General features: G+C 42.3%; 3 protein-coding genes across 5 annotated transcripts; 2 read left to right on the plus strand and 1 right to left on the minus strand.

The window, feature by feature from the left end:
• Nucleotides 1-10,815: 10,815 nt before the first annotated feature.
• Nucleotides 10,816-11,872, minus strand: LOC139423497 (heme oxygenase 2a). Its single transcript, XM_071175106.1, has 3 exons — nt 11,662-11,872; nt 11,164-11,292; nt 10,816-10,943 (listed from the first exon to the last, which is right to left on the minus strand). Exons 1-3 carry the CDS (start codon nt 11,870-11,872, stop codon nt 10,816-10,818), a joined length of 468 nt encoding a protein of 155 aa, XP_071031207.1.
• A 1,920-nt stretch (nt 11,873-13,792) lies between these two features.
• LOC139423768 (GTPase IMAP family member 7-like) lies at nt 13,793-22,703 on the plus strand. Of its 2 annotated transcripts, XM_071175400.1 has the most exons (7): nt 13,793-14,150; nt 15,054-15,189; nt 15,419-15,478; nt 17,241-17,336; nt 17,954-18,242; nt 20,293-20,401; nt 20,512-22,703. In XM_071175400.1, exons 2-7 carry the CDS (start codon nt 15,170-15,172, stop codon nt 21,393-21,395), a joined length of 1,458 nt encoding a protein of 485 aa, XP_071031501.1. In that variant the 5' UTR covers nt 13,793-14,150; nt 15,054-15,169; the 3' UTR covers nt 21,396-22,703. The 2 variants fall into 2 exon arrangements, with proteins under 2 accessions (XP_071031501.1, XP_071031502.1); XM_071175401.1 differs by lacking the exons at nt 15,054-15,189; nt 15,419-15,478 and adding an exon at nt 16,784-16,873 and having other exon boundaries at nt 14,084-14,150.
• Nucleotides 22,704-22,731: 28 nt separating this feature from the next.
• On the plus strand, nt 22,732-40,008 carry LOC139423769 (GTPase IMAP family member 9-like). Of its 2 annotated transcripts, XM_071175402.1 has the most exons (8): nt 22,732-22,794; nt 24,908-25,041; nt 26,131-26,238; nt 37,506-37,592; nt 37,862-38,045; nt 38,158-38,260; nt 38,361-39,067; nt 39,563-40,008. In XM_071175402.1, exons 2-8 carry the CDS (start codon nt 24,920-24,922, stop codon nt 39,866-39,868), a joined length of 1,617 nt encoding a protein of 538 aa, XP_071031503.1. In that variant the 5' UTR covers nt 22,732-22,794; nt 24,908-24,919; the 3' UTR covers nt 39,869-40,008. The 2 variants fall into 2 exon arrangements, with proteins under 2 accessions (XP_071031503.1, XP_071031504.1); XM_071175403.1 differs by lacking the exons at nt 22,732-22,794; nt 24,908-25,041; nt 26,131-26,238 and adding an exon at nt 30,997-31,061.
• Nucleotides 40,009-63,216: the final 23,208 nt, after the last annotated feature.

Raw genomic sequence — 63,216 nt, forward strand, 5'->3', positions numbered from 1 at the left:
CTTTATGTGCACTACATTCTGGTCCAGTTTAACATAGGCAGCATTCCCATTACATCTCTTGGCCTTTATGTGCACTACATTCTGGTCTACAGTTTAACATAGGCAGCATTCCCATTACATCTCTTGGCCTTTATGTGCACTACATTCTGGTCTACAGTTTAACATAGGCAGCATTCCCATTACATCTCTTGGCCTTTATGTGCACTACATTCTGGTCTACAGTTTAACATAGGCAGCATTCCCATTACATCTCTTGGCCTTTATGTGCACTACATTCTGGTCCAGTTTAACATAGGCAGCATTCCCATTACATCTCTTGGCCTTTATGTGCACTACATTCTGGTCTGCAGTTTAACATAGGCAGCATTCCCATTACATCTCTTGGCCTTTATGTGCACTACATTCTGGTCTACAGTTTAACATAGGCAGCATTCCCATTACATCTCTTGGCCTTTATGTGCACTACATTCTGGTCTACAGTTTAACATAGGCAGCATTCCCATTACATCTCTTGGCCTTTATGTGCACTACATTCTGGTCTACAGTTTAACATAGGCAGCATTCCCATTACATCTCTTGGCCTTTATGTGTACTACATTCTGGTCTACAGTTTAACATAGGCAGCATTCCCATTAAATCTCTTGGCCTTTATGTGCACTACATTCTGGTCTACAGTTTAACATAGGCAGCATTCCCATTACATCTCTTGGCCTTTATGTGTACTACATTCTGGTCTACAGTTTAACATAGGCAGCATTCCCATTACATCTCTTGGCCTTTATGTGCACTACATTCTGGTCTACAGTTTAACATAGGCAGCATTCCCATTACATCTCTTGGCCTTTATGTGCACTACATTCTGGTCTACAGTTTAACATAGGCAGCATTCCCATTACATCTCTTGGCCTTTATGTGCACTACATTCTGGTCTACAGTTTAACATAGGCAGCATTCCCATTACATCTCTTGGCCTTTATGTGCACTACATTCTGGTCTACAGTTTAACATAGGCAGCATTCCCATTACATCTCTTGGCCTTTATGTGCACTACATTCTGGTCTACAGTTTAACATAGGCAGCATTCCCATTACATCTCTTGGCCTTTATGTGCACTACATTCTGGTCTACAGTTTAACATAGGCAGCATTCCCATTACATCTCTTGGCCTTTATGTGCACTACATTCTGGTCCAGTTTAACATAGGCAGCATTCCCATTACATCTCTTGGCCTTTATGTGTACTACATTCTGGTCTACAGTTTAACATAGGCAGCATTCCCATTACATCTCTTGGCCTTTATGTGCACTACATTCTGGTCCAGTTTAACATAGGCAGCATTCCCATTACATCTCTTGGCCTTTATGTGCACTACATTCTGGTCTACAGTTTAACATAGGCAGCATTCCCATTACATCTCTTGGCCTTTATGTGCACTACATTCTGGTCTACAGTTTAACATAGGCAGCATTCCCATTACATCTCTTGGCCTTTATGTGCACTACATTCTGGTCCAGTTTAACATAGGCAGCATTCCCATTACATCTCTTGGCCTTTATGTGCACTACATTCTGGTCTACAGTTTAACATAGGCAGCATTCCCATTACATCTCTTGGCCTTTATGTGCACTACATTCTGGTCCAGTTTAACATAGGCAGCATTCCCATTACATCTCTTGGCCTTTATGTGCACTACATTCTGGTCTACAGTTTAACATAGGCAGCATTCCCATTACATCTCTTGGCCTTTATGTGCACTACATTCTGGTCCAGTTTAACATAGGCAGCATTCCCATTACATCTCTTGGCCTTTATGTGCACTACATTCTGGTCTACAGTTTAACATAGGCAGCATTCCCATTACATCTCTTGGCCTTTATGTGCACTACATTCTGGTCTACAGTTTAACATAGGCAGCATTCCCATTACATCTCTTGGCCTTTATGTGCACTACATTCTGGTCTACAGTTTAACATAGGCAGCATTCCCATTACATCTCTTGGCCTTTATGTGTACTACATTCTGGTCTACAGTTTAACATAGGCAGCATTCCCATTACATCTCTTGGCCTTTATGTGCACTACATTCTGGTCTACAGTTTAACATAGGCAGCATTCCCATTACATCTCTTGGCCTTTATGTGCACTACATTCTGGTCCAGTTTAACATAGGCAGCATTCCCATTACATCTCTTGGCCTTTATGTGTACTACATTCTGGTCTACAGTTTAACATAGGCAGCATTCCCATTACATCTCTTGGCCTTTATGTGTACTACATTCTGGTCTACAGTTTAACATAGGCAGCATTCCCATTACATCTCTTGGCCTTTATGTGCACTACATTCTGGTCCAGTTTAACATAGGCAGCATTCCCATTACATCTCTTGGCCTTTATGTGCACTACATTCTGGTCTACAGTTTAACATAGGCAGCATTCCCATTACATCTCTTGGCCTTTATGTGCACTACATTCTGGTCTACAGTTTAACATAGGCAGCATTCCCATTACATCTCTTGGCCTTTATGTGCACTACATTCTGGTCTACAGTTTAACATAGGCAGCATTCCCATTACATCTCTTGGCCTTTATGTGCACTACATTCTGGTCTACAGTTTAACATAGGCAGCATTCCCATTACATCTCTTGGCCTTTATGTGCACTACATTCTGGTCTACAGTTTAACATAGGCAGCATTCCCATTACATCTCTTGGCCTTTATGTGCACTACATTCTGGTCTACAGTTTAACATAGGCAGCATTCCCATTACATCTCTTGGCCTTTATGTGCACTACATTCTGGTCTACAGTTTAACATAGGCAGCATTCCCATTACATCTCTTGGCCTTTATGTGCACTACATTCTGGTCTACAGTTTAACATAGGCAGCATTCCCATTACATCTCTTGGCCTTTATGTGCACTACATTCTGGTCTACAGTTTAACATAGGCAGCATTCCCATTACATCTCTTGGCCTTTATGTGCACTACATTCTGGTCTACAGTTTAACATAGGCAGCATTCCCATTACATCTCTTGGCCTTTATGTGCACTACATTCTGGTCTACAGTTTAACATAGGCAGCATTCCCATTACATCTCTTGGCCTTTATGTGTACTACATTCTGGTCTACAGTTTAACATAGGCAGCATTCCCATTACATCTCTTGGCCTTTATGTGCACTACATTCTGGTCTACAGTTTAACATAGGCAGCATTCCCATTACATCTCTTGGCCTTTATGTGCACTACATTCTGGTCTACAGTTTAACATAGGCAGCATTCCCATTACATCTCTTGGCCTTTATGTGCACTACATTCTGGTCTACAGTTTAACATAGGCAGCATTCCCATTACATCTCTTGGCCTTTATGTGCACTACATTCTGGTCTACAGTTTAACATAGGCAGCATTCCCATTACATCTCTTGGCCTTTATGTGCACTACATTCTGGTCCAGTTTAACATAGGCAGCATTCCCATTACATCTCTTGGCCTTTATGTGTACTACATTCTGGTCTACAGTTTAACATAGGCAGCATTCCCATTACATCTCTTGGCCTTTATGTGCACTACATTCTGGTCCAGTTTAACATAGGCAGCATTCCCATTACATCTCTTGGCCTTTATGTGCACTACATTCTGGTCTACAGTTTAACATAGGCAGCATTCCCATTACATCTCTTGGCCTTTATGTGCACTACATTCTGGTCCAGTTTAACATAGGCAGCATTCCCATTACATCTCTTGGCCTTTATGTGCACTACATTCTGGTCTACAGTTTAACATAGGCAGCATTCCCATTACATCTCTTGGCCTTTATGTGTACTACATTCTGGTCTACAGTTTAACATAGGCAGCATTCCCATTACATCTCTTGGCCTTTATGTGCACTACATTCTGGTCTACAGTTTAACATAGGCAGCATTCCCATTACATCTCTTGGCCTTTATGTGTACTACATTCTGGTCTACAGTTTAACATAGGCAGCATTCCCATTACATCTCTTGGCCTTTATGTGCACTACATTCTGGTCTACAGTTTAACATAGGCAGCATTCCCATTACATCTCTTGGTCTTTATGTGCACTACATTCTGGTCTACAGTTTAACATAGGCAGCATTCCCATTACATCTCTTGGCCTTTATGTGCACTACATTCTGGTCTACAGTTTAACATAGGCAGCATTCCCATTACATCTCTTGGCCTTTATGTGTACTACATTCTGGTCCAGTTTAACATAGGCAGCATTCCCATTACATCTCTTGGCCTTTATGTGCACTACATTCTGGTCCAGTTTAACATAGGCAGCATTCCCATTACATCTCTTGGCCTTTATGTGCACTACATTCTGGTCCAGTTTAACATAGGCAGCATTCCCATTACATCTCTTGGCCTTTATGTGGACTACATTCTGGTCTACAGTTTAACATAGGCAGCATTCCCATTACATCTCTTGGCCTTTATGTGTACTACATTCTGGTCTACAGTTTAACATAGGCAGCATTCCCATTACATCTCTTGGCCTTTATGTGCACTACATTCTGTTCTACAGTTTAACATAGGCAGCATTCCCATTACATCTCTTGGCCTTTATGTGCACTACATTCTGGTCTGCAGTTTAACATAGGCAGCATTCCCATTACATCTCTTGGCCTTTATGTGTACTACATTCTGGTCTACAGTTTAACATAGGCAGCATTCCCATTACATCTCTTGGCCTTTATGTGCACTACATTCTGGTCTACAGTTTAACATAGGCAGCATTCCCATTACATCTCTTGGCCTTTATGTGCACTACATTCTGGTCTACAGTTTAACATAGGCAGCATTCCCATTACATCTCTTGGCCTTTATGTGCACTACATTCTGGTCTACAGTTTAACATAGGCAGCATTCCCATTACATCTCTTGGCCTTTATGTGTACTACATTCTGGTCTACAGTTTAACATAGGCAGCATTCCCATTACATCTCTTGGCCTTTATGTGCACTACATTCTGGTCTACAGTTTAACATAGGCAGCATTCCCATTACATCTCTTGGCCTTTATGTGTACTACATTCTGGTCTACAGTTTAACATAGGCAGCATTCCCATTACATCTCTTGGCCTTTATGTGCACTACATTCTGGTCTACAGTTTAACATAGGCAGCATTCCCATTACATCTCTTGGCCTTTATGTGTACTACATTCTGGTCTACAGTTTAACATAGGCAGCATTCCCATTACATCTCTTGGCCTTTATGTGGGGCGGCAGGGTAGCCTAGTGGTTAGAGCGTTGGACTAGTAACCGGAAGGTTGCGAGTTCAAACCCCCGAGCTGACAAGGTACAAAATCTGTCGTTCTGCCCCTGAACAGGCAGTTAACCCACTGTTCCCAGGCCGTCATTGAAAATAAGAATTTGTTCTTAACTGACTTGCCTGGTTAAATAAAGGTAAAATAAAATAAAAAAATAAAATGTGCACTACATTCTGTTCTACAGTTTAACATAGGCAGCATTCCCATTACATCTCTTGGCCTTTATGTGCACTACATTCTGGTCTACAGTTTAACATAGGCAGCATTCCCATTACATCTCTTGGCCTTTATGTGCACTACATTCTGGTCTACAGTTTAACATAGGCAGCATTCCCATTACATCTCTTGGCCTTTATGTGCACTACATTCTGGTCTACAGTTTAACATAGGCAGCATTCCCATTACATCTCTTGGCCTTTATGTGCACTACATTCTGGTCCAGTTTAACATAGGCAGCATTCCCATTACATCTCTTGGCCTTTATGTGTACTACATTATGGTCTACAGTTTAACATAGGCAGCATTCCCATTACATCTCTTGGCCTTTATGTGCACTACATTCTGGTCCAGTTTAACATAGGCAGCATTCCCATTACATCTCTTGGCCTTTATGTGCACTACATTCTGGTCTACAGTTTAACATAGGCAGCATTCCCATTACATCTCTTGGCCTTTATGTGTACTACATTCTGGTCTACAGTTTAACATAGGCAGCATTCCCATTACATCTCTTGGCCTTTATGTGCACTACATTCTGGTCTACAGTTTAACATAGGCAGCATTCCCATTACATCTCTTGGCCTTTATGTGCACTACATTCTGGTCTACAGTTTAACATAGGCAGCATTCCCATTACATCTCTTGGCCTTTATGTGCACTACATTCTGGTCTACAGTTTAACATAGGCAGCATTCCCATTACATATCTTGGCCTTTATGTGCACTACATTCTGGTCTACAGTTTAACATAGGCAGCATTCCCATTACATCTCTTGGCCTTTATGTGCACTACATTCTGGTCCAGTTTAACATAGGCAGCATTCCCATTACATCTCTTGGCCTTTATGTGTACTACATTCTGGTCTACAGTTTAACATAGGCAGCATTCCCATTACATCTCTTGGCCTTTATGTGCACTACATTCTGGTCCAGTTTAACATAGGCAGCATTCCCATTACATCTCTTGGCCTTTATGTGCACTACATTCTGGTCTACAGTTTAACATAGGCAGCATTCCCATTACATCTCTTGGCCTTTATGTGCACTACATTCTGGTCCAGTTTAACATAGGCAGCATTCCCATTACATCTCTTGGCCTTTATGTGCACTACATTCTGGTCTACAGTTTAACATAGGCAGCATTCCCATTACATCTCTTGGCCTTTATGTGTACTACATTCTGGTCTACAGTTTAACATAGGCAGCATTCCCATTACATCTCTTGGCCTTTATGTGCACTACATTCTGGTCTACAGTTTAACATAGGCAGCATTCCCATTACATCTCTTGGCCTTTATGTGCACTACATTCTGGTACAGTTTAACATAGGCAGCATTCCCATTACATCTCTTGGCCTTTATGTGTACTACATTCTGGTACAGTTTAACATAGGCAGCATTCCCATTACATCTCTTGGCCTTTATGTGTACTACATTCTGGTCTACAGTTTAACATAGGCAGCATTCCCATTACATCTCTTGGCCTTTATGTGCACTACATTCTGGTCCAGTTTAACATAGGCAGCATTCCCATTACATCTCTTGGCCTTTATGTGTACTACATTCTGGTCTACAGTTTAACATAGGCAGCATTCCCATTACATCTCTTGGCCTTTATGTGTACTACATTCTGGTCTACAGTTTAACATAGGCAGCATTCCCATTACATCTCTTGGCCTTTATGTGCACTACATTCTGGTCCAGTTTAACATAGGCAGCATTCCCATTACATCTCTTGGCCTTTATGTGCACTACATTCTGGTCTACAGTTTAACATAGGCAGCATTCCCATTACATCTCTTGGCCTTTATGTGCACTACATTCTGGTCTACAGTTTAACATAGGCAGCATTCCCATTACATATCTTGGCCTTTATGTGCACTACATTCTGGTCTACAGTTTAACATAGGCAGCATTCCCATTACATCTCTTGGCCTTTATGTGCACTACATTCTGGTCCAGTTTAACATAGGCAGCATTCCCATTACATCTCTTGGCCTTTATGTGTACTACATTCTGGTCTACAGTTTAACATAGGCAGCATTCCCATTACATCTCTTGGCCTTTATGTGCACTACATTCTGGTCCAGTTTAACATAGGCAGCATTCCCATTACATCTCTTGGCCTTTATGTGCACTACATTCTGGTCTACAGTTTAACATAGGCAGCATTCCCATTACATCTCTTGGCCTTTATGTGCACTACATTCTGGTCCAGTTTAACATAGGCAGCATTCCCATTACATCTCTTGGCCTTTATGTGCACTACATTCTGGTCTACAGTTTAACATAGGCAGCATTCCCATTACATCTCTTGGCCTTTATGTGTACTACATTCTGGTCTACAGTTTAACATAGGCAGCATTCCCATTACATCTCTTGGCCTTTATGTGCACTACATTCTGGTCTACAGTTTAACATAGGCAGCATTCCCATTACATCTCTTGGCCTTTATGTGCACTACATTCTGGTACAGTTTAACATAGGCAGCATTCCCATTACATCTCTTGGCCTTTATGTGTACTACATTCTGGTACAGTTTAACATAGGCAGCATTCCCATTACATCTCTTGGCCTTTATGTGTACTACATTCTGGTCTACAGTTTAACATAGGCAGCATTCCCATTACATCTCTTGGCCTTTATGTGCACTACATTCTGGTCCAGTTTAACATAGGCAGCATTCCCATTACATCTCTTGGCCTTTATGTGTACTACATTCTGGTCTACAGTTTAACATAGGCAGCATTCCCATTACATCTCTTGGCCTTTATGTGTACTACATTCTGGTCTACAGTTTAACATAGGCAGCATTCCCATTACATCTCTTGGCCTTTATGTGCACTACATTCTGGTCCAGTTTAACATAGGCAGCATTCCCATTACATCTCTTGGCCTTTATGTGTACTACATTCTGGTCTACAGTTTAACATAGGCAGCATTCCCATTACATCTCTTGGCCTTTATGTGCACTACATTCTGGTCTACAGTTTAACATAGGCAGCATTCCCATTACATCTCTTGGCCTTTATGTGTACTACATTCTGGTCCAGTTGAACATAGGCAGCATTCCCATTACATCTCTTGGCCTTTATGTGTACTACATTCTGGTCCAGTTTAACATAGGCAGCATTCCCATTACATCTCTTGGAGTACAAAAGCGTTGATAAAACACATTTGTCAACATTTTTTTTTTAAAATCAGCATTGCATACAGAGGACAGGTTTTCAAATACTGATTTTCCAAACATATACATATTGTATTGCAATTACATAATTACAAGATCAAAATCTTTGCAACATTTACAGCATAAATACAGGTAAAGTCGGAGGTTTACATACACCTTAGCCAAATACATTTCAACTCAGTTTTTCACAATCCTGACATTTAATCCTAGTAAAAATCCCCTGTCTTAGGTCAGTTAGGATCACCACTTTATTTTAAGAATGTGAAATGTCAGAACAATAGTAGAGCAAATGATTTATTTCAGCTTTTATGTATTTTACATACACTCAATTAGTATTTGGTAGCATTGCCTTTAAATTGATTAACTTGAGTCAAACGTTTTGGGTAGCCTTCCACAAGCTTCCCACAATAAGTGAATTTTGACCCATTCCTCCTGACAGAGCTGGTGTAACGGGGTCAGGTTTGTAGGCCTCCTTGCTCGCCCACGCTTTTTAAGTTCTGCCCACAAATTTTCTATAGGATTGAGATAAGGGCCTTGTGATGGCCACTCCAATTCCTTGACTTTGTTGTCCTTAAGCCATTTTTCCACAACTTTGGAAGTATGCTTGGGGTCATTGTCCATTTGGAAGACCCATTTGCGACCAAGCTTTAACTTCCTGACTGATGTCTTGAGATGTTGCCACAATATATCCACATCATTTTCCTCCCTCGTGATGCCATCTATTTTGTGAAGTGCACCAGTCCCTCCTGCAGCAAAGCAACACCACAACATGATGCTGTTACCCCCGTGCTTCACAGTTGGGATGGTGTTCCCCCTGGGATGGTGTTCCCCTTTTTCCTCCAAACATAACGATGGTCACTATGGCCAAACAGTTCTATTTTTGTTTCATCAGACCAGAGGACATTTCTCCAGAAAGTATGATCTTTGTCCCCATGTGCAGTTGCAAACCATAGTCTGTTTTTTTATGGAGGTTTTGGAGTAGTGGCTTCTTCCTTGCTGAGCGGCCTTTCAGGTCATGTCGATATAGGACTCGTTTTACTGTGGATATAGATACTTTTGTACCCGTTTCCTCCAGCATCTTCACAAGGTCCTTTGCTGTTGTTCTGGGATTGATTTTCACTTTTCACACCAAAGTACATTAATCTCTAGGAGAACGAGTCTCCTTCCTGAGCGGTATGACGGCTGCGTGGTCTCATGGTGTTTATACTTGCATACTATTGTTTGTACAGATGAATGTGGTACCTTCAGGCATTTGGAAATTGCTCCCAAGGATGAAGCAGACTTGTGGAGGTCTACAATTATTTTTCTGAGGTCTTGGCAGATTTCTTTTGATTTTCCCATGATGTCAAGCAAAGAGGCACCGAATTTGAAGGTAGGCCTTGAAATACATCCACAGGTACACCTCCAATTGACTCAAATTATGTCAATTAGCCTATCAGAAGCTTCTAAAACCATGGAATTATTTTCTGGAATTTTCCAAGCTGTTCAAAGACACAGTCAACTTAGTGTATGTAAACTTCTGACCCACTGGAATTGTGATACAGTGAATTATAAGTGAAATAATCTCTGTAAACAATTGCTGGAAAAATGACTTGTCATGCACAAAGTAGATGTCCTAACCGACTTTCCAAAACAACAAGAAATTTGTGGAGTGGCTGAAAAACAAATTTTAATGACTCCAACCTAAGTGTATGTAAACTTCCGACTTCAACTGTATATGCCTAAAATACACTGTACTGCAAGTACAGTATAGTCTCAATACACACAAACAGCCATAAATGAAAGTTGAACAATGTAACTATTCAGTGTTGATAAGCAGAATAGTGCAGGTGATAAGTACTGAAGAGGACATTACTAAGGAGATCATCTGCATGTTGGCAGTGAAAATATTCATTAAAGACGGGTTCATACCCCACAACGTTACAGTAACATCATTACTACAACAACCAGCTGGTATCAACACAGCAACCAAGGGAGTGAGAGAAGTAAAGAATGAGGGAGGGAACAAGTTCATTAGTCTGGACAAAGCTTGGCCATCCTCCTCCAGAAGTCCACCATTTCCTGGTTGAGTCTTCCGCCCTTTAAACATATGATTGGCTGAATCAGTCCGTGACAGATCACATGAGGTACCAGGCAGCCAATCCGGCGACAGCAGCCGCCCAGCTGGCCAGAACCATCTGACCAACAGCATGTCTCAGCAGCATCATGGCTAACTGACAGGCAAAGTTAGTGTTGTCACTGGCCACTAGAGAAAGAGAGGAGGAAGAGGAGAAGAAAGAGAAGGATAATAATTCAGTCATTCATGTTCTAATTTCTAGAAACTATCCTGAGTGAAAGATTGCATTGTGACCTCATTCTGTTACTACTGTTAGTACCAAATGTGTTGTCATATGACATGTCTAATTGATGCCAAACACAGAAAAAAGGAGATGTTAAAGTGTGAGAAGTTCAGGCAGGCAGCTTACCCATTTTGGCAGCGTAGTAAGGGCACTTGTTAATGTCTCCGTCCATGTCCCCATGACCATGTCCTGGGAACCCTGCGTCCAACACCACCTCCTTGATGCTCTTCCCTGCCTCCTCCAGCTCTGTGAACAGGTAAGTATCCAACAGCATTAAATCAGCATCTTACGACAAAATACTACAAACATTTAATGAGTATGATGTTTAAAAGGCCAAACCATGTTCCCAAACCCTTTTACATCATTTATATTACACTTATCAAGTGTTATGGCTTCATATCAGTGTTCTTCAAGCTCAAAACAGCTGTTACGCTAACCACAAGACAGCTGTTTGGATACCTATCATATGTCAGTACTATATGTGGTAGATCACTACTAGATCATGAAATCCCAGCCTGATCCACCATCCTGAATAAACCGCGTGGAGCGAAACGGAATGTAAGCTAGCGAGATCAGAATGGTCGAACGAGGTTAATGAAAACCACCCTGATCAATAATATCTTACCTCCATGTTTAACTTGAAGGCCAGGTTAGACTCGGCTATGATCCTCTCCTTGGTCTCCTGGTCCATCTCCAGCTCGTTGATCCTGCTCCTGTACAGCTGTTTAAAGGCCTTGGCGCTGTGGACGCCCTCAAACTGGTAGAAGTGCAGCCCCTCGCCACTAGAGGGCAGCTTCAGCGCCCGCTGTGCCACCTTCATTAGAATAGGGTTCATTTGAATAAATTAATTAGAATCAATTAGAAAATATGTGTGGATTAAATATTAAATACATTATTTTCTTTAGGAATCAAGTAAAAGTTGTCAAAAATATAAATAGTAAAGTAAAGTAAAGTACAGATACTACTTAAGTAGTACATGAATGTATTTTTACTGAAGTACTTTACACAACTGGGTAAGAGGAGTTGCCAACAGGTCTTTGCTTTTAACCTGAATTTATTTAAGAGCTATGTATGTTTAATTCTGTCAGTGCACTTAAAAGTTTTCTAAAACCCTATTATTTATTATATGTAGTCTTGAGCATGTGCGAGAGAGACAGAGAGATATACATTTTTTCTGATTAGTTACTTATGACAAAGTGTCCCATAAAGCTCATCGGGATATTCCAAGGTGGGTCAGCTGGCAGTGGTGACTATGTGTGCTCACACTGAGGACACCACTAAATGATTGGGTATGGGGAGGATAAGCTAATGTAATTCCTTCTCGGATCACTTTCCTCCTTTTGCACCTTTACCCTTCGCTTGTGGACTTCAGTGCACAACACATCAGCTGTCTGGGACCAGGCGGAAAAAAACTTTCCAAGCCAAACCTTCAAATCATAACCGCTAACCGACACACAGCCTACATCATTGTCACCATATTATCTAACGTCATAGTCAACATAGCTAACAGAACTAATGCATTAATAAACCCGCTACAATCATGTAGTATAGTGTACAGTCAGCAAGCAGTTTAGCATTTACACCGGCAGGCCCCGGTGGCAATAAATATATAAAACCAAAAGCTTACCTTGAGGAGTTCCAGTGTTTGATAGCCATAGCCAGCTAGCTAACATAGCGTCCCTCTGTGTTTGAGCCGGGTGTTTGAGTAGACTAAACTAGATAGCTAGCTAAGTAAGTGAATATGAAAAAATACTATGAAATGTAGTTAGCTCTCTCTCTCCCTCACTATCAAGGTTATCCTTAATTTTTGAAGAAATGCATTTATTCAAAACTGTTCAACTATTGTCTTTCTCTCTTTTTGAGTTAACTACTGACCACATTTTATGCACTGCAGTGCTAGCTAGTTGTAGCTTATGCTTCCAGTACTAGATTCATTATCTGATCCTTTAATTGGGTGGACAAAATGTCAGTTCATGCTGCAAGAGCTCTGATAGGTTGGAGGATGTCCTCCGTAAATTGTCATAATTACTGTGTAAGTCTATGGAACGGGGTGAGAACCATGAGCCTCCTAGGTTTTGTTTTGAAGCCAATGTACTCAGAGGAGGACGGAAACTAACTACTGTACACCTTCATTGCAAAACAGTGTCTTTAATTAAATTATTTGGTGACATGTTCATATATTTAGTATAGTTTTTTCTAAAAGGATGGTCCTCCCCTTCCTCCTTTGAGGAGCCTCCACTGGTATATACTCTATCAGTTATCCTTTTAGAGCTTTTGTCCAGAATCCAGTGTGTAGGAGGGAGAATCCAAGATGTGGGGAGTGTGCAGGGGGGCATGGGATAAAAGATTGTGTAGTTTCAGTAGATACATTTGTGTGTGCCAACTGTAGGGTTGCCCATGTTGCTGGGGATCGGAAGTGTCCGGTGCGACAGAGGCAAGTGGAGGTGACCAGAGTCAGAGTAGTGCATCCTCTACTTTCTTCACTGGGCCAGTATGCTGGGCCAGTGAAGAAAGTAGAGGAGGATGGGTCAACGGTGAGGGACCCTGAGATGATCCCTGTGAGTAGTAGATTTGTGCCAGCACAGAGAGATAGGCCAACGAGTAATATATGTTTCAGTAAGGTTGGCTTCTTAGCGTTCATATCAGCTGTACCGCAGAAATGGAACGTCAATCACAGAAAATAGATGTGGTGGTGGCAGCTATTTCGGTGGAGCTTCAGAAGAGTTACAGGGTGTGTTTAGTGGTGGTGTCCCGTCCACCCAGCCTGGTGGCAAGGTGCATTAGCATATAGGGTCAAAGTAGTGGAATGGATTGGTGGTTTTTATTTGTATTTTTATGAAATAGTGATATATATGTGTAGGGTTAGTTGGTGGTGCAATATTTTATTTTCCTTCCTTTTTTAATTTGTATCACAAAATGTAACATGATTGAACACCAACTCCCGAACAGTAGTTGGCCGCATTCACAAACAAAATGTGCAAACGCTATGATACTAAAGAAGAAGAAGAAGACAAGATTGAGTGGGACAGACTTTTTTCTTTTTTTTACATGAGAAGCTCACTTTCACGTTAAACTCGTCATCTTCTCTTATCAGCAGGATATAATATAGAGAGGTAAGATGGATATCGATTTTGAGACATGTGACATGTAGTATTTTCATATTTTTGTATACACTTTCATATTAATTAGAAATTCCTGTTCTTTTTAAAAGATTTCTCACCAGCTCTGTTAAATGTCAACACAACACTGAGCTTATACCAAGCTTTTTTATTTCCAAAGCCTTTTAACATTGAATTCAGCTCGTGAAATGCTACTTTTGCTTTTTGCAACCCGCGGAAACAACTTGGACTACCACAAAAAGTACAATCCTTTGATATGTTAGCGAAAGTGAATAAACATATTTGTCTTCGTAAAAATCTATTTTATAATATAAGTGACATTTTATCACCGAAGCACACCCTAATTGTACTGTGTAAAGTTGTTGAATCAAATTTCAATCACTCTAGAATAATTGTCTTAGTATTTAAACTAGAAAAGGTATGAACAAAACATTGACAAATACTGTAAACTTGTCATAGGTAGCTATGTAGAAATTGCTCTGGTTGATAAAATTCTAATGGTCCTTCTCTTATTTCAGTTCATGTGACAAAACAATTGTCACAATTGTCACTATCCATTGTGCCATTATTAAATGCTGTGAAACATATTTTCAATAACCCAAAATACAGTATTTTTCAGCTGTTTGAAGCTGATCTACAAAACCGAAACTTAAAAGACCCAAAAATGAAACTTATGAACGGGAAGCATAGAAACGGCCATACATAGAATGCATCTATCGCTCAGACATGCTTTCAATGAGAGTGACAGATCTACAACTCACATTTCTATGTGAATTTGGTTGCGTCGCCCAAAAACCGACATACTTGCGCCTAGATTACGCATTTTACTAATTGAGCCTTTTCAGTCTTGTTTGTGTTTGTGCCCATTGTTGTACGTTGTATCATAACATCATAAAGTGGCTGCCAATCCTGATTACCAAGCAAATGATTTGCCAAGAGATAGAGATAAAGAAAATAGAGGTTCTGTCCCAGGGGAAACGGATACATTGCTGCCAACCCAAGTAACTGATAACATGAGCTCGGATGAAACGAGGTAAGAGGAGTCTCCTATTACCTATAGTCAGTGAAGTGTTACCAATTCAATTATGCAAGAGAAAAACTGGACATTTTAGAACAACATTTGTAGCTATAAAATTACATGTTTCGTGATTGTATTTCATTCTAAATATGAACAGTACTGTCCAAATAAAGTAGGACCAGTTTAACTCAAGCTGTAGTTGAAAATCGTATTATTTTTGTCCCAAAACACCTGTGCCTTACAGCAGGAACAGTGATCGGTCCATGTGTCAACCAATAACGTTCAACCGTACCTCTGTGAAATGGTGAGATGCTGTCTTCTGAAATATTTGTCTACAGTACATTCGGAAAGTATTCAGACCCCTTGACTTTTTCCACATTTGATTACGTCACATCCTTTTTCTAAAATGGATGAAATAGTTTCCCCCCCTCATCAATATACACACAATACCCATAATGACAAAGCAAAAACAGGTTATTACAAATAAAAAACTGATATCACATTTACATAACTATTCAAACTCTTTACTCAGTACTTTGTTGAAGCACCTTTGGCAGCGATTACAGCCTTGAGTCTTCTTGGGTATGATGCTACAAGCTTGGTACACCTGCTTTGGGGAGTTTCTCCCATTCTTCTCTGCAGATCCTCTCAAGCTCTGTCAGGTTGGATGTGTAATGTCGCTGCACAGCTATTTTTAGGTCTCCAGAGATGTTCGATCGGGTTCAAGTTCAGGCTCTGGCGGTCCACTCAAGGACATTGAGACTTGTCCCGAAGCCACTCCTGCGTTGTCTTGGCTGTGTGCTTAGGGTCGTTGTCCTGTTGGAAGGGGAACCTTCACCCTAATCTGAGGTCCTGAGTGCTCTGGATCAGGTTTTCATCAAGGATCTCTCTGTACTTTGCTCTGTTAATCTTTCCCTCGATTCTGACTAGTCTCCCAGTCCCTGCCGCTGAAAAACATCCCCACAAAATGATGCTGCCACCACCATGCTTCACCATAGGGATGGTGCCAGGTTTCCTCCAGAAGTGACACTTGGCATTCAAGCCAAAGAGTTCAATATTGGTTTCATCAGATCAGAGAATCTTGTTTCTCATGGTCTGAGTCCTTTAGGTGCCTTTTGGCAAACTCCAAGCGGGCTGTCATGTCCCCTTTACTGAGGAGTGGCTTCCGTCTGACCACTCTACCATAAAGGCCTGATTGGTGGTTTGCTGCAGAGATGGTTGTCCTGGAAAGTTCTCCCATCTCCACAGAGGAACTCTGGAGCTCTGTTAGAGTGACCATCGGGTTCTTGGTGACCTCCCTGGCCAAGGCCCTTCTCCCCTGATTGCTCAGTTTGACAGGGTGGTCAGCTCTAGGAAGAGTCTTGGTGGTTCCAAACTTCTTCCATTTAATAATGATTGAGGCCACTGTATTTTTGGGGACCTTCAATGCTGCTGAAATGTTTTGGTATAATTCTCCAGATCTGTGCCTCGACACAATCCTGTCTCGGAGCTCTACGGACAATTCCTTCGACCTCATGGCTTGGTTTCTGCTCTGACATGCACTGTCAACTTTGGACCTTATACATTATTTATAACGTAAATCCTGTCCGTTCAATGTAATTTACCACAGGTGGACTCCAATCAAGTTGTAGAAACATCTCAAGGATGATCAATGGAAACATGATGCACCTGAGCTCAATGTAGAGTCTCAAAGCAAAGGGTCAGAATACTTATGTAAACAAGGTATCTCTGTTTTTAATTTTTAATAATTTAGCAAACATTTCTACAAAAACTATTTTTGCTTTGTCTTTATGGGTTGTTGTGTGCAGATTGATGAATTCAATCCATTTTAGAAAAAGCCTGAAATGTAACAAAATGTGGGGAAAAATCAAGGGATCTGAATACTTTGTGAATGCACTGTAAAACATTAGTCAATCTTTTTTTGTTCACTTTAATAACAGAGATGGCTCGCAAACCGACCTGCAAACTTCTACTCTCCTAAAGAAAAAAACATGGAGGACTTTTTAGATTTCCAACCACTTTTGACAAACATTTCAAACACTTCTCTTTCTGTCTGTTGTTGCTAGGAGCCAGCAGGTGGAGACAGAGTACTCACTGTATACAGTCGCCTCAGCAGATAGTGAGATTGATTTATATGGATCTGGTCTTCATATAAATCAGAGGTACAGTATGTATGCCCATAATGTAAACCAGATATACACCTTTGTTTTGGTGTTATGAGGAATCCTAGCCTGAGCTATTTATTGATTTCCTATAATGTAAAAGTGTTTGTTGTTCACAGTACTGAATGCTGTCTTATCTACTATCATGTACCATGATGAGGTGGCAGGTAGCCTGGCGGTTGAGCTTTGGGCCAGTAACCTAAAGGTTGCTGGTTCGAATCCAGCAACCAATCTGTCAATGTGACCTTGAGCAAGGCACTTAACCCTAATTGCTCCTGTGAGTCACTCAAATGTACAATGTAAAACGTAAATGCTGTTGATCCTTCGCTATGGACGTGCATGTGTTATAAACGTGCGTGTGTTATAAACGTGCGTGTGTTATAAACGTGCGTGTGTTATAAACGTGCGTGTGTTATAAACGTGCGTGTGTTATAAACGTGCGTGTGTTATAAACGTGCATGTGTTATAAACGTGCATGTGTTATAAACGTGCATGTATTATAAACGTGCATGTGTTATAAACGTGCATGTGTTATAAACGTGCGTGTGTTATAAACGTGCGTGTGTTATAAACGTGCATGTAACGTGTGGCTTCATTCAGCTTGAACCTTTCTACAGCCCTACGGTTGAGGACCCTCTGCCTGCTTTAGGCCAGATGCAGGATAACAGAATAGTACATGGTACCAGACTGGACTGTACCATATGTGTGCAGCACAGTGACGAAGCTGTGAAGTTCTGCCAGGACTGCAAGGCTACTTTCTGTGAGAACCATGTTAGAGACCACTACCAGGCCCCGGGACTGATGAAACACACATTGGTGGAGGCCACTGAAGGAAGGAAAACCGTTCCAAATGTAGACCATCACGTCCATGAAACATATGTTGAAACAGAACAAACTGCGACTCAGGTAGAGTTTCCTTCGTCTCCAGTGAAATGTCTATTTGGTCCCCTGATAGAAATTGTCAAGAAAGGTTGGGTAGGGTTGCAAAATGCTGGTACGATAGGGTTGCAAAATGCTGGTACGATAGGGTTGCAAAATGCTGGTACGATAGGGTTGCAAAATGCTGGTATGATAGGGTTGCAAAATGCTGGTACGATAGGGTTGCAAAATGCTGGTACGATAGGGTTGCAAAATGCTGGTACGGTAGGGTTGCAAAATTATGGGAACTTTCCTTAAATTCCCCGGTTTTCCAGAAATGAGGATTCTGGATTTCCTGCTCGTTCAACTGAGATTACTGGAAAACCTGTGAATTTGGGAAAATTTACCAAAAATCTGCAATCCTAATAGTGACCTACAGTATATACAGTGCCTTGCGAAAGTATTCGGCCCCCTTGAACTTTGCGACCTTTTGCCACATTTCAGGCTTCAAACATAAAGATATAAAACTGTATTTTTTTGTGAAGAATCAACAACCAGTGGGACACAATCATGAAGTGGAACGACATTTATTGGATATTTCAAACTTTTTTAACAAATCAAAAACTGAACAATTGGGCGTGCAAAATTATTCAGCCCCTTTACTTTCAGTGCAGCAAACTCTCTCCAGAAGTTCAGTGAGGATCTCTGAATGATCCAATGTTGACCTAAATGACTAATGATGATAAATACAATCCACCTGTGTGTAATCAAGTCTCCGTATAAATGCACCTGCACTGTGATAGTCTCAGAGGTCCGTTAAAAGCGCAGAGAGCATCATGAAGAACAAGGAACACACCAGGCAGGTCCGAGATACTGTTGTGAAGAAGTTTAAAGCCGGATTTGGATACAAAAAGATTTCCCAAGCTTTAAACATCCCAAGGAGCACTGTGCAAGCGATAATATTGAAATGGAAGGAGTATCAGACCACTGCAAATCTACCAAGACCTGGCCGTCCCTCTAAACTTTCAGCTCATACAAGGAGAAGACTGATCAGAGATGCAGCCAAGAGGCCCATGATCACTCTGGATGAACTGCAGAGATCTACAGCTGAGGTGGGAGACTCTGTCCATAGGACAACAATCAGTCGTATATTGCACAAATCTGGCCTTTATGGAAGAGTGGCAAGAAGAAAGCCATTTCTTAAAGATATCCATAAAAAGTGTCATTTAAAGTTTGCCACAAGCCACCTGGGAGACACACCAAACATGTGGAAGAAGGTGCTCTGGTCAGATGAAACCAAAATTGAACTTTTTGGCAACAATGCAAAACGTTATGTTTGGCGTAAAAGCAACACAGCTCATCACCCTGAACACACCATCCCCACTGTCAAACATGGTGGTGGCAGCATCATGGTTTGGGCCTGCTTTTCTTCAGCAGGGACAGGGAAGATGGTTAAAATTGATGGGAAGATGGATGGAGCCAAATACAGGACCATTCTGGAAGAAAACCTGATGGAGTCTGCAAAAGGCCTGAGACTGGGACGGAAATTTGTCTTCCAACAAGACAATGATCCAAAACATAAAGCAAAATCTACAATGGAATGGTTCAAAAATAAACATATCCAGGTGTTAGAATGGCCAAGTCAAAGTCCAGACCTGAATCCAATCGAGAATCTGTGGAAAGAACTGAAAACTGCTGTTCACAAATGCTCTCCATCCAACCTCACTGAGCTCGAGCTGTTTTGCAAGGAGGAATGGGAAAAAAATTCAGTCTCTCGATGTGCAAAACTGATAGAGACATACCCCAAGCGACAGCTGTAATCGCAGCAAAAGGTGGCGCTACAAAGTATTAACTTAAGGGGGCTGAATAATTTTGCATGCCCAATTTTTCAGTTTTTGATTTGTTAAAAAAGTTTGAAATATCCAATAAATGTCGTTCCACTTCATGATTGTGTTGTTGTTGATTCTTCACAAAAAAATACAGTTTTATATTTTTATGTTTGAAGCCTGAAATGTGGCAAAAGGTCGCAAAGTTCAAGGGGGCCGAATACTTTCGCAAGGCACTGTACATGACGTGCTTCCATGACTCTCCTTCGTAGGTCTGCTCATGGCAAACAGCCTTCTTCATCAGTCTTCTGGGGATTCTCATACTAATACTTGCCCTGGTAGGACTTGTATGTTATACACAATTGTGTGTCACTGTACACGGTGAGTTTACTCATTTTGTCTTTATTTCTCATTTTGTTCCAGCATTAATGTTATTCACTTATACAATTGAACCTTTTTTAACCTGTTTTAAATGTCCTGCCTCTCTGCAGGGTCTGAGGTGGGATTTCAGCACCGGATTGTTCTGCTGGGGAAGTCTGGATCAGAGAAGAGAGCATCAGGAAACACCATCCTGGGAAGAGAGGCCTTTAGAGTGGAGGCTTCGCCTTCGTATGGGCCACAGTGTGAGGAACAAGATGCTGTTGTGGGCCGAAATAACATAACTATGATTAACACCCCAGATGTGTTGCCATCTGAGGAAGTTGCAGGTAAAGTAGCTCAATGCATCAACATCTCAACACCTCACGTGTTCCTGCTGGTGATCAGGTTGTGCAACTGGTGCACAGAAGAGGAGAAGAAAACTGTCCAATGGATGAATGAGAACTTTGCAGAGGAGGCCCTTAAATACACCATGGTGCTGTTCACTGGTGGAGACCAGCTAGAAGGGAAACCAGTGGAGGTGTATCTAAAGGACAACAGGGATTCCCTAAAGCTTCTCAGTATGTGTGGTGGTAGACATCACGTCTTCATTAACAAAGAAAATAATGACCTCACTCAGGTCACAGAGCTGCTGGAGAAGATAGACGGATTATTGAATGAGAATAGGGGATACTATCATGTGACGAACATCTTGACCCGGAGGGAAGAGGAGATCAGGAGGAGGGAGGAGGCTCTGAGAAAGATACTGGAACAGGAGGTTAGAAAGAGGGATGCAGCCATAGCAACGATAAGAGAGGAGGAGGAGAAAAAGAGGGATGCAGCCATAGCAACGATAAGAGAGGAAGAGGAGAAAAAGAGGGAGACTGAAGAGAGAAAAGTCTGTGAGGGGCAAGATGAAGGGAGGAAGGTCATTGATAATCTGGCATTGAAAGTCTCAGGCTCAAAAATGTATGTAGGAGTAACAGTGATCACAATGATGGTACTGATTGTCCTTTAATGATACTAAACTGAATATAAGTGAGTCTCTTCATTTGATATTCACAATCATCATCTGAACATTAGGGAGTCTCTTCAATCATCATCTGAACATTAGGGGGTCTTCATTCATCATCTGAACATTAGGGAGTCTCTTCATTCATCATCTGAACATTAGGGAGTCTCGTCAATCATCATCTCTTATTGTAAAGCAGGGTGATCTCTGAAAACAAAACAAGTTTGCAGATGAAAATGATAAATAAGTTAATTTATTAATTGTTGATTAATACTTTCATTGATTAATTGTTAGAAGTGGTTTTATATATTCTTTATGAACATATCTCCCATTATAACCTGGTGTTTAGAGAAATATAAGATACCTGCACTTTCTCCAATGGGTGAACAAATAATGCAGTGTCATGTATTATGCAATATAAATGTCAAAACAGTCCAGGAATACAGTTGAATCATCATACAGCTGTGTTGGGTTTGTTTGTTGCAGTATTTTCAAAGTTATATTAACTTGGCCTGGAAATTCACTATACTGTAGCTGTGTCTCATGAAGTGCTGGACCCAGTTTAAACGTCCTTTATATAACCAATATAACCAATGTCAGAACATCAATGTAAAATATCAATTATGCATTTTGTACCACGTCAGGGAAGAGCAGTTGGCTAAACTACTACCGGGAACTGCTCAGTGCCAGAGGCCAGCTAGTTACTGGGTCGTTTCACAATAAGAGTGCCTTTTGCGTCCCTTTGATATCTTGTTAGAGGTTCACCTAGGGGTCATGATGGGGGCTGTACTAAATGTTTGATGTATTACAATAATTGATTATGCTTATGTTGTATTAATAGAAGGGGAGGGGTTATAAGACCCCACCCTCCTTACATTTATAGGGTCCTAGACTACAGATTAACAATATATATTCATTATAGAGGTTTAATATTGTTCCACAGTTGTTTTCTAGTCTCTCTGCCTTTTATAAAGAAACTGTCTCAGAAATGTGTGACTGTGAAGACAGAACTCTGCAGTAAGAGATAAGAGACTAGTCAGACATTCCACTATAAATCAACTTGTACATTTACTGCTAAGCGTTTAGATACCACTAAAAGTCTTGTTTATGTAGCTGTGTAGGCATGGTTTTGGTCTCATGAGTAGAAGGTAATGGTGTAGGCAGTTACATCACAAGGGGTTGACTACAAGCATGATAAAAGCAACTTGGGACCTTTTCTATTTTGCAGAACTTACTCGGAAAATGCGTGCTATGTTCCTGTTGTCAACTTCTGTCTGCAATTGCATTAATAAATTAATGAATGATTTAATTAAAGATATTGTCAGAATGCTAATTTCACCAATCTGACAACGGCTATACAACGGCCTACACAGAAGGGTAATTCAACATTCACAGGAGTTGTAAGGTATTTACACCATTTAAACAATTCAGTACAGTCACACTGTATGTTAGTCTTTGTTCGCCTATAGGTTTACCTCTAATTGATTAGTTTAATTGGTTAATAGCGGTTTACCAAACAATAGCGCGTGGGGGAGAATCTACACCTACTGGACCTTGCTTTAACTCGTTGAATTTGGTGGAACACAGATTAGCCATCGATTACACACAAATTAACACATAATGAGTAAGGAACTATAAAAACGTTAACAATATTTCAAATAATCCCTTTTAGTATAAAAAAAATGGATGGATGTGATAACACCTAAATGAATTCATAGGGATTTTTTTGTGTGGAAGAAATGAAACATTTAATGTGATAAATGTAATGCCCATATATATCGAATATTTCAGCTCTTTGTTTTGTTAACAAAAAATCCCAATTAATTCATTTAGGTGTTATCACATCCATCCATTTTTTTTTTCCTTACTCATGTGTTAATTTGTGTGTAATCGATGGCTAATCTGTGTTCCACCAACTGGCTGGGTGTCACACCCTGACCATAGTTTGCTTTGTATGTTTCTATGTTTTGGTTGATCAGGGTGTGATCTGAGTGGGCATTCTATGTTGGATGTCTTGTTTGTCTATTTCTATGTCTGGCCTGATATGGTTCTCAATCAGAGGCAGGTGTTAGTCATTGTCTCTGATTGGGAACCATATTTAGGTAGCCTGGGTTTCACTGTGTGTTGGTGGGTGATTGTTCCTGTCTCTGTGTTTTGCACCAGATAGGGCTGTTTTTGGTTTTCCACGTTTATTGTTTTTGTTAGTGTATTCATGTCTAGTGTCTTTATTAAAGAACATGAATAACCACCACGCTGCGTTTTGGTCCGCCTCTCCTTCACCTAAAGAAAACCGTTACGGTTCTATATATTCTGGAACCTTATTAAAAATATTAATATGAATATCTCAAAACTACCCTTGATTTGCTGAATGTGCAATCCTAAAGCAGAGCTGTGATTGGTTAATGACCTATAATGTCCCTTTCTATGGGTCATCTCGTTAAAAGTACCAGAGAGCTCCATGGAAATGTGATGTGTTTGAAGAGTATATTGTGTCTAAAAATAATCATTTAAAAAAAGGGTAATTCTGAGATATTCATAATAATAGTTTTAATGTTGAATAAATTAATGTGAAAGCGTGTATTTTGGAATCTATACATACTCTATATGTTAGAGCACACTATAAGGAGTATAATGACACCAATATGTCTGTATCATGTATGGTTCACAGATCATAGGGTCTCACAGGAGGCATGTATGGGTCTCACAGGAGGCATGTATGGGTCTAAAAGGGCCTTAAATGGCCACTTTAATCATGGTTATCCCCCAAAAAATTGTGTTACAGCCTGAATTTAAAATTTCTTACATTGAGATTGTGTCACTGGGCCTACATACAATCTGTGCCGTAAAGTACTTAAGTAAAATTGTAAAAACTGATGTCGTTTTTTGGGGAATCTGTACTTTACTTTACTATTTATGTTTTTGACAACTTTTACTTTTACTCCACTACATTCCTTATGAAAATAATGTACTTTTTACTCCATACATTTTCCCTGACACCCAAAATGACTCGTTACATTTTGAATGCTTAGCAGGACAGGAAAATGGTCTAATTCACACACCTATCAAGAGAACATCCCTGGTCATCCCTACTGCCTCTGATCTGCCAAACTCACTAAACACATAAATTATGTCTGAGTGTTAGAGCGTGCCCCTGGCTATCCGTAAATGATCAAAACAAGAAAATGGTGCCGTCTGGTTTGCTTAATATAAGGAATTTTAATTGATTTTTACTTTTGATACTTAAGTATATTTGAGCAATAACATAAAATACTTATGTAAATGAAATACACATTTTAATTTCTTTCAAAAGGATTTACAAAGACATAGGGCGTTTTGACTGTCTAACGTTTAGTCAAAAGCGAGTTGAAGACAGCTCTTTTGACAATGCCTCTTTATACTTTGCCTTAATAATTGTTTTACTTCCCTAAAATTCTTGGTAAACTAAATTAGATTGATTATTTTAGTTGTTCTACCTTTTGATATTTTTTGTGTATTGTTTGTGCATTCACTACCCACAGTTACATTGTAACATGGCTACTTCCTTGAAACCCTCAATGCAAAGCGGGCTTGAGGTAGGAAATGGAGGCTCTGCAGAGGAAGAACAAAAAAGGCTTCCATACCTTGATGCTAACGAGAGCGCAGATGGAATAAGGTGATCTATGTTTTATAATATCTTAATTTGTTATGGTATTGTGAGTTTTTGTAGCATTCTTCGAGTCACTGTGCTTGCTATTTGTGTTTTAAAAATTTTCAAACTACTTAAAGGGCAATGCAACCAGTTTTCAACCTAATTTTCATGATCTCCAGCACAATGCCAGTGTCAACATATGTCAAAATATGAAGTAAAAAAGTTTACATAATCAAAAGTTAAAACATTTAAAAAAACTGCTTTTCAAACACTATGAGATTCGTTGTGACATGGGGAGCAAACCTGTTGCAGGTTTAGAAAATCAGTTATTTTTTTATATTTGAATCTTACACTGTGATGTCACAGAGAAGCATTTATTTTAGGACCTTGTATTTTTAACCACAGATCATAGAAATGTGCTGTTTTCACACACTCACAGGCCAGTTCATTAGGTACACCCATCGAGTACCGTGTCAGACCCCCCCCCCCCTCCCTGATGGTCGGTCGTCTGCTGCAATAGCCCATTCTTGACAAGGATTGACAAGTTGTGCGTTCCGAGATGCTGTTCTGCGCACAACTGTTGTACTGTTGTTTGTCTGTTTGTGGCCAGCCTTTTTGCTTGCACGATTGTTGCCATTTTCCTGCAACCTCTCTCATCAACGAGCTGTTTTCGCCCACAGGACTGCCGCTGACTGGATGTTTTTTGTTTGTCACACCAATCTCGTTAAACCCTAGACACTGTCAAGCGTGAATGCTCAGGAGGGCGGCCGTTTCTGAAATACTGGACCCGGTGCTCCTGGCACCGACGATCATACCAAGCTCAGTCGCTAATGTCACTGGTTTTACACATTCTAATGTTCAATTGAACAGTAACTAGGAGCGATCCATTTTTGTGAACAGGTTGGCGTACCTAATAAACTGACCGGTGAGTGTATGTAGACATTGTTTTGGTGCTGGAGATGATGAATGAGGTTGAAAAATGTCTGAATTGCCCTTAACTCTTTACAACCCCTTGAAGGGTGATGGCCAGAGCACTGTTATTCTATAGGAGGTTATCAACAATGAAAGTTAAGCTTAGTTAGAGTTGTAAATGTTATGTTGTGTTGGTATCAGGGAAGAACAGCCAGAACCACCTGTTCCTGATTGTCAGTCCATGAAGAGTGATAAATCCATGCGTCTTCCGCTAGATTTCAACGGCGTCTGCCCAACCTATGATAGCAGGTGAGTCTTCTGAAATGTTGTCTTGTATTAATTTTTTCACAGTGGTGGAAAAAGTATCTAATTGTGATACTTGAGTAAAAGTATAGATACCTTAATAGAAAGTTAGTCACCCAGTAAAATACTACTTGAGTAAAAGTCTAAAAGTATTTGGTTCTAAATATACTTAAGTATCAAAAGTAACAGTAAAAGTATAAATCATTTCATATTCCTTATATCTGCAAAGCAGACGGCACCATTATCTTGTTTAACATTTTTACAGATATCCAGGGGCACGCTCCAACACATCATTTACAAATGATGCATTTGTGTTTAGTGAGTCCGCCAGATCAGAGCTAGTAGAGATGACCAAGTGTTCTCTTGATAAGTGCGTGAATTGGACCATTTTCATGTCCTGCTAAGCATAAATAATATAACATGTACTTTTGGGTGTCAGGGAAAACGTTTGGAGTAAAAAGTACATTATTTTCTTTAGGAATGTAATGAAGTAAAAGTTGTCTAAAAAGTACAGATACCCTCCATAATTACCCCCCAAAATTACACACAATACCCCATAATGACATTTTTTTTGTGGCTAATTTATAAAATAAACTGAAATATTAGTATTCAGAGCCTTTATTAAGTACTTTGTAGAAGCACCTTTGGCAGCGATTACAGCCTCGAGTCTTCTTGGGTATGATGCTACAAGTTTAGCACACTTTTGGGGAGCTTCTCCCATTCTTCTCTGCAGATCCTCTCAAACCCCTGTCAGGTTGGATGGGGAGCGTCGCTGCACAGCTATTTTTAGGTCTCTGCAGTGATGTTTGATTGGGTTAAAGTCCGGGCTCTGGCTGGGCCACTCAAGGACATTCAGAGATTTGTCTCTGAAGCCACTCCTGCGTTGTCTTGGCTGTGTGCTTAGGGTTGTTGTCCTGTTGGAAAGTGAACCTTTGCCCCAGTCTGAGGTCCTGAGCTCTCTGGAGCAGGTTTTCATCAAGGATCTCTCTGTACTTTGCTCTGTTCATCTTTGCCTCGATCCTGACTAGTCTCCCAGTCCTTGCCACTGAAAAACATCCCCACAGCATGATGCCACCACCGTGCTTCACCGTAGGGATGGTGCCAGGTTTTCTCCAGACGTGACTCTTGACATTCAGGCCAAAGAGTTCAATCTTGGTTTCATCAGACCAGAGAATCTTGTTTCTCATGGTCTGAGAGTATTTAGGTCACCTCCCTGACCAAGGCCCTTCTCCTATGATTGCTCAGTTTGGCCTGGCGGCCAGCTCAAGGAAGAGTCTTGGTGGTTCCAAACGTCTTCCATTAAAGAATGATGGAGGCCACTATGTTCTTGGGGATCTTCAATGCTGCAGAAGTTTTTGGCACCACAGAGATGCCGTGACGAGATCCTGAGGCCCGTTGTCATGCCATTTATCCGCCGCCATCCTCATGTTTCAGCGTGATAATGCACGGCCCCATGTCGCAAGGATCTGCACATAATTCCTGGAAGCTGAAAATGTCCCTGTTCTTCCATGGTCTGCATACTCACCAGACATGTCACCCATTGAGCATGTTTGGAATGCTCTGGATCGACGTGTACAGAGCGTTCCAGTTCCTGCCAATATCCAGTTATTGTATTGATGATATCCTCATGCAGCACGTCATGTCATCACATGTCATCAGAGTGTGCAGCTGAACATTCTATGCTGGAAAACACTTGGTTTGTTATTATTGACTGAAACAAAACCGACATTCATTCAATACGAATACATAACTTGTTTTTGCGTGGATTCAGTTAGCTTTTATCAGCAAGGACCGCTATTTCTTGTCCCGTTTAACAGACAGATTTAAGCCTGCTTGACAGAGACGCTAAGCTGCTAGACATCAAGCTAACGAAGTTGGTACCAGAGGAGTTATTTTCTTTGTCTAGAGAAATGAATGAACTGTTCCAGCGCTGTAGGAGCTATATCCATTATGCACTGTTTCAGGACAAACCGGATCAGTCTGAGTTCCAATGCGGCAATAGTTTACTTGCCGAGGATTATAGGCTTGAGGTGGCTTCATTGATCATTTAAGTCACCAGCCTACATAAGAAACTGGGGGAAATGTTTACATTTGGTTGGACGGCATATGGGCTTGTTGGATGCATCTCCGCCTTGTTGTTACTCGACTGGTCGGTGATGCCCAGAGCTCCCCCATCTGATATCGGAGTTGAAGGAGCACAGCAATAAAAGCAAGACAATCAACTATTGTCGCATGTCATGAGCCGTGAAAGCCGAAGACAGCGACCTCCCGCAAAGCATTCTACACTCCCAACGAGAAGCCCGGAGAGGATACAAACAACGAATAGTTTCGCCGTCCTGGAGTCTGATCAACTTCGTCGCTGGGGGTGCCTATGTCTGCGGCCGCAGTGCCTACTACTACGATTTCGAAGTCGACATCCTTCCTTCCCTGCTCTGGATGGAGCGGGGCTTCTCCATCTGTCGGTGGCCTGCCACAGGCGCCGGGAGCAACGGGCTCAAGTTATCCTGCCTCTCGCCCGTCCATAAATAGTTCTCTGAATCCTGAGAAGCGTGGCAGTGGCCAGATTTCCTAGTCCTTCTCGCCAGCAGTGGTTCTAGGCAGCTCCATGGCAAGAAATGTGTCCTTTCCTGGTGTAGAAACAATGTCTTATCCCGGAGCTCGAGTAAATGACATTACCTAGCTGCTCCCGAATGTACTACGCCAGGACATGGAAATTGATTCTATCGTAGTCCATGTGGGTTTTAATGACATTATGAAGGGCAGTTCTGAAACGTTGAAACTGGATTTTAAAGAGTTAATTGACTCTCTGCCAAACACTTACAAAAGATCCATCATGAAAGACAAGCATTGTCATTTTAAATTCCGTAAAGTTAGTGTGGAAGAGGCAAATTTTTTGTTGTTGTCTATCAACGATGACAAGCCACCGGGGTCTGACAACTTGGATGGAAAATAGCGAATGATATTGCCACTCCTATTTGCCACATCTTCAATCTAAGGCTACTAGAGAGCGTGTGCCCTCAGGCCTGGAGAGAAGCTAAAGTCATTACGCTACCTAAGAATAGTAAAGCTGTCACGCCCTGACCTTGGAGATCCTTTCTATGTCTCCATTTTGGTTTGGTCAGGGCGTGATTTGGGGTGGGCATTCTGTTTTGTGTTTCTATTTCTATGTTTTGGCCAGGTATGGTTCTCAATCAGGGACAGCTGTCTATTGTGGTCTCTGATTGGGAACCATACTTAGGTACCCTTTTTCCCACCTGTGTTTGTGGGAAGTTGACTTTCTTTATGGCACTTAGCCTTTGAGCTTTACGGTTTGTATTGTTTGTTGTTTTGTCGGCGTCATTTTTGATTAATTAAAGAAAATGTACTCTCACCACGCTGCACCTTGGTCCAGTTCTTCCAACAGTCGTGACAAAAGCCCCCTTTACTGGCTCAAATAGCCGACCAACCAACCCTTAGTAAACTTTGGAGAAAAAAATTGTAGTTGAAAAAATTGTGTTTGACCAGATACAATACTATTTTACAGTAAACAAATTGGCAGCATACTTTCAGCATGCTTATAGAGAAGGACATTCGACATGCACAGCACACAAATGACTGATGATTGGCTGAGAGAAATAGATGATAAAAAGATTGTGTGAGCTGTTTTGTTAGACTTCAGTGCAGCTTTTGACATTATTGATCATAGTCTGCTGCTGGCAAAACATATGTGTTAGGGCTTTAACTGATGCAAGCAGTAAAATTAGATTTAGAAAACAGATTTTAAAAAAAGATGGAACAGCGGGGCCTGTGAAGCAACACAAACATAGACACATGCATACACACACACACACACACGATAGCATACGCGCTGTACACACACGTACACATGGATTTTGTACTGTATATATGTGTGGTAGTGGTGGCGTAGGGGCCTGAGGGCACACAGTCCGTGAATGTATTGTAATGTTTTTAAAATTGTTTAAACTGCCTTAATTTTGCTGGACCCCAGGAAGAGTAGCTGCTGCCCTGGCACGAACTAATGGGGATCCTTAATAAACCCCAGGAAGAGTAGCTGCTGCCCTGGCACGAACTAATGGGGATCCTTGATAAACCCCAGGAAGAGTAGCTGCTGCCCTGGCACGAACTAATGGGGATCCTTAATAAACCCCAGGAAGAGTAGCTGCTGCCCTGGCACGAACTAATGGGGATCCTTAATAAACCCCAGGAAGAGTAGCTGCTGCCCTGGCACGAACTAATGGGGATCCTTAATAAACCCCAGGAAGAGTAGCTGCTGCCCTGGCATGAACTAATGGGGATCCTTAATAAACCCCAGGAAGAGTAGCTGCTGCCCTGGCACGAACTAATGGGGATCCTTAATAAACCCCAGGAAGAGTAGCTGCTGCCCTGGCACGAACTAATGGGGATCCTTAATAAACCCCAGGAAGAGTAGCTGCTGCCCTGGCACGAACTAATGGGGATCCTTAATAAACCCCAGGAAGAGTAGCTGCTGCCCTGGCACGAACTAATGGGGATCCTTAATAAACCCCAGGAAGAGTAGCTGCTGCCCTGGCACGAACTAATGGGGATCCTTAATAAACCCCAGGAAGAGTAGCTGAATTGCCCTTAACTCTTTACAACCCCTTGAAGGGTGATGGCCAGAGCACTGTTATTCTATAGGAGGTTATCAACAATGAAAGTTAAGCTTAGTTAGAGTTGTAAATGTTATGTTGTGTTGGTATCAGGGAAGAACAGCCAGAACCACCTGTTCCTGATTGTCAGTCCATGAAGAGTGATAAATCCATGCGTCTTCCGCTAGATTTCAACGGCGTCTGCCCAACCTATGATAGCAGGTGAGTCTTCTGAAATGTTGTCTTGTATTAATTTTTTCACAGTGGTGGAAAAAGTATCTAATTGTGATACTTGAGTAAAAGTATAGATACCTTAATAGAAAGTTAGTCACCCAGTAAAATACTACTTGAGTAAAAGTCTAAAAGTATTTGGTTCTAAATATACTTAAGTATCAAAAGTAACAGTAAAAGTATAAATCATTTCATATTCCTTATATCTGCAAAGCAGACGGCACCATTATCTTGTTTAACATTTTTACAGATATCCAGGGGCACGCTCCAACACATCATTTACAAATGATGCATTTGTGTTTAGTGAGTCCGCCAGATCAGAGCTAGTAGAGATGACCAAGTGTTCTCTTGATAAGTGCGTGAATTGGACCATTTTCATGTCCTGCTAAGCATAAATAATATAACATGTACTTTTGGGTGTCAGGGAAAACGTATGGAGTAAAAAGTACATTATTTTCTTTAGGAATGTAATGAAGTAAAAGTTGTCTAAAAAGTACAGATACCCTCCATAATTACCCCCCAAAATTACACACAATACCCCATAATGACATTTTTTTTGTGGCTAATTTATAAAATAAACTGAAATATTAGTATTCAGAGCCTTTATTAAGTACTTTGTAGAAGCACCTTTGGCAGCGATTACAGCCTCGAGTCTTCTTGGGTATGATGCTACAAGTTTAGCACACTTTTGGGGAGCTTCTCCCATTCTTCTCTGCAGATCCTCTCAAACCCCTGTCAGGTTGGATGGGGAGCGTCGCTGCACAGCTATTTTTAGGTCTCTGCAGTGATGTTTGATTGGGTTAAAGTCCGGGCTCTGGCTGGGCCACTCAAGGACATTCAGAGATTTGTCTCTGAAGCCACTCCTGCGTTGTCTTGGCTGTGTGCTTAGGGTTGTTGTCCTGTTGGAAAGTGAACCTTTGCCCCAGTCTGAGGTCCTGAGCTCTCTGGAGCAGGTTTTCATCAAGGATCTCTCTGTACTTTGCTCCGTTCATCTTTGCCTCGATCCTGACTAGTCTCCCAGTCCTTGCCACTGAAAAACATCCCCACAGCATGATGCCACCACCGTGCTTCACCGTAGGGATGGTGCCAGGTTTTCTCCAGACGTGACTCTTGACATTCAGGCCAAAGAGTTCAATCTTGGTTTCATCAGACCAGAGAATCTTGTTTCTCATGGTCTGAGAGTATTTAGGTCACCTCCCTGACCAAGGCCCTTCTCCTATGATTGCTCAGTTTGGCCTGGCGGCCAGCTCAAGGAAGAGTCTTGGTGGTTCCAAACGTCTTCCATTAAAGAATGATGGAGGCCACTATGTTCTTGGGGATCTTCAATGCTGCAGAAGTTTTTGGCACCACAGAGATGCCGTGACGAGATCCTGAGGCCCGTTGTCATGCCATTTATCCGCCGCCATCCTCATGTTTCAGCGTGATAATGCACGGCCCCATGTCGCAAGGATCTGCACATAATTCCTGGAAGCTGAAAATGTCCCTGTTCTTCCATGGTCTGCATACTCACCAGACATGTCACCCATTGAGCATGTTTGGAATGCTCTGGATCGACGTGTACAGAGCGTTCCAGTTCCTGCCAATATCCAGTTATTGTATTGATGATATCCTCATGCAGCACGTCATGTCATCACATGTCATCAGAGTGTGCAGCTGAACATTCTATGCTGGAAAACACTTGGTTTGTTATTATTGATTGAAACAAAACCGACATTCATTCAATACGAATACATAACTTGTTTTTGCGTGGATTCAGTTAGCTTTTATCAGCAAGGACCGCTATTTCTTGTCCCGTTTAACAGACAGATTTAAGCCTGCTTGACAGAGACGCTAAGCTGCTAGACATCAAGCTAACGAAGTTGGTACCAGAGGAGTTATTTTCTTTGTCTAGAGAAATGAATGAACTGTTCCAGCGCTGTAGGAGCTATATCCATTATGCACTGTTTCAGGACAAACCGGATCAGTCTGAGTTCCAATGCGGCAATAGTTTACTTGCCGAGGATTATAGGCTTGAGGTGGCTTCATTGATCATTTAAGTCACCAGCCTACATAAGAAACTGGGGGAAATGTTTACATTTGGTTGGACGGCATATGGGCTTGTTGGATGCATCTCCGCCTTGTTGTTACTCGACTGGTCGGTGATGCCCAGAGCTCCCCCATCTGATATCGGAGTTGAAGGAGCACAGCAATAAAAGCAAGACAATCAACTATTGTCGCATGTCATGAGCCGTGAAAGCCGAAGACAGCGACCTCCCGCAAAGCATTCTACACTCCCAACGAGAAGCCCGGAGAGGATACAAACAACGAATAGTTTCGCCGTCCTGGAGTCTGATCAACTTCGTCGCTGGGGGTGCCTATGTCTGCGGCCGCAGTGCCTACTACTACGATTTCGAAGTCGACATCCTTCCTTCCCTGCTCTGGATGGAGCGGGGCTTCTCCATCTGTCGGTGGCCTGCCACAGGCGCCGGGAGCAACGGGCTCAAGTTATCCTGCCTCTCGCCCGTCCATAAATAGTTCTCTGAATCCTGAGAAGCGTGGCAGTGGCCAGATTTCCTAGTCCTTCTCGCCAGCAGTGGTTCTAGGCAGCTCCATGGCAAGAAATGTGTCCTTTCCTGGTGTAGAAACAATGTCTTATCCCGGAGCTCGAGTAAATGACATTACCTAGCTGCTCCCGAATGTACTACGCCAGGACATGGAAATTGATTCTATCGTAGTCCATGTGGGTTTTAATGACATTATGAAGGGCAGTTCTGAAACGTTGAAACTGGATTTTAAAGAGTTAATTGACTCTCTGCCAAACACTTACAAAAGATCCATCATGAAAGACAAGCATTGTCATTTTAAATTCCGTAAAGTTAGTGTGGAAGAGGCAAATTTTTTGTTGTTGTCTATCAACGATGACAAGCCACCGGGGTCTGACAACTTGGATGGAAAATAGCGAATGATATTGCCACTCCTATTTGCCACATCTTCAATCTAAGGCTACTAGAGAGCGTGTGCCCTCAGGCCTGGAGAGAAGCTAAAGTCATTACGCTACCTAAGAATAGTAAAGCTGTCACGCCCTGACCTTGGAGATCCTTTCTATGTCTCCATTTTGGTTTGGTCAGGGCGTGATTTGGGGTGGGCATTCTGTTTTGTGTTTCTATTTCTATGTTTTGGCCGGGTATGGTTCTCAATCAGGGACAGCTGTCTATTGTGGTCTCTGATTGGGAACCATACTTAGGTACCCTTTTTCCCACCTGTGTTTGTGGGAAGTTGACTTTCTTTATGGCACTTAGCCTTTGAGCTTTACGGTTTGTATTGTTTGTTGTTTTGTCGGCGTCATTTTTGATTAATTAAAGAAAATGTACTCTCACCACGCTGCACCTTGGTCCAGTTCTTCCAACAGTCGTGACAAAAGCCCCCTTTACTGGCTCAAATAGCCGACCAACCAACCCTTAGTAAACTTTGGAGAAAAAAATTGTAGTTGAAAAAATTGTGTTTGACCAGATACAATACTATTTTACAGTAAACAAATTGGCAGCATACTTTCAGCATGCTTATAGAGAAGGACATTCGACATGCACAGCACACAAATGACTGATGATTGGCTGAGAGAAATAGATGATAAAAAGATTGTGTGAGCTGTTTTGTTAGACTTCAGTGCAGCTTTTGACATTATTGATCATAGTCTGCTGCTGGCAAAACATATGTGTTAGGGCTTTAACTGATGCAAGCAGTAAAATTAGATTTAGAAAACAGATTTTAAAAAAAGATGGAACAGCGGGGCCTGTGAAGCAACACAAACATAGACACATGCATACACACACACACACACACGATAGCATACGCGCTGTACACACACGTACACATGGATTTTGTACTGTATATATGTGTGGTAGTGGTGGCGTAGGGGCCTGAGGGCACACAGTCCGTGAATGTATTGTAATGTTTTTAAAATTGTTTAAACTGCCTTAATTTTGCTGGACCCCAGGAAGAGTAGCTGCTGCCCTGGCACGAACTAATGGGGATCCTTAATAAACCCCAGGAAGAGTAGCTGCTGCCCTGGCACGAACTAATGGGGATCCTTGATAAACCCCAGGAAGAGTAGCTGCTGCCCTGGCACGAACTAATGGGGATCCTTAATAAACCCCAGGAAGAGTAGCTGCTGCCCTGGCACGAACTAATGGGGATCCTTAATAAACCCCAGGAAGAGTAGCTGCTGCCCTGGCACGAACTAATGGGGATCCTTAATAAACCCCAGGAAGAGTAGCTGCTGCCCTGGCACGAACTAATGGGGATCCTTAATAAACCCCAGGAAGAGTAGCTGCTGCCCTGGCACGAACTAATGGGGATCCTTAATAAACCCCAGGAAGAGTAGCTGCTGCCCTGGCACGAACTAATGGGGATCCTTAATAAACCCCAGGAAGAGTAGCTGCTGCCCTGGCACGAACTAATGGGGATCCTTAATAAACCCCAGGAAGAGTAGCTGCTGCCCTGGCACGAACTAATGGGGATCCTTAATAAACCCCAGGAAGAGTAGCTGCTGCCCTGGCACGAACTAATGGGGATCCTTAATAAACCCCAGGAAGAGTAGCTGCTGCCCTGGCACGAACTAATGGGGATCCTTAATAAACCCCAGGAAGAGTAGCTGCTGCCCTGGCACGAACTAATGGGGATCCTTAATAAACCCCAGGAAGAGTAGCTGCTGCCCTGGCACGAACTAATGGGGATCCTTAATAAACCCCAGGAAGAGTAGCTGCTGCCCTGGCACGAACTAATGGGGATCCTTAATAAACCCCAGGAAGAGTAGCTGCTGCCCTGGCACGAACTAATGGGGATCCTTAATAAACCCCAGGAAGAGTAGCTGCTGCCCTGGCACGAACTAATGGGGATCCTTAATAAACCCCAGGAAGAGTAGCTGCTGCCCTGGCACGAACTAATGGGGATCCTTAATAAACCCCAGGAAGAGTAGCTGCTGCCCTGGCACGAACTAATGGGGATCCTTAATAAACCCCAGGAAGAGTAGCTGCTGCCCTGGCACGAACTAATGGGGATCCTTAATAAACCCCAGGAAGAGTAGCTGCTGCCCTGGCACGAACTAATGGGGATCCTTAATAAACCCCAGGAAGAGTAGCTGCTGCCCTGGCACGAACTAATGGGGATCCTTAATAAACCCCAGGAAGAGTAGCTGCTGCCCTGGCACGAACTAATGGGGATCCTTGATAAATACAAATACAAAAATTTGCACAGCCATTGAAGAGAAGTGGGACAACATTCCACAGGCCACAATTAAACAGCCAGATCAACTCTATGCTAAGGAGATATGTCAGAGGTGCATGAGGCAAATGGTGGTCACACTAGATACTGACTGGTTTTCTGATCCACGCCCCTACATGTTTTTGAAGTTATCTTTGACCAACATACTCACATCTGTATTCCTAGTCATGTGACATCCATAGATTAGGGCCTATTACATTTATTTCAATTGACTGATTTCCTTATATGAACTGTAACTCAGTCATTGAATCAATCAACAATCATTGAATCAATCAACAATCATTGAAATTGTTGCATGTTGCATGTATATTTTTGTTCAGTATAGAATCAATTATTGGTACCATGATTGTGTTAGGAAATAAATGGTATATCCACGATATTGGCCGCGAAGATCACTATACTCCCATTGACTATAAAGGTGCTGACAGACAGTGGATGGGGTGGCCTTTTCATGTTCAATGAAGCCTAGGTGGGGGCGAAATTCACACCCAGGTGGAGTGGTCAGCGGTGAGCACCAGTGGAAGCCGCTCAGCCTAGGTGGAAAGCAGTGTTCACAGTAGAAAACGTAGTCTGTGTGGTGATGCGTCAACACTTACGTCCAACAGCAGGACCAGCTAACTTGCCCGCTAGCTAGCTAGAAGGCTAACACTATCAGTTTACAGAGTAATGTTTAACAATACAAATCATTTGTTTTTGAGTAATATTTTCTGTTGCATGTAAATACAGTTTAATGAACTAATAAACATATAGTGCTTATACCGATTCACTTTTCGCACGTTACTAATGTTTATTGATTTCGTTCCTATGGTCACCGGCAACTTTCGCCCTTGTATGTGAAGACACTAGCCGCTTTGACTTGAGGGACAAGTGGGGTACTCCGCGCCGGCAAGGTACTCGCCGATATTCTGGTGGGTGTCTGAAAAGCGCTTAATGGGGATGCTGCTTTCTGAAAACATTGCCTGCAGTACCAAGGTTGGCCTTGAATTTGAAATCCTCATTGAGAGGGGGCAGTCGTTCACCAGCGCTCAGAGTTCAAATACATTTGACGAATTAAGTAAACGGGCAGTAACAGAGACTTGCCATATCAGGGATAATGTCTACTATGACCAATAAGAGGTCAGTGAGTGATCAGATTAAAATATTGGGAACCTAAAACAATCTCTCTCTCGTTCCTAGGAGCCAGTCTCTGGAGACAAACTCCTCAGTGTGTAGTTCAGATGGCGGTGAGATGAATTCACAAGGATCTGTTGTTACACACCAAAGGTATGGTCATAATAATTCACCCCCTTGGACTTTTCGCATTTTCTTGTGTTACAACTTGGAAGTAAAAGTGATTTAATAAGGATTTTTTTTGTCACTGATCTACACAATATTTATAAACAAAATAATTAAAAAGAAAATACTGAAATATATTGATAAGTATTCACCCCCTTGGTTATCAAGCTTAATTTAGTTCAGGAGTAAAAAAATATGTTTGTGTGGACAATCATGTTTTGCTATTCTATTGTATTTTATCACGTGAATTGTACCAGACGGAAGTGTGACATATGTGTGGGGCGCATTCACAAAGCTGTGAAGTTCTGCAAGGTTTGTAAGGCTGTGTACTGTGAGGACCATATTAGAGATCACTACATGGCCCCAGGACTAAGGAAACACACAGTAGTGGATGCCACTGATGACCACGGCCATGTTGAAATAGAAAGGACTTCGACTCAGGTAGAGGGATTCATTCTTTCACAGTTAGATTCTTAGTTGTGTTCTAATTGATTTAGGATTGTAAAGTAACTATCAATTTAGTAACATACATGCCTTCCTCTGTTTTCCTCAGGTTGGCTTATGGAAAAAGAATGTAGTCCTTTTCTGCATCCTCATACTTATACTTCTGGGTCTGGTGGGAGGACTTTGGTATCATATGAGTCCCAGAGTGGAGGGTGTGTATAGTCACAACTTAATTTCCAATATTTTGTTCTGCAGAGTATGATTCCATATATTGTATAACGTTTACTCATTGCATGCCCTGTGTCTCTGCAGGTAAGGGGAGACTTGACATGAGGATTGTTCTGCTGGGTAAGACTGGATCAGGGAAGAGTTCAACAGGAAACACCATCCTGGGGAGAGAGGCGTTTCGAGTAGAGGCTTCTCCAGTGTCTGTGACCACACAGTGTGAGGAACACAATGTTGTTATTGGTCAGAATATAATAACTGTGATTGACACTCCAGGTATCTTGGGCACATTGTTGCAACCTGAGGAAGTTATGGTTAAAACTGCTGAGTGCATTAACACCACACCTCATATCTTCCTATTGGTGATCAGGCTGGAGGAATTCACAGATGAGGACAGAAAGTCAGTTCAATGGATCCAGGAGAATTTTGGAGAGGAGGCTTTAAAGTACACGATCGTTCTGTTTACTGGGGTAGACCAGCTAGAGGGGAAATCGGTAGAGACGTTTATAAAGGCCAGCAGCCATCTACAACAAGTTATTAACAGTTGTGGGGACAGATACCATGTCTTTAACAACAAGGACAAGAATGACAACACTCAGGTCTCAGAGCTGTTAGAGAAGATAGATGAATTACTGAATGAGTATAGGGGTTATCATCATGTGGCAGACTTGCTGATACAGGAAAGGGTTAGGAAAGAGGAGATGAGGGAGAGGGCTCAGATACTACAAGAGGAGGGGATAAAGAGGGAAGCAGCAGAAAGAGAGATCAGAGAGGAGGAGGAGAAAAAGAGGGAAGCAGCAGAAAGAGAGATCAGAGAGGAGGAGGAGAAAAAGAGGGAAGCAGCAGAAAGAGGGATCAGAGAGGAGGAGGAGAAAAAGAGGGAAGCAGCAGAAAGAGAGATCAGAGAGGAGGAGGAGAAAAAGAGGGAAGCAGCAGAAAGAGAGATCAGAGAGGAGGAGGAGAAAAAGAGGGAAGCAGCAGAAAGAGAGATCAGAGAGGAGGAGGTGAAAAAGAGGGAAGCAGCAGAAAGAGAGATCAGAGAGGAGGAGGAGAAAAAGAGGGAAGCAGCAGAAAGAGAGATCAGAGAGGAGGAGGAGAAAAAGAGGGAAGCAGCAGAAAGAGAGATCAGAGAGGAGGAGGAGAAAAAGAGGGAAGCAGCAGAAAGAGAGATCAGAGAGGAGGAGGAGAAAAAGAGGGAAGCAGCAGAAAGAGAGATCAGCGAGGAGGAGGATAAAAAGAGGGAAGCAGCGGAAAGAGAGATCAGAGAGGAGGAGGAGAAGAAGCGCAAGGAGCTAAAAAATCTGGCATTGAAGGCTTCTGAAAAATCAGATATTAAGTTTCAGCTGATAATCATTGTTGCAACAATCATCACTCTTATCATAATTTCCTGCTGTAAGTCTATTGTAGATAGAACGAAGGAAGAACATATGATATCAATACAGAAGGAACAGAAACTGGAGAATGAAATTAGACATATTATTAAAGAGAAATATGAAAAGGAAATCAGATTGTTGAAAGAAGAGCTAAATAGAACCAAAGAAATAAAGGTAAAGGAAAAGAAAGAAGATGTTAGAAGCTCTTGTAAATGTTCTTAAATAGTTAATTTAGAGGAAACAATGATCAGATCAACAAAAAATATGACAAATAGCAAAACAGAACAGAAAAAAACAAATGACCTGGAAAATAAAACAAAAGGCACTACCAAAATAAAATACAAAAATGTACAAGAAAAAAATATGAAGATAATAGCAGTCATTAGAGGGCTGTGCCCTTTCTCTATGACAGTAGTAGTCACAACAATAGTTACAGCAGTTACACTTGTTAAAAATGTACACATCTGTCAAGAATTGCACCTGACATGTAGGTTGTGTCCCGATTCATGACCCCCACCTCCATGGACTTACTGGTCTATGCTCTCTACAGAGACAGTAGATACAGAGCACAGTGTTGTCGTTTTTCAGCACAAAAGAGCCGGCTCCTTGTAATACGCTCTTTTACTTCCTGAAAAGTGAGACACGCTGTATCATTCATTGTGGAGCTGTGGCGGCAGTGTTGTGTCTTGGTTCCTTGATCTGATCTACAGTATGGTGTCGTGACGTTGACCTGGGGGGTAGGTTTATGACAGTCATAAATACCTCTTCTCCCCTTTTTCCTCTCTCTACCCTACTGAGGTTACATTTACAAAACCCTTGGTTAACATAGAGATTCTGGGAACATCAGTAGGTGGGGGGAAATGAACTATATTCTGGTAATCCGAACAATTGAACATATGCAGTGGTACTTAATCGGTCGGTTCAGTTGTCATCTGAGACATTCTCAATGATAAGATGACATAACCTCTACAGTGGAAAGTCTACATATCAGAGTTATCGGATTCACATGGAATTGTTGTTCAATTTAAATGTTTGAATATGAAATTATTTGTGACGGGATGAAATGTGATTTTAGCTTCTAAAATGTGAGATGTGGGTTTTCATAAATTAGGGCTGCTCACTCAGTGGCCCGCCCATGTGAAGAGACAGAGGTTGTAAACTATGAAACACACCACTTTTCTCCCTTCCTATATAAAGCCTTGACGACAATATAACCTCCTGTTCCGATGATGTGAGGACGACGGTCCAATGTCAGAATGGTTCAGATAATAACTACGGAATGAAGCCAACATCAGCGTGAGCTTTGGATGAGAATGGTATGAACTTTGAACTCTTATTCACTACAGAAGTGGTACCTCCTAGCCGTTGAGTTAGCAACAGCTACTGCAAACGAGGGTTAGGAAGGAACAGACAGAGTATCCCATCTACCACACAATGACGTTACTACAACGTATCCAATTGACCACCAGAGACATTCTTCAAAGGACAAAGGACTCGGTTTGGCAACACGGCCTTCCATCTACCACCAACCTACTGAAGCGCAGCGCACAGTAAATATTTATTGCATTTTCCTTTTCCAAATGGGTGTTTAATTTAGAATGCATAAGATACTGTATTTACGATAGCACAGCTTTTTCCTTTGTTCCTCAGTCTCCCGCTCTTTTGCTCAAACCCAGCCCTTTTCCTTTGTGTAACAAGCTGTCATATCTGTTCCGCCCTCTAGGGACGTTTTCCTTTATGACGTAATTTGTAATCAAGTTATGATTAATTGTGTGTATATGAATTCTGTGTGATTAGTTAGGTATTTAGTAAATAAATAATTAAACCCAATTTTGTATTGCTGATTCAACTTGTTAGCCAGGGTTTGTGAAGATAACCAAGAATTTACAACTTTCAGATTACGAGACTGAAGTAAAATGACCATTGATATTGACTGCTATTGATGTAAAATATTACTAGGTCTTTAAGAGTTTATTCGGAAGATAACAGCTCTATAAATATTATTTTGTGGTGCCCGACTCTCTAGTTAATTACATTTACATGATTAGCTCAATCAGGTGATATTAATTACAGAGAAATTATTTTATAGAATAGCATGTCATATCACTTAATTCGGCATAGCCAAAGACACGACAATGGGCTATGCATCAAAGTAGCATAATCTGCATTGATCACCAAATATAATCACAGCGACTGTTCAAACAATAAACCAAACATTGTAGCCTTGTTAGAATCCCCCCCCAAAAAAATGTAAGTAAGTAAGGGACAGATGGCATTTTACTGGGGGAGGGGTGGTCCAAAATAGGGGAGGGTTGTCAAACTTTTATATATTTTTTGCTCTGGGGTTTTATTGGGCACAGGGGAGGGTAATGCATTCCCCCCTGGTTTAAATTCACTATTTGCAGGTTTTACTAGAACATTTCTTCCATCCTAGAAACATTTCCTCAGCTCCTTGCAGAAGTCTCCCCTATATCAAGGTATTTTGGTTCTTTCCTGCACTTCGCTTTTCCATGTGCTAACTTTTATTGTAAACTGGGTGGTTCGAGACCTGAATGCTTATTGCCTGACAGCCGTGGTATATCAGGCTCTATAACACAGGTATGACTAAACATTTCTATTTACTGCTTTAAATACATTGGTAACCAGTTTATAATAGCAATAAGGCACCTCTGGGGTTTGTGGTATAGGCCAATATACTACTGCTAAGGGCTGTCTCCATTGCATAAGAACAGCCCTTAGCCATGGTATATTGGCCATATACCATACCACACCCCCTTGGGCCATTGCTTAACTATACCACAGGTCAATATAGTTTACCAGTCTAACGGTATAGCCCTCTATCCACCATTCATAGTGACAAAAGACAATTATTCGGTTAATGGGAATTTAATCTCAAGTTATTTGTATGTGCACTACATATTTATCTCTGTAATGTGTCTCTATCTATGTAAATGTATGTGTTTATGGAAATAGGGACCACAATGGAAGTAAGTATGTTTCCTTTCATTATGTGTTGACGAATTCATAAAAATATTTACTGCCATTGTAGTAAGGTTGGCAATACGAGAGATCTTCAGACTTGCCTTTTTTTTGTTATTTTCCTTGAAAGAACAACTAGTGGGTTTTGAGTGCTTCTCCCCTATTTGGAAAGTTGGTCAGCCTGCTCTTCAGTCTGAGAGAGATATTCTGAGAGCAGGTTCGTGTACATTTTTTGTAATATTTTTTTTTGTTGATTTAACCTTTATTTAACTAGCCAAGTCACTTAAGAACAAATTCTTATTTACAATGACGGCCTACCCCGGCCAAACCCGGACGACGCTGGGCCAATTGTTCGCTGCCCTATCTATGGGTCTCCCAATCACGGCCGGATGTGATGCAGCCTGGATTCGAACCAGGGACTGCAGTGATGCCTCTTGCACTGAGATGCAGCGCCTTAACACTTTATAACACAATGGTGTCTTTTGAAAACTGGTTCATCTATCCAAAAGTCTTTAGAGAATGTGCCTATGTACAGTGCCTTGCAAAAGTATTCGCCCCCCTTGAACTTTGCGACCTTTTGCCAAATTTCAGGCTTCAAACATAAAGATATAAAACTGTATTTTTTTGTGAAGAATCAACAACAAGTGGGACACAATCATGAAGTGGAACGACATTTATTGGATATTTCAAACTTTTTTAACAAATCAAAAACTGAAAAATTGGGCGTGCAAAATTATGTCTCTATCTGTTTTGCACATCGAGAGACTGAAATTTTTTCCCATTCCTCCTTGCAAAACAGCTCGAGCTCAGTGAGGTTGGATGGAGAGCATTTGTGAACAGCAGTTTTCAGTTCTTTCCACAGATTCTCGATTGGAATCAGGTCTGGACTTTGACTTGGCCATTCTAACACCTGGATATGTTTATTTTTGAACCATTCCATTGTAGATGTTGCTTTATGTTTTGGATCATTGTCTTGTTGGAAGACAAATCTCCGTCCCAGTCTCAGGTCTTTTGCAGACTCCATCAGGTTTTCTTCCAGAATGGTCCTGTATTTGGCTCCATCCATCTTCCCATCAATTTTAACCATCTTCCCTGTCCCTGCTGAAGAAAAGCAGGCCCAAACCATGATGCTGCCACCACCATGTTTGACAGTGGGGATGGTGTGTTCAGCTGTGTTTCTTTTACGCCAAACATAACGTTTTGCGTTGTTGCCAAAAAGTTCAATTTTGGTTTCATCTGACCAGAGCACCTTCTTCCACATGTTTGGTGTGTCTCCCAGGTGGCTTGTGGCAAACTTTAAACGACACTTTTTATGGATATCTTTAAGAAATGGCTTTCTTCTTGCCACTCTTCCATAAAGGCCAGATTTGTGCAATATACGACTGATTGTTGTCCTATGGACAGAGTCTCCCACCTCAGCTGTAGACCTCTGCAGTTCATCCAGAGTGATCATGGGCCTCTTGGCTGCATCTCTGATCAGTCTTCTCCTTGTATGAGCTGAAAGTTTAGAGGGACGGCCAGGTCTTGGTAGATTTGCAGTGGTCTGATACTCCTTCCATTTCAATATTATCGCTTGCACAGTGCTCCTTGGGATGTTTAAAGCTTGGGAAATCTTTTTGTATCCAAATCCGGCTTTAAACTTCTTCACAACAGTATCTCGGACCTGCCTGGTGTGTTCCTTGTTCTTCATGATGCTCTCTGCGCTTTTAACGGACCTCTGAGACTATCACAGTGCAGGTTGTTTATATCTTTGTTAATTTACTGTAAAATCATATGTGGATTGAAAAGGGGAAACTCTTGAGTTATTATGTCAGCTCGAGGACAGGGGATAAACAGCTGTGTTTGATGCCATTCCATTTATTCCATTCCAGCTGTTATTATGAGCCGTCCTCCCCTCCGCAATCTCCACTGTTGTACTTGTCCTCTGTATTTAGGGCATGTATCATTACTGTTGCTCCTATCTGAAAGATATCTTGTGTCCTACATAACCAGTGAACGTGTGGCTGTGACCGTTCTGTCAATGCCTGTCATCACGGTTTGATATCTTTTCCTGCAGATATAAACCAAGTCAACCTGAAGTGTGGGTGTCCGTGTGCCTTTCTTCTGGCTATATGAAGTTAAAACAGTATAAGTACTTTTTTAAACTGATTTAACTCAAATCAGTCAATCCAAACTGTGCAGCGGCCATTTGATGAATGGATAGAGACATATGTTAAAAAACACCAACAAGTTTAATGACATTTGGAGATTGTCAAGTCAAGCCTTCAATACCGGGTAAGCCTACAAGGCTGTCCCCGACCCCAACAAAGACTACAAGGCTGTCCCCGACCCCAACAGAGACTACAAGGCTGTCCCCGACCCCAACAGAGACTACAAGGCTGTGTCCGACCCCAACAGAGACTACAAGGCTGTCCCCGACCCCAACAGAGACTACAAGGCTGTCCTCGACCCCAACAAAGCCTACAAGGCTGTCCTCGACCCCAACAAAGCCTACAAGGCTGTCCTCGACCCCAACAAAGCCTACAAGGCTGTCCTCGACCCCAACAAAGCCTACAAGGCTGTCCCCGACCCCAACAAATATTGGCTGAGAGTTGTCTCTTGTTTCGACCAATCAAATTTTAAAACGTGTATTTTTCCATATATTAAACAACCAACGTGTTTTAATAAAATCAACTGTATGCACTGAGATTGTCTGATACTTTAAGCACACTCATTGATGAAATAATTAAGACACAAAAATGACTCAAGGGAGCCAACAGCAATTGATTTGGGCCTGGCTCGGACTTGTGGTGACAGCTAGTAGTGCCTATGTGATTGGTACATGTTGTCTCTCTCCTCCCTGCTGCAGCGACTAGGGACCATAGATAACGAGCAACAGTGTTTATCGTGCTGTCCGTGGTGCTGAAACTGCCACATAATTACGCACATTTCTAGTTCCTTACTTGAAAAGTTGTTACCGAAATCCCTCATTTGTTTTGGAAAAACATTGCCTCAACACTTGCTCTCTTTACGCGACACAAAGGCCTAGGTTACGGTATTAAGACATCTAAACAGGACGCACTCTTAGGCCCTCAGCTCGCTGGTGGTTAAACGAGGCTACTATACGAAACCTACTAATGATAATGACATGACTTATTATCATGATGATCATAATAGTAATAATAACAATAAGAAGGAGATCAATATAAATGTGGGTATAGGAGTTGCGTGTGTAGCGTATTATGTGTGATAAACAGGTGCTTTTAGATAATAACATTTCTGACCGTTTGGAACAGTGAAAAAAAACTAAATAAATTATAAATAATACCTGAAATCTGTTCTAACGAAAAACATTGTGAAGCATCTGTTACAGCATAGTAAAGATAAAAAAATGTGAAATTACTTTATCCAACATGTTGCATGAGGCTTATCGCTCACGCAATCTACCTACCTATCTATCTATCTCATCAAATTAGTGGTTCCTGCTATTTCAGCCACACCCGTTGCTGACAGGTGTATAAAATCGAGCACACAGCCATGCAATCTCCGTGAAAACATTCACAGTAGAATGGCCTTACTGAAGAGCTCAGCGCATTTCAACGTGGTACCGTCATATGATGCCACCTTTCCAACAAGTCAGTTCTTCATGGCTCGTGCTAGTGAAGGGAAATCTAGACACTACAGGGACATTCTAGACGATTCTGTGCTTCCAACTTTGTGGCAACAGTTTGGGGAAGGCCCTTTCCTGTTTCAGCATGACAATGCCCCCGTGCACAAAGCAAGGTCCATACAGAAATGGTTTGTCGAGATCGGTGTGGTAGAACTTGACTGGCCTGCACAGTCCTGACCTCAACCCCATTGAACACCTTTGGGATTAATTGGAACGCTGACTGCAAGCCAGGCCTAATTGCCCAACATCAATGCCCGACCTCACTAATGTTCTTGAGGCTGAATGGAAGCAAGTCCCCACAGCAATGTTCCAACATATAGAGGAAAGCCTTCCCAGAAGAGTGGAGGCTGTTCTAGCAGCAAAGGGGGGACCAACTCCATATTAATGCCCATGATTTTGGAATGAGATTTTCAAAGAGCAGTTGTCCACATACTTTTGGTCATGTAGTGTATATCCTATTACAATGTCATTAGCATATGTCTTAGAAAGTGATGGACTGCCATCCCCACAGCCTCTACAACTGAATAGTCCACTGAGACAAGCACAAATCAGAATGGTGTCTTGTGCACCATGAAAACTAAAGGTATCAACTAAAGAGACGCCTAGATAAAAAAATAAATAAACAACACAAGTCAGTTAATAACAAGGTCTTATTTACAATGACGGCCTACCCCGGAGATGCTGGGCTAATTGTGGGCCGCCCTATGGGACTCCCAATCACGGCTGTATTCGAACCAGGTACTGCAGTGACGCCTCTTGCACTGAGATGCAGTGTCTTAGACCACTGCGCCTAATGTTGTAGGTTACAATGGCAAGTAATATGCCAAGCTAAAAGGCTAGCTTGCTTGCTGTTTTTAGCCAGCTACAGCAAGCTGCTAGCTGAGTAACCTACAGCCTCCTGACAAGCACAAAACAAGGAAATGTAATTCAAAACTAAACTTTGATGTTGCTATTTGTGAGTCAACAAATGCATGTACTTGCGAGGTATCAGGTTACAAAAGGTGTGCGCAGCTCCAAATATCGGACTCTACCCAAGCGCACGCACGTAGGTATATTCACGTGAAGCTTGTACTTTGGCTTCGCGTGCATATTGCTGAATGTAGCGACCACACCTGTAAAATCTATGTCCAAGAGCACACGGGCACGCATCCCGGGAGAAGTGGAGAAAACCTTGACCCGGCCATAATTTTAAGAATCAAGTCAGAGTTGTTCATTGATTAATCTTTAGAAGCATTTTTTATAGATTTTTTAAAGATTGAAAATATGGTGTTTAGAGGCATATAAGATATATGGACTTTTATGCATAATTAACTATGTGAATGGTAAAGTGGGGGGTTAAGGCCGCTTGGTAAATCTCTTGATGGCATCGAGTTTCCTTTAAAAATACTCTAACTGAGATCAAGGTTAACCCTTCAGTTTAAAACTACATTATTGATGTATTAAATTTGACAACTTTGATTGAATGGAGAACTGTCTCCATCCTGTCTACTGTCTGACTACCCAGTAGAGGTCAGTATAGTCAAGGATATTAGTCAGTCTGTCTACTGTCTGACTACCCAGTAGAGGTCAGTATAGTCAAGGATATTAGTCAGTCTGTCTACTGATTATTTTTCATATTGTCCCAAAACCAGGGCCCATATTCACAAATAGTCTCAGAGTAGGATCATATTGAATCAGAGGGGGACCTGATCCTAGATTAACGCTCCTACTCTAAGACACTTGATTAATACTGGCTGCTGAACTCTGTGTAGGACTATCTAAAAGGTGAGGGAAATAGACTTGTACCTGCAACCTAAAGAAATGCATTTTGTACATGTTAACTGACCACTTGCACATTTATCTCTAAGCCTAATGTAGACAATCCATCCTTCAATAAAACCAGTTTCACGTCTTTATACCTACTCAGCATTACTTAATAATGTGTTACATCACTCTGTATGTTATGTTGGCTTATCCAAACATGCCCCCATAGATACAGAGACAAAAACATGATTATTTCGGTGGGATGAGTGACAATGCACAGGAAGTGTATAGTTTACAGGCCGTCATGTTCAATATATCCTCTATACGGTATATTCTCTATGCCCCCTATAGGTTTACATTTGGTGAATCAATACATCATGTCTAATGTTATTATATTATTCTGAATCTGTACATTACACTGAGAATGCCATGAATAAAGCGTAACAAATAAATCCTATCTAAGCACACATCTGGGATATCAGATTGGGGATTGAGTATTATATTATACAGTCAAATACACCCATATCACAAAGCTAAAGTCTTGTAATTCAGCTATCTGATTGCCCATCCCCTAGACGAGCGTTTGAGAACATTAACAACAGAACTAAAGTCTTGTAATTCAGCTATCTGCTTGTCCGTCCCCTAGACGAGCGTTTGAGAACATTAACAACAGAACTAAAGTCTTGTAATTCAGCTATCTGCTTGCCCATCCCCTAGACGAGTGTTTGAGAACATTAACAACAGAACTAAAGCTCTTGGATCAGTTCTTTTTCCTTTAGAAGAAAACGACTTGATATTGAAAATGACTCAGTCTGCATTCCCAAATAACACCCTGTTGCCCACATTTAGCAGACATGCTTATCCAGAGCAACTTACAGGCACAATTAGGGTTAAGTGCCTTGCTCAAGGGAACATCGACACATTTTTTCACCTAGTCGACTCAGGGATTCAAACCAGCAACCTTTCAGTTACCGGCCCAACACTCGTAACTGCTAGGCTACCTGCCACCCAGGGCCCTGTACGAGATAGTGTTATAGAGGGAATAGGCAGGGTGCTGCTAGGCTACCTGCCACCCAGGGCCCTGTACAAGATAGTGTTATAGAGGGAATAGGCAGGGTGCTGCTAGGCTACCTGCCACCCAGGGCCCTGTACGAGATAGTGTTATAGAGGGAATAGGCAGGGTGCTGCTAGGCTACCTGCCACCCAGGGCCCTGTACAAGATAGTGTTAAAGAGGGAATAGGCAGGGTGCTGCTAGGCTACCTGCCACCCAGGGCCCTGTACGAGATAGTGTTATAGAGGGAATAGGCAGGGTGCTGCTAGGCTACCTGCCACCCAGGGCCCTGTACAAGATAGTGTTATAGAGGGAATAGGCAGGGTGCTGCTAGGCTACCTGCCACCCAGGGACCTGTACAAGTAGTGTTATAGATAGTGTTATAGAGAATAGGCAGGGTGCTGCTAGGCTACCTGCCACCCAGGGCCCTGTACAAGATAGTGTTATAGAGGGAACAGGCAGGGTGCTGCTAGGCTACCTGCCACCCAGGGCCCTGTACAAGATAGTGTTATAGAGGGAACAGGCAGGGTGCTGCTAGGCTACCTGCCACCCAGGGCCCTGTACGAGATAGTGTTATAGGGGGAATAGGCAGGGTGCTGCTAGTCTACCTGCCACCCAGGGACCTGTACGAGATAGTGTTATAGAGGGAATAGGCAGGGTGCTGCTAGGCTACCTGCCACCCAGGGCCCTGTACGAGATAGTGTTATAGAGGGAACAGGCAGGGTGCTGCTAGGCTACCTGCCACCCAAGGACCTGTACGAGATAGTGTTATAGAGGGAATAGGCAGGGTGCTGCTAGGCTACCTGCCACCCAGGGACCTGTACGAGATAGTGTTATAGAGGGAATAGGCAGGGTGCTGCTAGGCTACCTGCCACCCAGGGCCCTGTACGAGATAGTGTTATAGAGGGAATAGGCAGGGTGCTGCTAGTCTACCTGCCACCCAGGGACCTGTACGAGATAGTGTTATAGAGGGAATAGGCAGGGTGCCATTTGGGACATCATCTGGCACCTCCAAGGGGCCTTTACATGTCTTGAAGGGCCCTTGAAAAGGCCCCTTGATTCCCTTCCCTGTACTGTATAGGGGGAAAGTCCCACTTGTACTTGTTGTTCCCTCTCACTTCAGCGATGTCCACCCTCTCGTGTTTGTTTTGTCATTGTTATTAGGGGGGGGGGGGGGGGGGTGAGCTTCCTGTGATTAACAATATTACATTGACCTCGACTCCTGCCGGACCAGCCCAAGCTATTTCATATTGAATGCATTTTCCTGTGTTTAGGAATGTTTTAGTCTCCTTTTGAGGCTGTGATACTCGTTAGGAACAATGAAACATCATGAACAATATGTAGGAAGATGTGTGGCATTATTTGAGAGTAGACTCATAGCCACAAGTGATTCTGACTACTAGCTCCTCTCCCTATGGGGACATCAATCAAAATGGCAGCTGTGGTTCTAAGTGCCAACATGGTCCTGTATCACTTCCTAAAAGATAAACTGAGGCCCAAATGAAATGGCACCCTATTCCCTATGTAGTCAAAGGTAGTGCAATATGTAGGCAATAGGATGCAATTTGGGATGCACACTGAGTCTATGACTCCCTTGTGGAACTTGTGATGTCATTGTTGATCAATTGTCCCGCTATGTAGGACTCCAAGATTCCAATTTAGTCGTGCAGGTATTTTGTCTCTCCCTGAATTGTTCACTCTAAAGGACCCTGATTGTTTTCGGGACAATAATTTGTCTTTATTACACAAAAAAAGAAACCTTCCTGTTTGCCTAGGATTTCCTCTTGTTTTCTGCATGGCTGCAGTGAAAACACTTCCACACACAATAAAATAATCCACTGATGTATTAGGTCTTTGTTTGAATTCAGATGGGCTTCGGTGATTAAATGTGTATTTACGGACAACATCATCATCAACAATAACAGAATTGAGTCTTTTGAAGGTGACTGTTCACCCTAAATCTTGTTGACAATATTCTCTCGACTACTGTTGTTGTATCACTATTCATTCTGATTCTGATTTAACGTTGGGTGTTTGTCTCCCCCTTCTGGCAGCTTTTTATAAGCAGTTTTCTTCCTTTTGTGACCTTAGTGAACATGATTTCACATGTGGAGTTCCACAAGGTTTGATTTTTGGTCTGGCACTGTTCAGTTTATGTATGTTACTCATAGGCAGTGTCATCAGAAAGCCCAGCATTGATTTTCACTGCTACACAGACTTTACACAGCTTTACATTTCTGTGTCACCAGAGGGTTTCAGCTCCACAGATAAATGATTAGACTGTATTAGTGAGTTAAAGACACATCCATGCTTTTATTACAAACAGGCTTGACTACTGTAATGCTCTCCTGTCTAGTCTACCCAAGAAAGCCATTGGTCAACTGCAAAACATACAGAATGCTGCAGCACGGGTACTGACCAAGACCAGACGGAGAGAACACATCACACCGGTCTCTGCATTGGCATCCTGTGAGTTTTAGAATAAGTTTTAAGATTCTTCTATTATTCTATTTTATCTTTTAAATCAATCCACAATTGTGCTCCCTAATACACATCAGAAATGCTTTTAAGTTACAGTATGACCCAATGGGTCCCTCAGGTCCCCTGGGACTGGCCTTTTAACTATCCCAAATCCTAGGACCAAGAGGCATGGAGAGGCAGCCTTTAGTTATTATGCCCCCAGCCTCTGGAACAACCTGCCAGAGAACCTGAGGGGGGGCCAAACATCGGACATATTTAAAATAGATCTTAAAACACACCTTTTTAGCTTTGCTATTTCTTAGGGTGCTTTTTAGTCTTTCAGTTTATACCGTCATTATTTTGTTATTTTATCCTCTGGTGTTTGTTGTGTAGTACATTATTATATATATTTATTTTTTTGTGAAGTGCATTGCGTTGCATCCATGTCTGGAATGTGCTGTATAAATAAAGCTTGATTTGATTTGATACCTTTACCTTTCATGCGACCTCCGTAAACAGGAAGTTTGTTTCTCTAATGGAAGAAGATCATGTTTGATTCTGCATACACTTGCCGTTTCTCAATTGGATTTGCTCAACTCCGGTGTCCAATCTCCTCCTTCCTCTCTTGCCTCCTTTTGAAAAAGGTCAAAGGTAATCGAGGAGAGGAGGCGAGGAGAGGGAACATGGAATGCTCTTGTATGAAATGAGACTCCTCACCACTCACACGTCATCAGGCAAATGACGTTTACAGGAGTAGAATCCCCAAATAAATGTGTAAAGTGATAAAATAAATGTAGCTAGTTTGTGAAAGACATGATATAAATAAAAGTAGCACATCGTCTTTTAATGTTTGAATGCTTTCCTCCTTCGAGAAAACAACTGCTTCAAAGGGGGCAGATTTCTAAAACTCTGCTGTGAGGGACTCAGGTAGGATACGCGACTCTCCTTGATGAAAGGTGGCTATTGAGGAGGGGAGGACACTCTTCCATTCGCCTTCTAACAAATTAAGAATTTCCTAGACCACTCTACCACTTATCGGTTTACGGGTCACAGAGGAGAGAGGAAAGAGGAGAGAGGACAGACTTTTGCCCAAAAAAGGCAATTACCTTTGTAATCTCCATCAATCTGCGTTTTATGCCTTTGATACCATTGTTGGTACGCAACATTCCACTCACTACTTACCTGATATTGTGGATGGTTCATTTGGTACATTTACATTTTGTAGAGATTGAAGAAACGTGCTAGCTAAGCTTGTCTTAGCTAACTACTTTTATATATGTTTCCTGGTATCCATTTTAGCGTACCACTTATGTATATATAGAAGGATTCACCCAAATCACACACAACCTAAACTCAGCAAAAAAATAAACGTCCATTTTTCAGGACCCTGTCTTTCAAAGATAATTCATAAAAATCCAAATAACCTCACAGATCTTCACTGTAAAGTGTTTAAACACTGTTTCCCATGCTTGTTCAATGAACCATAAACAGTGAATGAACATGCACCTGTGGAACGGTCATTAAGACACTAACAGCTTACAGATGGTAGGCAATTTAGGTCAGAGTTATGAAAACGTAGGACACTAAAGAGGCCTTTCTACTGACTCTGAAAAACACCAAAAGAAAGATGCCCAGGGTCCCTGCTCATCTGCGTGAATGTGCTTTAGGCATGCTGCAAGGAGGCATGAGGACTGCAGATGTGGCCAATAAATTGCAATGTCTGTACTGTGAGATGCCTAAGACAGACAGGGAGACAGGACGGACACTTGATCGTCCTCGCAGTTACAGACCATGTGTAACAACACCTGCACAGGATCGGTACATCCGAACATCACACCTGCGGGACAGGTACAGGATGGCAACAACAACTGCCCAAGTTACATCAGGAATGCACAATCCCTCCATCAGTGCTCAGACTGTCCACAATAGTCTGAGAAAGGCTGGACTGAAGGCTTGTAGCCTGTTGTAAGGCAGGTCCTCACCAGACATCACCGGCAACCATGTCACCTATGGGCACAAACCCACCGTCGCTGGACCAGACAGGACTGGCAAAAAGTGCTCTTCACTGACGAGTCGCAGTTTTGTCTCACCAGGTGTGATGGTCGGATTCACGTTTATCGTCGAGGGAATGAGTGTTACACCGAGGCCTGTACTCTGGAGTGGGATTGTTTTGTAGGTGGAGGGTCTGTCATGGTCTGGGGCGGTGGGTCACAGCATCATCGGACTGAGCTTGTTGTCATTGCAGGCAGACATCCTCCTCCCTCATGTGGTACCCTTCCTGCAGGCTCATCCTGACATGACCCTCCAGCATGACAATGCCACCAGCCATACTGCTCGTTCTGTGCACGATTTCCTGCAAGACAGGAATGTCAGTGTTCTGCCATGGCCAGCGAAGAGCCCGGATCTCAATCCCATTGAGCACGTCTGGGACCTGTTGGATCGGAGGGTGGGGTCTAGGGTCATTCCCCACAGAAATTTCCAGAAACTTGCAGGTGCCTTGGTGGAAGAGTGGGGTAACATCTCACAGCAAGAACTGGCAAATCTGGTGCAGTCCATGAGGAGGAGAAGTACTGCAGTACTTAATGCAGCTGGTGGCCACGCCAGATACCGACTGTTACATTTGATTTTGACCCCCCCTTTGTTCAGGGACACGTTATTCAATTTCTGTTAGTCACATGTCTGTGGAACTTGTTCAGTTCATGTCTCAGTTGTTGAATCTTGTTATGTTCATACAAATATTTACACATGTTAAGTTTTCTGAAAATAAACACAGTGAGAGGACGTTTCTTTTTTTGCTGAGTTTATTTTAAAGTAGCACACTTGAACACAGAACTCTGTGACTGCATCATAGACCTAAAGGCAGTGGCACGGTAAGTCAATGTGTTAATGTGAAGTAATAACTAAATCATCAAGCACCGGCCTCTCTGACACTTTAACAGCTTGGTAATGTGTTACAGCCATGCTAGCTGAGCTGTTAATGTCTACAGGGAGGTGATGATGTTCTCGACTCGGAAACACCTTGCAGGAGGTCTAGTCTACACAACACCACACACTCTAAGCTGAAGGAGTAGCTCTGTGTTTAGTGTCGTACTTTGACCAAGTGACCTGGACACCTTAACATGTTACCAGGTGCATTCATATTGTCAGTAATGTGTGGTACTTTTACATGGGTTGTGTGTGACGCCCATAAAGTGACCTCATGCGGTGCAGGAAGTAATCCACTTGTTTCACCATGAAGAAAAATGTGTGCAGCAACAAGTGCATTCAATGCAAGAGTCTTACGCCTTTTGACAGCATTGTTGTTGTGGATGGTTAATGAGTACACCTCACATGACTACTGTCCTGTGTCTGACATGATGCAGTAGTATCAGTAACATGTGGTGCACCAGGCAGCCACCAGACCAAGCCTGTCAGATTTACAACCAGAGAAAGTGAACAGCTCCCTGGCCTGCTGGGTTCAGAGGAAGCATTGGCCCTGGGACCGTGACTTCTATGCTTGTAGTTATAGTAGTGTGTGTGTATGCGTGTGTACTGTGTGTGTGTATAGCCTAGTGTATGTGTGTGTATACTGTGTGTGTGTGTGTGCCTCAGTCTCGCTCCTCTCTGAGCTATAGTTAGAAACAGCCCTAACTCCAGCATTCAGGAAGCAGGCCTGGGTCCGTTCTGTGTGTGCGGCGCGCTGGAGGACTGCACTGACAAAGGGAGGAAAGTGTAGACATCAGGCCGGCATGCAGTGTAATTGTTCTTAGCGGTCTGGTATTCCAGCCAACGGCTCACCTCGTTAGTATGTACAGGTGTATGAATAGAAGGAATGAATGAGATGTACAAGAGGAAAAGAACACAAGTCGTTATTCCATGTTCTGTTTAGCGCTGCGTAGGCTATAGTACGTGATGGAATTCTGCACTGTTCTGTAGAATCAACAACAGCTCATTACCGTGGCGACAGGAGAAATCCAAATGGCTCTAGAATGCATGAGAATTCCATCTGTTGTCCTGTGAATTCCTGGTGCATTTGATGTGAATGAGGTTATATATAGACTGTGCTCCATCGTTAGAATGCTCTAATACCTTAGATATGTTTTATCCATAGAATGACTATTCATCTATCCATCTTACTTTGTTTTAATGGGGGTTGTAAATAATTCACTTCAATATGTTCAGTGAGTCTGGTTCTACTGTGTGTTCTGTAGATCTCATGAGGTGGATCCTATTTTGCTGAGGTCTGCAAAGTACTGACCCAGTTTGTATCTATGATCCCTTAGCTATGAAAATGTATGGAGTTCAGAGAGCTATGGACTCCTAATGATGTATACTTCATGTAGGATATTTACCAACGTTCCTCAGTACTGATAGGTATTCCATCTAAAAACATAGTCTAAAGCTGTCCAGCTAGTATTGTGTTGCAGCTTTTGTCTTAAGTTTATCAGCCATAAAGTAAGATGGTGAGACACTTATCTATTATTTTAGATGTCCAAATCTGTTTTCTTTACCCATTGAGAAACAAGCAGAGGATAAACGATTGGTACAAAATATTATTCTTTGTTAAAAGTTGGATGAACAACCAGTATTCTTTTGAAATATTCCCGGAAAATATTGGTTCCAAGATTAAAACATTAAGGTATGAAGTTCAATCAGTCTTTGGACAGAAAGGAAGTTGAACGAACTACAAAGCCTGAACAAATTGCCTTGTGATGACAACGAGCAAAACAATTTAAACGAACAAATAAACAGAGAAATCCATCAAATATCGAAAAGCAAGTCGTGCTCTCGACCATTAGTACTGATAACCCCGAGACTTCCTGTTTATTATAAGGACAGATCATAGTTTGATTTAACTTTTGAAACAAAATGGCTACCGTCATTACCATCAGTTTCCTAGGCGTATACTGTCTGTTCTGAGGCCAAACTTAGACCCATGGCTCTACTCTAGTGAGTCACCCCAAAAAACAAAGAAATAGAAAGAAAATAATGTTTTGTTCAAAAGAGAAAATCAATTCTGGAATTCTGAAGGGAGACACACAACTCGTCCTTGGAAGACCCTGAATTTCCGTAAAGGGCAGGTTCTTGGACACTCTTCACGCCATTCCCTGTTTCATCAATTGTTTTTGCGGGCCTCAACTCCCGACGCCTTGGCAACGCCAGCCAAGGGAACACAAAGCGCCTCACTGGAGGATCTGCTTGAAAACAAAAAGAAGCAGCCGATTCATTTGTTCACTGGCTGTTTCTTCCAGCCAGGGCAGAGAACATTGCATGTTTCTCTATAACACAGGGAGAGGCTTGAGGGACAACACAATAGACAATGGTCCGATCAGCATTACTACATAACATCCATTGTGTCCAGGGTTAAAATGTCTCCTAATTAGATTTTTCAGAGACCAAATATTCCTTTCTTTGAACTGACACCAAGATTTCTCCCCAAACATACTTTCACCAGGGAACCCACCCCACTGAGACTCAGATAAATCTTAGTCTATTTTTGCATCACATTACTGTACTCAGCACATTACTGTACTCAGAAAAGACTGAAAAGAAGATGTCCATATTTTATAAGGAAAAATGACCTTGCTATAAAAAAGAGACTACCTTATTTGGACTGAAGTGTACAGTAGCTACATACATCACGGGCGATGCTTTACCCATATATGGCTAATACACTGTACAGTCTAAATTGATGGAGTACGCTGACTAAGGCCCAACAGTACTTCAACACAAACAACCTACGATCAGACCACGTTCTATAGGCCAGAGCAGGTGTAGGTAACCCTGGTCCTGGAGGGCCGCAGGCACTTCATGTTTTTGATTTAACCGACCTGGAAGACCAGGAGTGTAGAATTTAGACAGTCACTGAACTGATCAATTAGCTCAGCTGGACAGGTGTGGTGCCTAGTTGGGACATTATCCTGCAGTACCTGCGGCACTCCAGGAACAGGGTGGCCTAAACCTGGGCCAGAAGCTGATACGTGTTTAACCCAGAATTAGCTCAAGTCAATACGTTTAAACCTCCACCCTTCTGTGTGGTACTTTCCCTCTTTAAACAACATAACACAACTAGGCAAGCCTGAATAACCCAGACGTTCTCACAGACCATACAGGGAGGGTGTGTCCCAAATGGCACTCCATTCCCTATGGGCCCTGGTCAAAAGTAGTGCACTACATAGGGAATAGGGTGCTATTTGGGACATAGGAAGAAAAACCTGGAGGCCACTGGAGTCTGGGGGACGCTGCTGTACATTTGAATTCCTTTGGAGCAGGCCCTCTCTCACAGCAGGGGGTTCCCAGCTGAAAGGAATGCACCCGGTCCCTCTCACCGCTCCCTTCCCAGCCCAGTCGCCTCTCTTTGTGAGGCTGAGACCCAACCTCGCCACTACAGGATGGAGGGAGAGGAAGATCATTCCGCTTGTTCTGCTCCTAAACGGTCCTCATTCCCAATTCTCAAATTGTTCCTGAATGGCGTTGTTCGGAGTTGGACCATCCGGTCCCCTCATCAAGACAGGTAGCGGATTGGCGATAGGGTTTACGGAGACGTCTGATTGGTTGTTTGTTTACCTTTGTTTACCTTGGCGCCACTCCTCAGACCGCAGGTCTCTGTTAGACGCTCTGTTACTCCTGAGGGGATAAATAAAGTTGTATTGAATTGAAGCTCTATGGGGGGGGATTTCCCTCAAAGCTGATGCCATAGTTCCTTTAACATGCAACTATACCACATAGGGAAGTCACAGTGGGAAAGAGGGAGAATTAATGCCAAGGTATATACCTACCGCTGAATGATTAAACCATCTGATCTTTAAGATTTCCCTCAAGGAGGCCTACAATTATTAATATGTCACAATTGAATCGCCGTTGGCTGTAGTGAATGCCAAGGTAGATGCCAAGGTATACCCCCCTAACTACCTACCTGCTGCTTAACGACGTCATCTATATATGTAAATAGAAGAGAACTGGCCCATAGGGATTCCTAGAATGAATACCTTGATTACAGTACAATACAATACACACCAGCCTACAGCACAATGAGTGGGACAGGAAGAGGCTGTGATGGGGTATTTCTGAAGCTGGCAGGTTTACGGTCTAATCACGATGCCTTCTGGCAGACCTATTGTGTGGAGTACATGTGCTGTAGTGAAGGCTGTTGTAGATGTAGAGTATTATGCTATAATGTAGGAATTAACTAGAGTGAAGCGGAACGTTTTATTCAGAAACAATGAGGGCCTAAAATATTGAACAGAAGGCACCGTAATCCATATGAACAAATATCCCATGAATACAGAAACAGTAGTATTACAGGGGGGAGTCGTGCATCTATTCAGACACACAGGCTGCATACCAAGCGTCTTGCAATATGGGCTCGGTCTCCCTTTTTCAATATCCTACCCATGAATTACTCAAGTCTCAGGAGTTTAGCCATAGAAGGGCTATACAGCAATGATTCATGTATGTCTTTAATATCTCTTTAAAAGCCGTTCTGGAGCTGAATTAAGTGGAAGATGAATGAGAACCCATAAATCATAATGTCTCTATATTTTTTATTTGACATAAAAATATACAATATGTATTAAAATCCGTGATTATATATATGGGCTGAACTTAACTTGATTCCCAGGCCTGCCAAAAACCTCCATGCCATATGAGGTGAAGGTGAACACACACACACACACACACACACACACCTAAATATATCTCTCTGTATCATACCGCAGGACTCTGTGGCGCTCCATGCTGCCTCCCCCAGGACTAGTGAATAATCCCTGATTGTGTGTGTCACTACTTTTGTCATATTAGTGCATATTATTATACTGAACCACTCTGATTCCCAAATGACACCCTATTTCCTACATAGTGCACTACTTTTGACCTGAGCCTTAAGGGCCCTACAGGGAACAGGGTGGCATTTGGAACGCAACTCCAGGTCTTAGGTCTCAGGTCTGTCTCAGACTCGGTGGCAGAATGGAAGGTTCCTGTGTTTGTGCCTGTTCTTGTCTCTTCCTGTCTCCCGCTGTCACCGCGCTGCCGTCGCCATTGTTTCCGTAGCGACCGGCCAAGCCTGGTTCGGGGCTCACTCGCTCGCCATTTTCCCCCCCGATGGAAGGGAGTGGAGGAGAGGGCAGGGAGGGACAGGACGGAGGGGAGGGAGTGTCAAGCCACAGATACTCACATAAACACACACAGACAGGGAACACACCCACCCCAAACCCCCACCCTAACACACCACAGCCACATGTTATTGTGTTGATAAATCCCTGTGTTGATCCCACAAAACAAGAATAAAGTGGTGATCAGATCAGGATCAGACGGGGTCTCCAGGGACGACCAGGACTACAGAGATCCAGGTAAACAGACTGGCTCTGCCAGATAGGGATGTAGTGTGTGTGTGTGTGTGTGTGTGTGTGTGTGTGTGTGTGTGTGTGTGTGTGTGTGTGTGTGTGTGTGTGTGTGTGTGTGTGTGTGTGTGTGTGTGTGTGTGTGTGTGTGTGTGTGTGTGTGTGTGTGTGTGAGAGAGAGGGATGTGAATCAGAGCCTGATGGAAGTCCCAAAGTCTCAGTGCTCTGACTGGACCTTGGCCTGCTCTGGACAGACTACCACAGAGTAGCCTTGAAAACGATACTGTCTGTACTTAAGACTACAGTTTGCATGACAGTAGCCCTGTTGGCAGTGTATATGTGTTTTTGAGTATTTTATGCCTATGTCATTTTGTGCATTTGGTGTGGTTGATATGCAGTGATGTAGGGGGTCTTACGTGGCAAGGTAAAGGGGTTGACAACATCCACATCTTTCACAGCTGCCCATACTGACCACACACAGCTGCCCATACTGACCACACACAGCTGCCCATACTGACCACACACAGCTGCCCATACTGGCCACACACAGCTGCCCATACTGACCACACACAGCTCTGCAGGGAGTTTTCAAAACAGAAAGTATTCCTTGATTATTCTACTCATGGGACGTTAATGTCTTGGCAAGACAGCAGGATTAAAACTGGCATGTTTGTGTAGCATTTCCACCACCAACAATGCTTCTATTGGGGTAGTTCAGCACGTCAAATCACCATGACATTATCCTGGCTTATTCCTACTGTCTCAATGTTTACATTATCTCACTGCCTCCCTATAAGGAGGGATTCAGAAAGTGTGAGTTTTGTTAAGAAGCAGACATTTGTTTTAGGGAATGCAGTGGTTCACATAAGTGATTGTTTTCCCAGCGATCATCAGGATAATTATGTTAATTGGCTGTTTTAAGGGGTTGTGTGGTTCAAACATGGTTCATTTGGATCCCTGCTGTGTTTCACCATGCCTGCATAAACAGCAATTACTGAATCAGTCAGGATAGTGGTCAGAAAACAATTACACATGCTACTCAAATGTTGGTATTAGTTTATTATTACAGTGAACACAGGCTTCATGTTGTAGTGAATAAGAGGACACATCTATTGATATAGGCGGATATAATCACAAAGATATCAATATAGATTGAACCCGTTCATCCGTCTATACGTCTCTACTATGTAAACAGTGAAAACATACTTAACTCTCTCACTGTCTCCTCCATTTTCCTTTCTCTGACTCGTCGGCTTTCTCCCGCGGCACTATTTTCTCAGCTGGTTTGTAAAAAGCTATAGGGCCTCCCGCCCCGGGTCCAGAGAGCCTACAGGGCCTCATTGGGTTTAATACAGTATCCGGTTAAATATCTCCAACCTTCCCTCACTTGAAATAACTCAAACATTCCCACTTAAGTCCTCTTCTTATGTTCCTTCTCACCTTCAGAAGGTATTAGGCTGACCTCTGCTTGCTGAATGGTGTTTTCATGGCTGACCACAGTCACTGTGTATCCTTAGCGTAGCTAATAATGAATTTTAGGCTTCTGGGGTCAGATGTCTTCATTTAAACATGCCTTGAAGGTGAGTCAACACCAGTGGGAAAAGGTAGAGGGGGAGTAGGGATTTCTTTCATTCAATACGTTTAATTTAGTGACGGTGACAAATACCATCTGTATTGAGTTGTCATCAATATCTGGTAGCTAACTGCATTAAGGCTTATGTCATACTTTGAATTCCGCAATGTTCCACCTGGGCTCAAACACTTAACTAATGGACTGCGTCATCTGGTTGTGATGAGGTCAGGAAATAGACCCTAAGCCCTATTACTGGACTGTGTTTTTACGCCAGTTGAGGTGTGTGAGTTTTTCCAAACCTATTCATGCCTGGTGGGTAGAAGTAGATTCAAATCATGATAACGCTGTAGACTGTTATCACTGTGACATTAGCAATCTCCTTTTCCTGAAAAATCAAATAAATATTGACACGGACACATCATCTGGTTATATCAGAGCTAATGGTCATAGATCCAATATTAGCCATCATCTGATTCATTAATGACGTTGGTGTTTAATATTCACCAACAACTGACAAAACATAATCTGGAGAACAAGGACAAAGTATGACCAGATAAATCTTTATTCTCGTATTGTTTGAAAGTCTCCTGACATTTCACTGGTTCACAACCAGACACAGTTCACCCCTGCAGTCGTGTGCCCAGACCCCCAGGTAAGGTTACATCTCTGAGCTCCAACTGAGATGAATTACAAATACAGCCCTCGAGTAAATCTACAATGATTTATGATCTACGGAGGTCCTCAATTATTCTGAAAGACAAATATACAGACCGCTCTCCCTCTTACGACTGTCATGAGTGAAATTATAGAATAACTTTGAACACGGCTATGGTATCAACTCCCTCGATATCACAATGTGATATGATTAATTTAACACGGTGTGTGTGTGTGTGTGTGTGTGCGCGTGTGTGTGTGTGTGTGTGTGTGTGTGCGCGCGCGTGTGTGCGGACCCCACTCTGCTTCCCCAGTGAATACACCACTAAAGGAATCGCTTACGCCTGACATGATCATTTGGTTTTGCATTAACGGTAGGGCGCGGTGCTCAGGGGACAGGAACAAAGAGTACTGTGTGGTCAGATTGCTTTTGCAAACTGTACTGTTTTGGGATGATGGGTATTGAGCGAGAGAGAGAGAGAGAGAGAGAGAGAGAGAGAGAGATGGAGACGGGGAAAGAGAAAGAGAGAGAGAGAGAGAGAGAAGGAGACAGGGAAAGAGAAAGAGAGAGAGAGAGAGAGAAGGAGACAGGGAAAGAGAAAGAGAGAGAGAGAGAGGAGACAGGGAAAGAGAGTGAGAGTGAGGAGAGGAAAGGTGAGAGGGTGAGAGATGGGAGTGAACATGGAGGAACCAGTAATGACATCACCAAGAGAGAGAAAAGTGATAAAGAGGAACACATGGGAGGCTGGGGTCTCTTATCATATCTGTGATGGACTACAATACTAGCACAGTGGGGGAGGGAGGGAGTTACATCCAAACAACATTGTATCGAACTGAAATTCTATTAAATTGTAAATAAGTAATTGGTAATTGAACAGTTATTTCAATAAAAACAGAATGTCTGTGTCTGTAGCTACTCATAAATGACCCACACCAGAATTGTATTCCTTGGTTTCTATTGATTTGGGTTCTGTCATGTAATTTGCCAATGTAAACAATTCATCTCCAAATAGACATATCAAGGTTGTCACTAAATCAAGGGATGTCTAGAGGTAGTAAAGAACAACCAATGAAAATGTATTAAGGCAATAACACGAGTCAAATAAATGACGTAATGATAACTGAAAACAACTGAATAAGTA

This window comes from Oncorhynchus clarkii, chromosome 13 (genome assembly GCF_045791955.1).
Source record: "Oncorhynchus clarkii lewisi isolate Uvic-CL-2024 chromosome 13, UVic_Ocla_1.0, whole genome shotgun sequence".
In the NCBI taxonomy this organism is placed as follows: Eukaryota; Metazoa; Chordata; class Actinopteri; order Salmoniformes; family Salmonidae; genus Oncorhynchus; species Oncorhynchus clarkii.

Bases quoted from the DNA above. Each gene is read 5' to 3' on its own strand.
- LOC139423497 (XM_071175106.1), bottom strand. From the start codon at position 11,872: ATGAACCCTATTCTAATGAAGGTGGCACAGCGGGCGCTGAAGCTGCCC. The intron at 11,293-11,661 runs TAAGATATTATT...TGGATACTTACC, and splicing joins CTTCAAGTTAAACATGGAGG to TGTTCACAGAGCTGGAGGAG. The intron at 10,944-11,163 runs GTAAGCTGCCTG...CTCTTTCTCTAG, and splicing joins TTACTACGCTGCCAAAATGG to TGGCCAGTGACAACACTAAC.
- LOC139423768 (XM_071175400.1), top strand. From the start codon at position 15,170: ATGAGCTCGGATGAAACGAG. The intron at 15,190-15,418 runs GTAAGAGGAGTC...TGTGCCTTACAG, and splicing joins ATGAGCTCGGATGAAACGAG to CAGGAACAGTGATCGGTCCA. The intron at 17,337-17,953 runs GTACAGTATGTA...ACCTTTCTACAG, and splicing joins GGTCTTCATATAAATCAGAG to CCCTACGGTTGAGGACCCTC.
- LOC139423769 (XM_071175402.1), top strand. From the start codon at position 24,920: ATGGCTACTTCCTTGAAACCCTCAATGCAAAGCGGGCTTGAGGTAGGA. The intron at 38,261-38,360 runs GTGTGTATAGTC...GTGTCTCTGCAG, and splicing joins TATGAGTCCCAGAGTGGAGG to GTAAGGGGAGACTTGACATG. The intron at 39,068-39,562 runs GCAGCAGAAAGA...AAGAAGCGCAAG, and splicing joins AGGAGGAGAAAAAGAGGGAA to GAGCTAAAAAATCTGGCATT.